The following is a 72,089-nucleotide window of genomic DNA, read 5'->3' as shown; positions in this document are numbered from 1 at the left end:
TCGCATTAGATGAGCATCGAATCTAATATTTCTAATTTACAATTGAAGATGAATATCATTAGACCATAACTTTTGTACTCGTAACTTTTTTAAAGTTAGGAAAGAAAATGACCATAACTTTTGAGCTCATATTTGAATATGGATTAAATACAAGCCTTGAGGAAAATGAGTTTTATTTGCATCAATAAACTTTGTCTTCCTCTAGAAGTGTATTAGGACATCTTCAATGTAAGAAGCAAAATATTTTGAAAATGTAAAATGGGATGTAAATATTATTTTTACATCTCTAAAAATGTAAAACGGGGGTGTAAATATAATTTTTGTATCTCAAATTTGCATTTTTTCATTGAAGCAACTCTAAAAAATTCACCTTTGAATCATAAATTTTATTTGTTTTTGAACAAATTGTTCTTGGTTTTTGAACTCTCCTTTATCATACCAAAGCAACCAACAATTTGTGGTTTAATTAAGAGTAATAAATCCATAAATTATTGTATTTCGTCTATTGATGTTGAAAGTGGCCGACCATGATTTGTCGAAGTTTGACTTGGGAAATGCTTGAGTTGTATAATTATGAACCTTGGTCAAAATTATCTTACAATCACAATGAGGTGGTTCGGTAGTTGAAGGTAAATTCTAGGCTAGTATTCTACATTACTGATTTTGGATTCTATTTATGGCTTTAGTGGATCATACGATGATGGTTAGGAAGAGATTGAAATGTCTTTATGAGTCTTCCCGACCTTTGAAAGACTATCATAACGAAGCCACAACTAATTATTTTCTTTAAAAAGAAAAAAAGAAAAAAAGAAAAAAACAATTGACACGTGTCGTGCGGTCAAGAAAACTATATTACTTACATTAAAAAGATAGAAGAGTAAATTAAATCTTACAATAGGTTAGCAATAATATAATTCAAATTAGCCTTTGCTGTAACATCTCACATCGTCCAGGGGAGTGGATCATCTAAGCCTTATATGTATATTCCCATCTTTACCTAGCACGATGCCTTTTGGGAGCTCACTGGCTTAGGAGTTCATTGAAACTCCGAAGTTAAGCGAGTTCGCGCGAGAGCACTCCCAGAATGGGTGACCCATTGGGAAGTTCTTGTGTGAGTTCCAAGAAACAAAACCGTGAGGGCGTGGTCGGGGCCCAAAGCGGACTATATCGTGTTACGGTGGAGTCGAGCCCGAGATGTGGTGGGGGCACGGGCCAGGATGTGACATTTGCCACCTTTGACAAGTATCAAACTTAAAATCTCCCACTTACAAAAAGATTAATACCATTAAACCATAACTTTTGTGCTCAGAACTTTTTTAAAGTTGGGAAGAAAATGACCATAACCTTTGAGCTCATATTTGAATATGGATTAAATACAAGCCTTGAGGAAAATGAGTTTTATTTACATCAATAAACTTTGTCTTCCTCTAGAAGTGTATTAGGGCATCTTCAATGTAAGAAGCAAAATATTTTGAAAATGTAAAATGGGATGTAAATATTATTTTTGTATCTCAAATTTGCATTTTTTCATTGGAGAAACTCTAAAAAATTCACCTTTGAATCATAAATTTTATTTGTTTTTGAACAAATTGTTCTTGGTTTTTGAACTCTCCTTTATCATACCAAAGCAACCAACAATTTGTGGTATAATTAAGGATCAGCCTGTCTTAGATTCTGACTTTCACTCATACCAACAAAAACTTACTATAAATTCTTGACTGATTTTTATTATTTATTTAGGATTACTAATTCAAGAGTTGAAGTTGCTTTCTGCTAACTAAAATCACTTCCAAGTTCTAACAATATTATAACGTTGAAACTTAAAAATGATTTTAAGGTCATAGACGCAATTTCTGCAAAATCACGTAATACCCAAAAAAAAAAAAAAAAAAAAAAAAAAAACCCTTGTGTTTGAATTAAAATGGCAAAACAGGCTAATAAAATTAGTTTTAACAAAATTCTTACGAGCAAAAATGTTTTTAAACAAAACATTTTGAAGCGATTTACTTCTATGGGTAATAAATATCGTATTTCATCTATTGATGTTGAAAGTGGTCGACCACAATTTGTCAAAGTTTTACTTGGGAAATGCTTGAGTTGTATAATTATGAACCTTGGTCAAAATTATCGTACAATCACAATGAGATGGTTCCGTGGTTGAAGGTAAATTCTAGGCTAGTATTCTCCATTACTCATTTTGGATTCGATTTATGTCGCTAGTGAATCACACGATGATGGTTAGAAATATACTAAAATATGTCTGTGAGTCTTCCCCATCTTCGAAAGAGTATCATGATGAAGCCACAACTAATTCTTTTATTTAAAAAAAAAAAAAAAAAAAAACAATTGACACGTGTGTTGCGGTCAAGAAAACGGTTACGTGTCTAACTGCCAATGATACATTGCACTTCACCATCTGTGACCGGGAAAAGACCCCACTTCCTTGTACCAAATCAGAGGGCGTTTTGGTCATTCTATTTTTTAATGTGTGCGAACACAATTTGAAAGAGAGGACCAAAATGGTAAATTCAAAGATTCAACACGATTTTCAACGAAGAGCGCCTCGATTGAAGTGACATCCCAGTCAAAGTTTTTGAAATTTTTAATTTGGTATTTTAAAAAGGGCACGTGTCCAGTTTGGTGATGGGTCTTTGACTCGCAACTTCCACCGTCAGATCTGCAGCTGTAGGGCAGATCGACGGCCCACGTGCAGCCTACAAAAAGAGCACGTAGGACCCACTGACATCAGTACTTTTTTGTATTTTAGTTAATTGGTGAGCATTGTCACGCGCCTGCCGCATGGAGGAGTAATTCCATATCATCAACCCCATACGTGGGTCCGTGTGCGCCCCATCTGGCCCTTTGCCACTTTACACTGTTGATATGTGTACCATTTAAGGTTGGTCATCATCATCAAGTGCAATTATGATGAACCCTACTTTCAAATTTCAAACATTTGGGGGTTTTTGATTTTGGGAGTTTTAGATCTTGGAGACTTGGACAAAAATATTTGGATCTATGAAAGAATTGTTGTAGTGGCTCTCGATTTCAGTTACGATAGCTGAATGTGATTCGATATGATCGAATGTAATGTAAACGTAAAGTATCTTAAGTAATTAGAATGCAACAAATCTTTAAATATACAGTTAACAAATTGATCATAACAAATCATTTTCTGATATTTGAATCCTTATTTTGTTACACACTTCGATAAATATATTTACAAAAAGAAATAAAAATATCGTATTTTTTTTTATTGTGTGAAAGGAATTATTGTTGTCATTACAGATTTCAATCATGGTAACTGAATCTGAAATAATATGATAAAACGTAACGTAAAACATCTGAAGTGACTTGAATACAATAAATCTTTAAATGTACGATTAACGGATTTATCATAAAATATCATCTTATGATATTTGAATTCTTATTAAGGGCCGGAAAAATGGAGGATCAGTAGAAGTTTATTGACCAAAACAAAAAGCAAACCAAAAAAATTTCTTTTGCACATGTGTGATGATTAAATTGTTGAGTGCTTTTGGAAAAGCACTTTTGTGATTTGGAAGCTGAATCAATCTCGGTTTGATTTCGAATGGCACATCTCAACTCAAGATCCAATGCGGGCTGGTTCGATGTGAGTCCAATGATTACTCACATGGGCTTATGATAGCTCATTTACTTAGGTTCAGTCTTGTTGACCTAAAAGTGTGCAAGCCTCCAATAATGTCACACCATGAAAAAGTTTTGAACGAGATAATGAGTGTCCATTAACCCCTAATCTCAACTAAAGTAGTCACTTACTACTATGGTATAAAAGTATTTCTTTTTATTTATAAATGAGAAGTTTTAGGTTTGATTTTCGTTAAAGGCAAGTTTGAATCACATTATCGTTAGCTCATTGTGATGCTTAGCTACTCCCTCACTCCCTTAGAATAAATAATATCGTTTGTTAAAAAAAAAACGAACCTGCACGAATTTAGGAACTCAACTCATTTTAGAGGAATTGGACTCTTTTTTATAGACAGGAGGTAATCTAATTATGCGAGATGTCGAGAGTTAGGAGAGCAATATTTTAGCCATTATTCTCTCACTTTATTTTTCAAATTTCAAGATGACCTTTTGACTCGTATTAAAACACTGTTTTAAGTCAGTTAATTAGAACAATGTGTTAAGTCGGTCAATTGTGCTCTCAATTACAGTTGTAAAGCAAATCCTCTACATAATCTTTTGCCCGAAAAGAAATACCGGATATCAAATCACATCTCACAAATAAACACCAAGATCTAAGCACTCAAAATCCTCATAAAATCTTGTTGTAACAAAGTGCTGTGAAACAATAAGTGAATCAAATTAAGAACTTAGGCCATCCGTGCAAAGTTCCAAGCCATCCGAATACAATCCCAAACAAGTTCTCCACAATACTTTAGATAATTATTTAAGCCAACCATTAGAAGTAGCAACACAACCAAACTAAACAAAATAAATAAAAAATGTATACGTGTTAAACTGTGATTCGCGCATACCTCATAATCAAACTGTTTCAGTCGATGTACAGTGGATTCAGCTTCTGGGCACCGAGGCTTCTTAGAGCGGTGAATACTTAATTTCTTGAAAATTCTGGGTTTGGATTTCAAGGATTGTTTCTGCTGCTGCGGATGTTGCTGCCGCCGAGAAATTGATGCTACGAATTCTGGATTCTTTTTAGTTTGATGAACTGTGGATTCTGAATTCACTCTGAGAAAAAATTTGCGAAGGTTAAGGGAAATCGAGATTCGGTGGAGCTTCCAAGCGGGCACGATTTGTGTCGATTTAAATTTGAAATCGAAGTTCTTGCATTTGGCTTGAACTTTGATTTTGAATGCTTGCTGCTCCTCTGCTTGCATGTTGAAGAAAGACGAGCGGCGCTGAAGAGGTGGATCTGCTTGGCGACATCTCGTGGATTTTACTAGCCGTTGTCCCATAATTTGAATTCTTCGAAAAGCCACTTCTTTTAGAGGAAGAAATTATGTTGGTTTGGGCCATGTGTTATGGGTTTCATAAACTTGGGCCTTGAGAAAGTGATAGGGATTGTCTTATCTATTTGCTTGTCTCACAAGTGCTTCTAAATTATTGGCAGTGTTTTTTGAGAAAATATTTTTAAAATAATTTTCAATCGTTTAAAAACACTTACAAAACGAAACCTACTTCTTTTCCTGGTGGACTGCTTTTACCAAAAAGGAACTCTCATATCTCTTATTTTATCCCCCATATCATGTCAAATGATACACATATTTGATCATACAAGAATGTACTAAACTTGTTGAGAAATCATATAATATTCTCACTCATATTATACTTTATCTTACAAGAGTAACAAATAACTATAATATGTGATTTTATTCCCATTCCGAAAATATTTAACGAATTTTTTTACGATGTGATTAACTACACTTTTTAATGTGTGGATACGTAATTGATATTATTAGTATTGTTAATACTTTAACCTTACCATTATAGATATACAGTAAAAAAACTTACTACACTTTAAAGCAAATGCGGTCAGTCGACTATAAAAAGAATTGTATATTTACTGCTAATCATGTTTTCACTCATTTTTATTATGATCAGCATGAATCTACCAACTCTTTTTGCTCACTCATTACACTCTATTAGATGATCTATACACGTCACATGATTTTATGTTACATCTACCCCAAAACAAGAAGAAGTGAATAAACCATCCATTTCTTCCCCTTTAGCCCTGACTTATCACGTCAGATCCATAGCCATGCATCTCTCCAATTGATGAATGGTTTTCCTTCGATACAAGTACCTACTAAGAAGTGGTACATGACGAGTAGGCACAAATAGTGGCGGTCCATAGACCATGGTTCACTTATTGCTGTTACAAGGAGACCTTACAAAATGTCGACAGTTTTCTCACTGTCCTTGGCATAACTTGCAATCATAGAGGACTAGGATCCACTATTTACAGCAGTAATTGAGTCATCCATGCAACTTTCTTAAGTGAATGGACCATTATTCACGGCTCAAATAAACCCAAATGGGTTTAGAGGAATAAGCTCACAAAACCCTAGTTTGCAACTTTGGAGGGAAATTGATTAACTTGTGATGCTGTCAATTTGATTTGACAAGATATCTGAAACGTATAACATTATTTTATTTGTTAAGTTTTTACTCACATGAAAGCGCATAATTTGTTTGTGATACTAATATTTTGACATTCTAGTTGCACGTAAGTTATTTGCACATAAAGTAAAAAGACCAAGATTAGAGGACAAAGCTCATGAAATCCTAATTTGGAGGGTGATGCCAAATTGGGATGATATCCGAAGCTCATCACTTTTTGTCATGTGTTTTGACTTATGCTTATGTTAACACATAATTGGTTTGAAATATTGTCTCCTTTGTGTTCAAGTTTAGGTGTAGCTTTTTTTTAGAAAAGGTACGATATTTGATAAAGAAGAGAATACGTACAATCAATGATGATAGGGTGCATACATTGGGTCTCAATAAAAACCTTATCTGGGATTTTAACCCAGTTGAAGGGAAAAAAGTGTCCCACGCCAAACAAATTAAGAAAAACTATCCTCAAAGAGAAGGTCCACAATTAGATCATGAGGTTCTTCAAACCAAAGAATAGAATTCTCACTACTCACATTCATCCGTGCTAATCTATGCGCCACTTTCTTCATCTCCATTTCGCTGTAACCAATCCTCCACTGAGGCAATGAATGAATCAACGATCGAGTATCATTTAGAATATTTCGAATGGCGAAAAGTCCTCATGACCATCATGTTGTTGGGCTACCATAACAAGCAACGCATCACCTTCAAACACCGCAGCCTGTAGTTGCCTCTCCTTGACCAAAAAAATCGCATCCCTAGCTGCCATAGTGTCGGCTAGCTGAGGAGAGGAAATAGTGACATGCCTAGTTGCCATAGCTGCCACAAAGTCACCGCTATCATTCCGAATCACCACCCTAACACCACCAACACCCCTTTATTCGTCCCATGCCACATCAAAATTACATTTAAACGACCCAATATTCAGCTTCATCAATTTTTGAGATACTCTGTAGCTGTGTTTTTCATTTATCAATGAAAAATGAGATTCGAACTTAGGATCTCTTTCAACATTAAGAAGAAACATAACAATAGACTAAAAACTAGTTAACAAGTGTTAAACTCAGCACTTATTATTGCCAAGGTGTATAAGATCAGTTCGAAAGATTACAATTTTTGTTTTTCGGGAATGAATGCTCTACTTGTCTTCATATTTTTACTTTGGAAAGAAAAAATCTAAAGAAAGCCAAGCAGATATAAGGGAGGAAATCCTCTTGCACATACCTTGGTGATAGAAGTTTTTGATTTGAAGTACAAAGATGAAGGGATGATGACACGCCCGACCTTGATATTTCCCGAACACCAGGGTAGGTACATGCTGGCAGACACCCGAAGATGACGAAGCCATATTAGGATGCATGAGAACTAATAAATATAAACAATACTTATAAATTTAAATATAATTAATATGCATGAGGAAGGTGTTTAGAGTATACAACTAATTCAAGACACTAGAAAGGAAATAATATAAAATTTGAATGAATAGAGTGATGGGTCCTACACCGAGAGGATTCAAAGATGCCAATGCGGGAGTGCCTTGATGCCGGGATTGTACGCCTCGAATCTAAGTCTTGAGGGGGCGCAAAACAAACATGAGTTGACCAAGTTGATATATATATATATATATATATATATATATAATATTGAAACAGTTATCAACATACTAATCCCCAAAGTTTTATGGAAATTCAATAGTGTAATATGTAATAGATTTTTCCGAAACCCTAGCATGCCATAAAACCTTTCATGAAACATATCTCGTATATAGTGTGTTAAATAGTGTATCCAATAGCAATATCTCCCGCCCCAATGCCAGTTACTATGTCTCCGCGCTTGAAGCCAGAGATTATTTCTCCTGGCCCACAACCAACAACCATATCCCTTGCCCGTGGCGGAATAGTGACCACTAGATAAGCACAAAACCATTGAACATAGTCTTTCCAAAAATAAGTACATATATCTCAAAACATCTTCATAGTATAAAGTCATCCATCATCTATACTATAAAGAAGTGTGTCAAAACATGTTCATAAGCAGTATATAGTCATCCATCATATATACTACAAAGAACATAAATTCGATAAAATATGGTAATTCAAAATATTCTCAATAAGCATAATATCTCATAAAACGTAATCATTAAATCATGCTTTTAATGTATGCATTTCTACTATTAAAAATGCATTTTAGAAAGGGTCCACTCATAGATATTTCACCGCCGAAGAGTCACGCAAACTAGCGAAGCCGGAAACACTATCATAATTGCCCCTAAGCACATAAAGGGTCCAATTACAAAAACTATATTCAAACGATTGAATTTGGGAAAATAGATGTAAAAAACGGATTTAGGACGTCGAAATTAGCCTAGAAAGGGTCCCGAACGAAACCCAAAAAAGTCAACTTTGACCAATCATAGTCAAAGTCAAAGTCAACGGTCAACATTGACCAAGTCAACGGTCAACGGATCCAAATCGGTAAACAGGTCACTGGTTCGAGTCGGACTGGGTTGAGCTTGAGATTACTAGGCCGGATGCCCAAATTAGATGGTCCAAGGGCCTGTCTCTCACTAGGTTGGGTTCGATTTACACGGGTGCAAGGGCCCAACTTCCACATGGCCCTGAAAGCCTGTTTCAAAGGGTTTTTAGGCTGCAAAGGGTTTAAGATCAGATGCAAAGGCCCGAAAACTTAATCCCACACGGCCCTAAGGCCTGGGTTCAAAAACGTTAAAGGGTTTTCAAATACGATGGGCTTGAAGCCTGGCCCGATTGTTTATGGGTTTTTAAAAGAAAACAAAATAAATAAAAATAAAAAGGGTTTGGGTTGGGTTCAAAGCTCACAGGTCGAAGCCCTTTGTTCTTGGGCTAAGGGTTTAGCGGGCCAAAGACCCTAGGTTCCTCGGCCCAAAGGCCTTGGCTACTTGTTCTCGCCAGAGAATGAGGCTGGAGCCTTTCGAGCTCTGGTCGACGTCACTGCTCACACCTAGGACTTGATCTAGGTACCAAAATGAAATAAAGATGAGAGGGAAAGATTTGTTACCTCTTAATTGTCGTCGAATGGCTAGAGGTGGCTGGTTCCTTGCTCGAAACCCACTAAGCTCGCCAGAGTTTGGGTTTGGGTGTCCTATGGGTGTCCCGTTTCTTCATAGAGACGAGGGAGAAGGAGAGTGCTACCACGGTGGACGTGGTGGTGTCGTCGTCACCGTTGCTTTCCTTGATTTGGGTGTGTGGATGTGTGAGTGAATCGGGGTGAGGGAGATAGTTCGAGAGAAAGAGAGGGTGAGTGTGTGAGAGAGAGTGAGCTCTCGAGTCCAACAAGGGAGAAAGAAAAAATGGCTGGGGGAACCAAAAATTCAGAAGTGGGCCCCTTGGGCACACCATTTAATACCAAAAACAATATTTCAAACAAAAATCCCACAACCCAAATGAAAATACGAAAATACGAAAATACCCCTTTCGTTCCGTAAAATTCGGGACAGGTTGTTATAGAGGAGCTCCACTTTTAGTCGTGGATTGATTGGCTTTGAAATAATTTGAGAGAGGATCCTCTTTGTGAGGATCTCGGGAATCCTCCAATCACATCCGTTCATCATATATCGTGTGGTCAGATTTCGTCAGGTACTGTTTACATTCAATTTTAAATAAAAAAAATTTACAATAATATTTGACCGCATGATGTATGATGAGCGAATGTAATTTAAGAATCACCGAAATCCTCACAAAAAAGATCAGGTGAGGATCCTCACTCGGATAATTTATGGTGATGGGAATAAAGTCCGTTCCAACTCACCATCCTATAAATGTATAATTGGACCACGATATGACTAAATAATAAACATACAATGCAGTTTAGTGTCCATTTCATTCATTGTTTAGTGTAATTCAAGAAAAATTTGGTGCATAGACACGTCATCCATAAACCACTTGCAAAAGAATGTGATCCTTGTATATTTTGATCTCACTGACCTTACTGCTTAACCCTATATGAGAACTTCCAAACCTGTCGAAGGTTCTGCCCGCAAACTTTGTTTAATTAAAAAAATGACTGAATTTGCAAATCTTAATAAACATTGGTTCATTTGATTTTTGATTTGATTAATTATCAACTGAAATATACATCTGATGAGAGAAGTGCACCAGAAGACATAGTTCATCATAGTGATATGAACTCATATTGCTCTTTGTATGATATACAAAATAAATAAAAGTAAAAAACTCCCATTATTTCCTAATTGCTGATTGGCCTCCACAAAATTAGATCCATAATTTTCATAGAACAATAAAAATTTACGACTTTTGGCCAATTGGCAAAGTTCAACTCCCCTGCTCAACCACTACGACTACTCTGCCACCTTGCTGGCTGGACTCGTTGGTGGCTGCTGCCGATGACCCCTCCGCCGCCGCATTAGCTTCTTGATTTGAATCTGCAGCCGCAACAGCAGAACTAGTACTCAGCAGCGAATGCCGACAATTCGGGCACGACGAGTGCGACAAAAGCCAAGTGTCTATGCACCTCACGTGGAATCCGTGATGGCATTTCGGCAAGACTCGAACTTTTTCTCCGTCTTCGAACTCCGCAAGACAGATAGGGCATTCGGTGGCCGGAATATTCACGCCGGAGCCGTACACCGCAATTGGGATTTGCCGTAAATGCTTCTTCTTCAAGCCGGTGGCGGCCAACTGCTCAGCCACCTGCTCCGGCGTCTCGAGAGCGAACCTGCGGCTGCAACGAAGGGCGCAGCGGACGAACGAATTGAGACCAAGTGCGCATATCAAAGCACACAATAAGGCAGCCAATATGATCACCATGTTGGTGTCGAACTTGGCCTCGCTAACGTACGAATCGGCGGCTCTGTTTCCATTGGACAACGGCGCCGCCATGTTAACCTCTGTTCCGAGGAGATGTCGATGCATGGTTGAAGAAAGGGAAGAAAGTAAAAAGAAGAGAGGAAGTGGAGGGATTTTCAGTTGGAGAGTTCTGGGAAGAACAGGAAAGGGTTGTGTTGTTGTTTTAAGTCACAGAATTGTTGTGAAGATTCCAGCTAGAAAAGGACATGGAGAGAGCATATTTTTATTTTGTTTATGCGAGTGGATGTTATCCGAATCAGAGACCCCTTTTTAGCTGGTCCTGGCGAAATGGATCGAAGAGCAGCTTGACGGACTTACCGTTTCGCCGCTAAAATTCATACTTGTCAAGAATCCAGAGGAGAAAAAAGGACCAGGATTCTTCTTCAGTTATGTACATAAGATAAGGTGACATACCAGCTCACAGTAAAGGAACGGAGACGATCATACCAGTTCAGAGTATCCTATCAGAATTATGAAGTTAAACGACTTTGAGCGAAAATAATACTAGGATGGACGACATGTTGAGAGGCTGTGGGGTGTCTTTTTGTATAGAAAAAGAGGGTATGGGGGATGGGCTAAATGCACATCCGGCAGCTGTAGGGTCTGAAGGGGGTTAAGTGGTTTAGTGTATGGAGATGTGCATTTAATATTAATTGAAGGATATAAAGTTGGGGAAAAGTGAGGTACTTTGTGACATCTTTAGCTACCTAATCATGATTAAGAATTTAATAAACCCTTGATTACTTCCAATAATCTGCTCTTAATCACATGTTGTGCAGCTGTAAATAGAGCCAAGTAATACCTATATGGTTTCAACCAATGACAAACTGTTGGATGCATGATCCCGTTTCGATGCAGCTTCAGGCACCGTGGAAAATTTTGTTGCCAATATTCCATTCGGTGGTACGTTACTTTTGACATCACCGGGTACAGGTGTGTAGGCCTTTTCCCTCCTGTGCTGCAGGCAAAAGATACCTTTGGTCACACCCTTGAACTGATGTTGTTAGGGTTTGGATGTATATGAACGACTGTTCGTTTCGACCTAGTTTTTAAAGGTTACTTTAACCTAAAACATGGTGACCTACTTGCATTGCATCTCCTAGTTTTTGCAAATATCTATTGTGGATTTTCCACCATCACCTAGATATGTATACTTCAATTGTTCTCATAATTCCTTTGGACACAAACATATCCTCTTAGGTCCATGGTATTAGATTCCCTTGCTTCTCATTTTAACTTGTCTTTCTCGTTCATAACATGTCTCTTTTGCATGGTTCTTATAGTTGTGACTGTAACAAGACCTTTATTCAAAGCGTAATAATCAGGCGAATGTGTGGCATGAAAAAATATCCTGAGTTAGCATGTATTAAAAATACAGCTTCTTCATCAGAAGTGTCTAAAGACTGACTGCTTGAATTTTCAAATTGGTTTACAAGCTATAATCCTTCTGGACATGGTTGTCCAAATTGGTTGACAGCGTTTATGTCATGAACATGAGGTTCAATTCATCCTCTCTAGTCTCTTGTATATCATTTGGCACAAAAATAAAAATAAAACAATTCCTTTCAAAGGTAGGTAATCTATAAAGCGGAAATGAAAAATTCAAGCCCTAACTACAAGACTCCACTTGACCATATATATCGTGCCGTATTTGAATTGTGTGTCGGTGTCTACGCTTCGCTGTAAATATAACTAGTTTTTCTTTTAGTTTTCTGCATGTAAATAGTTTACAGACCCCACTTTTATGAATACAACTAGTACGTATTATAGAACAAAAATTTATACAAACATGAGTAGACCGCTATTGGGCCGTTACATGTCAATAATATAACATTGTGTAAAATAAAACTTATATTCGTCGTTGTATTAATTTTACGAAACATTATAATAGTAGGATACTCATGTCGTACGAGTGTTCGTATTGTAGGTTAGTGAAGAAAATTCCTGGACAAAAGTGGATGCATTGGCAAAAATGGGGGTGGGGCCTGGCCCGTGATGAGCGGGGACACATTTGATGGGCCCTGTCACGTCAGGTGTAGTTTCTGTCGCACGTGGTGGGCCCTGTAGGAAATTTCTGTGAACCACTTCACTAGATCATCATTTAATCTTGTTTGTAAGGGTTAGGTAGGGAAGGGAATGAGGAGCAGTTGGCTGTTTTTGAAACAACTAAAGCAGAAAAGTAGTTAAGCTAAAGTTGTTGGGAACCTCAGCATTCAGCAAACCAAGAACCAAATTTGACAAAAAAACCCTACTCAAACTCAACTCCATCTTAGCCTAACTAACATTGTGACTGATTTGGGCCCACTACTGTAGGTCTTGGGCTTGGGTCATGGTAGTTGAAACCGAACTTGATATTATTCTAAGCGTGAATAGACGTAAATTAGGCCAGTTGGTTAAAATCTGTAATATGCACGTTTTTTTACACTTAAGTCTCTTCTTATAGATTAGAGTAATTTCAAATAATGTCCGGCAAAAAAAGCCTCATGTTACATGCTCACCCGTAGCTATTAGGGTTTCGTTTGGTCGCAAAATGGACTTTCTAGGATCTCAATTCGCAAATACTGATTCACTCTTTACATGTAAGGAAAGAACCCATTTTACTATAATTATAAGACTACAAAAAATTCATTAGATTTAGACTGTCTAGTTATCTATTAATTAAAAAAAGTAGATAGTTCATCACCAGAAAGTTACTTGTTAACTTATTATAACCGTTAATTAGTTCAACACTTATGAATGACTAACGTTTGTACAATCAAATATTATCACTTCGTTATTTAAAAAGAAATGACTCTCTACACCTAAGAAGCGAACTAAGTTTTCCCCTAAATATGCTCATTAGATTAATTGTCCACTTGCCAAAATTTCATTATATCAGTTCCATTATGTTTGGAGCCTGATTTATTCTTTTTGTTTTACATGATTAATTAATTACTAAATCAGGAGAGATGTGGTTACTTATTGATGATCTACTGCTATATTTTGCTGCATTTCATGTTTTAGTCTGTTTTGGTGTGGATTTTGCACAAATAAATACGAAAGATCGATGCATTCAAGTTAGATAATGCATTTGGGTGAGGAGGGGTTTACATTCAGGCATACTATGTTGAAAATGTGGTCCATATGTTGCATATCTGAGATTATATATGTTGGCACTGAAAATGCTTTTCCAATATTTGCATGTAAAACAACTGATGAGAAAAAATGGTTTCAAGAGTACTAATCATATTAAGGCCTATCATGTAAAAATCAGCCTGGCTATAATACATATGTAAGTCAATTTCCCAGTTATAGGATCTGATCTGGACCATCTTATTTCATCACAAATCTTTCTCTTGAGTCTGGATCAGATATTCCATTATGCATGTTATACAAATAAATTGATTGGGAAGATGACTTATTTACGCTGATGATGTCATTGTTGTAGTATCTCAAATCAATAACGCGTTATATATTATTTTGGATTAACCACACAATGACATTTTGAGTATAGGTAAGTCTCTTTTTAATATGGTAGGTTCATTACTACTCTTCACCTTAAGGTGCCAACCCAATCAATAGAAAGGATTGAATTGCTTGTCGTAGATTTTATTTCTCCTTGTTATTGGGAAACAAGCCATCATGGTAATTGGACCAGACTCGATGCTAAACATATACATAACATAACAGTATCTTTAATGGGATATGCAAATTTTAAATGTAAAACTATAGCCCTTTACCAAAGTGGTGAAAAGATATTGAACAAAATCTATCGTTTGACAAAAAAAAAAAAAAAACATAAGAATATCTTTAATTGGATATGCAAATTTTTATATTTACATCCTATTTTATATTTTTGGGAAATACAAACGGAAGTTCTATTCCAATGATAAAGATGAAAATTTTAGATCTTATTTAATTTTCTCTCTTTAATTTTTGGCTCACCATCAAAAGATGTAAAAAATATATAAATTTGGGTTTCTAGTTAAATTTTCCGACGAAGATTGATATTTTACATCTCTCCATTTGAGAGTCTTCTAGCCAACCAAAAATGTAGAGAAAGGATCCCGGGGATCCTCTAATCATCCGTTCATTGTCGTGCGGCCAGTTTTTATCATGTACTATTTATATTCAATTTTAAATAAAAAAATTTACACTGATTTCTAACCGCACGATGTACAATGAACGGATGTGATTGGAGGATCCGGCGAGGATCCTCTTGGAAATATGTAAAATACATATTTTGCTTTTCAAGGCATCTTTGCATCTCTCATTAGAGATCGATAGAGAAAAAGATGGTGTTGTTATTGACACTCCTAATAAGTCATCCTGCACTCTTTTTTGTAGTGTTATTTTTCTTCTAAATTTTTCATGGGAAGTGCACATTGGTTGTTTTAAAGGGAAAAGGATCCTCGCCGGATCTTTTTCCTAGGGATCCGGGGGATCCCATAATCGTGTCCATTCATTGTACATCGTGCGGTCAGTTTTCGTTAGGTACTATTTATATTTAATTTTAAAATTTAATTTTAAAATGATTTCTAACCACACGATGTACGATGAACGGACATGATTACAGGATCCCCCAGATCCCCAGGAAAAGGATCAGGCGAGGATCCTTTTGGGTTTTAAAGGGCCAATTAGAGTACCCAAAAATTTATATTTTAATTTGATTTGTGAAAAAGTCACGGTAGCAATTTCCACCGACATAAAAATTAAGGGTAAATTACATTTTACCCCCTCAAGTTTGAGTGTAATTACAACCTCATACAACATCTTTGAAACATTTCAATTTCATACATTTACTTACGTTTTATTTCAATACCATACATCTGTTAACTTACCTGTTAAGTTTACCATTAAGTGATGACGTGACACATGGTGACCCATATTAGGTGATGATGTGGCAAATAAAATTAATTAAATATTAAAAAGTTAATTTAAAAAATAATATTAAATAAAAACAAATCTGAATTGAATCCATTTCCACCTAATCCACCAAGTCCGTGATCCGGGCCGTTGAAATTTGATCAAATGGCTGCAAACATGGGGCCACTTAAAAGTTATAATAACCGTAGCCGTTGGATCAAATTTCAACAACCTGGATCTTGGACTTGGTGGATTAGGTGGAAAGAGATCCGGAGAGGATCCTTTTCCAAATCTAAAAACCGCTTCATCTTTTCTATCAACACATTCTCTTCTTCGACACCTTATCCATAACCTCCATCACCTCCTGAATCGTGTTCACATCTTTGATCCTATCCTTCGCTAGTCGCCACCACTATCTGGAGGCTGTTGCATTGTTGTCCTGCAACAGCCTCCTATCCTTCGGACTAACCCAACCCCAAAAACCCATCTCAGATCCTCCGACCCCGAGCAGCCTTCAGTGAACTGGAAAGTTCAAATTTGTTAGAAAGGTTCAGGATTTTCACCACAATCGCCAAACTATTGCTAGAAAATTTGGTTGGATTTTGCAATGCCGCTTTGAATTCTTGAACGAGGGTCGAATTGAGATCCACCAGAGAGTCGTCGATTTTGGAAATGGAGAGAAGCTTCTCACCCTAATTCACATCCATGGAGGGCAGTGAGTTGTTGAGCCTGTCAACCATGTTGCAAATAGGCCCTCGCAGACGCCCATAACTTTCTCGAGGTGGGTGTCCTTGCTGGTGTACCCAGCTGATTCGGTCGCTTTGGGTGGGTTCTCTTTTTACGGCAGCTCAGATTGGATTCAGGTCAGGGCTGGGATGGGTCGTGGGGTGGTGGTGGAAGAAGGTCCTATGATCGCTCCGTAATGATGTTGGTGATGGTGTAGGTGGTGGCGTAGGGCGTGATATGGGTAGCCCAGCTTGGTCTAGGGCATATGAGTTTGGTAACTGGGTGAGGATGGATGGATGGAGAAGTAGGGTAAGGATGGATGGGTTGGTGGGCCTACTGTTTTTTTTAATTAATTAATTTTAATTTGTTTTTATCCACGTGGCGCAAAGTTGGCAGACACATCATCACACAAAATGTGGACCAAAATGTGTCAAGTCATCACTTAACGGTAAATTTAACATATTTTTTAACGGATGTATGAAATTGAAATAAAAATGTAAATAAATGTATGAGTTTGAAATATTTAAAAAATGTTGTATGAGATTGCAATTGTACCAGAAGGGCTAAAATGTAATTTACCCTTAAATTAATAATAGTGTTCTTGTATCATTGTCAGTTTTTACATTTTGTCTCAACATAAAATGATCTTTATCTCTAGCTTTACTAGTTGAAGATAGTGTTTAAATTGTATGTTAACTTTTGCCAATCTGAAATATTAGGATCGCTTTCTGTGGAAGGTTGTACAAACATCACTTTATTTGTTAGAAATAAATGAGATTTAGAGCGGAGTACTTGGCTGTGAACTAATACCATATAAACTACTTCCACATTAGTTGTTACATACAAATCTAGAAAAAAAGTTTGAGAATTAATGTCGTATTACTGAATTTTTAAAGAGGCTAACTTTGTTGTTGATGTCTTGGCAAGCTAGGGACAGTGCCTTCCTCATTGTCGTATTTGGGATGATACACTTCGTGCTTATGCGGTAGCGTTTGCTTGGTACTCTAGGGTTTTGCGTTAATTTATTTTCAGTTAACAAAAGAAATTGCAGAGGCATAAATATTTAGAAATAAGATATATAATTGCTAATTAAACATTAGCATTACATAGTTCAACCAGGAAGCTGACTAAACACAGGGCCAATCAGCCACCATTTACAAACACAGATTAAAATAAATAACAACCTAGAAAGTAAAGACAGCAAAGACCAAGCAGATGACAAAACAACTAGAAGTAAGCCCTACTGAAACGAACAGCAGGTAAACTCCTTCAAGAACCAGATTAATTTATTCTTATGCCACTACATGTTACTCGATAGGAAATTAAGCTGTTAGTCTTTACTCTTCACAAAGCTCTGATCACTTCACACTGCAACACATAAAAATGAAAAAAAAATAAAAATATTTGGTTAAGATCTAAGAAAAGAAGTTAATTTAGGAACAGTCTGATAATCATTTATTCTTATTTTTGTTAATTTTTTTGTAATTTTTTCAGGAAAAGAAAAAGAAAAAGAAAACCATGAAACTACGTACTTCTGTGTGTTTTTTTAAATTTGGCTTGACTTACTAAAAACTTAAATTGTTATCAAGCATGAATATAATTGATTATAATACCTTTTGCAGTCAGTAGAGGGGCTGATCTTGTACGGAATGTTGACACCGCACTTGGCAGGAAGGCCAGCAGCAAGGCCAGCGTTGGTATTGGTGTAAGGTATTCCATTGATTGCTTGCTTCAAGCAGTTGCAGACGTTCTGGCGGTCAGGGGTGGTTTGAGCCAGGTTGTAGAGGGTCCTCACCCCGTTGCAGCAAGCGGGGTCCAATGCCCCGCCGTTCCCCACATAGGAAATGCATGGAACCAGGCTGTTCACCACCTGACCGCATGTCACAGCTGCCTCGGCTTTGGGGGCACCAGCGACCATGCAGAACATCACCACTACCAAGCATGCAAGCTTAAGGAGCTGTCCAGAGCTAGCCATATCGACTTCGTAAATAAGAGTACACTAATCTTTTGAAACTATTGAGGAAGTGTTTGGATACACTGGTGAGTGCTAGAAGGGCTGAAGGTGTGTTGTCTATATATTGTAAAATTGGTAGTTGGGATATTGAAAACTTTGGTGGGGTTTAGTTGTGTAAGTTAAATGCTAGCACTTGAATCCAGAAGAAAAATATATTTCCAATAATGCTATTCTTACCACAATTTTATATCACATTTCTTTACCATCTTATGTGGCAAATAAGTTGGACAGCCAAATCATTTAAATTAATTAGCATTTAATCAAAATTTTAATCAATAATTAATAAAATGATTGTAAATTAAATGATAATTATGGTATGTGATGAGTCTCATTCTTCCACCTAAGATTATTTAAGTATTTTAATTAATAAAAAGATTGAAAATTAAATGATATAGCTTATCCAACTCATCTGCCACTTAAGATGATAAAGAAATGTGATATAAAATTGTGGTAAGAATAACATTACTCATATATTTCATGTGTCTATAAATTAAACTGCTCTCTGTGTGCGCACTTTCGTAAGAATTTACGAACATAGCTCATTCATTCAATCGCTCAACCAACCAATATTTAAGCCCCGAATGGATGATAGATGTTTTTTTACCAAGACCAAGACCAAAAGCAAAAGAAGTCCTAATTATATGTTCAACTGCGTCTCATCAATGCCTGACTAGCTAATATAATATCAATACATATTTCACGATTATGTGCATATGGAGACCCTACTTCCAAAAGGTTTTGCAGAAAATAAGTTTAACAATTTGTTGTAGAGATTTTCATCCCTCTACAATCTAGGTCAATATTGTTCATGATTCTCAAGTGGTGGTTTTCCAGAATAGATTAGGGCTCAACTCATCCCATTAACATATAGGAATATAGAGAATTCTAAACTTATCACACTACTACAAATTTTAACATACATGATGCAATTTATGGGTCATGTTAAAAGTTTAATGACGCAAGAATTTAGTGTCATCTTTGTGGGTGTCATTAAAGATACTTTTTATGACGTTGAAAAAGTTTCATGTATTACTTCTAAGGACGCCTAACAAGCGTCATTGAATTAAGAACTTGTGTCATCTATAACCATTTAAGACGCGGATTAAGTGTCATATACAGAGAAATGAGCATCATGGTATACTAAACATGACATACGCACAGTGTCATGTGTAGCTTCTACTGACACCTAACAAGTGTCATTGATTTAAAAAAGTATGTCATCTATTTCAATTTGAGATGCGGATAATGTGTCATAAACAGAGGAATGAGTGTCATGATCAACTAACAAGTATGATTGATTTAAAAAAATATCATCTATTTCTATATAGCATCATGTCCTATAGCACTGAAACCATTTGCAATGTCATTGAATATTAGCAATGACACACAAAGCGTGTCATAAACCGTTCAATACATGCCCTGAAATATGTTTAATGACATATATAATGTATTTTTAATTTGAAAGCACGACCTACATAATTCATCCAGAAAGCAAGATATTGACCTCAATTGAAACAATATTGCTTCATAAATTTGAAATTTATCCACCACCGAAGTATTACAAAAGACAATATAATGTATAGAGCTTTCCTACTAATAAAACTGTAAGTTCACTTAATTTAAAATCTGGTTGAGCATAAGATCACCAACAACAAATATCCTCCTCCCTTGACGCAGGAGAGACTCCCACCTTTTCTACACAAAAATTATCAACATTAATTAAAAAAATCAATAAGAATAACAATTCTTACTTTCACATGCTAAAACCAAAAAATAAACTGCAAAGGGTCATCTGATTATCTCTAGAATCTTGGAAAATTTGAACTTAAAATCATTATTTCCGTATCCTGCACAGATGAATCAGGTCAAACAAAAAGATCAACAAAAGTGCACTGTAGTTTTGAGATCACATGGAAGGAAAATAAACGAAAACAATAAATTCTCTCCAACCATTCTAGTATAAAATCAAAGGTACTGATTTAAAGAAACCGTGCAATAAAAATAAAAAAAAGGCATCCATTAATATGTGATAATCTAGAAAATAGGACAGCTGTACACACAAGTAACAAAAGCATCCAGTAATCATACTGTTTCATAAAAAAATAGCACAAAAAATTAAAGGCAAGAAGAGAAAGAATCTCACTTGCATAGGATTTGCATGAATGGAGGATTGACTGGTAGCAGGGGCAAAGGCACTTGATTTGGATGAGGCCTCAGACTCTTTATTTGCCTGACTACTTAATGCGGAAATCTCTGGGACTAATGAGCATTTCTTCACACGTTTTGCACCAGCAATTGTTGAAACCTACAATTTACATAATTAAACTGCCCACCAATGCCAACCTCAGTAAATTAACAATTAGAAAAACAAAACCAATATAAGTTCACAGCAAAATCAAATGTGAATCGACATTACTACCGAATTGGCTCCAAATCCATCCAAACCTACTCAAACAACAAAATAACCAATTCAAACTAGATAATAGATTGAACATGAAAACCACAAATAGCACCAAACCCAGATAAACTCACACTAAATCATACAAAATCCATATCACATAGATCTCAAATCATCAATTAACTTATGTAAATGAAAATAAGGGATTTACCTAAACATTGACGATGGCCGGTGATGGCTGACGAAGGCGTGGAGCCGTGAGGGGCGACGACGCATGGTGTTCAGAAGGTTGGATGGCGGTGGCACAGGAGGGACTTTTGCTGGCTTGCAGCCTTTTTGTTGAATATCGTCCTCTCCAATGGCAGAACAAAGTCCTGATGGGGAACGAAGTCCCACTCAACCGTTTATGTTATATTTTTCTTTACGAGCATATTAAAGAAAAAGGAGGAGATTTAGGCTGAACAGGTTAACTGTTCAAACGTGCAATTGTAGTGGGTGTGAAACTGATCTCTTTTTGATAATTGTCTCTTGGTTTTCTTATCTGTTTATTTTAATTTATTTATATTTTTTAAGTTGCGTCATAATTTTATTTTAGTGACGCTTTTAATAAAAGAATGTCATTAAAAAAAATTTCTAAGTGTCATGAAAGCCCTATTTTGTAGTAGTGTCATATGTTTGTTTAAACACTCGTGTTCTAATGCAAATGGAAAATATTGACAACATATATGTATTATGAAAAATGTGTGTGTTAACGAGTGTATCTTCACCATTATGATTTAATGAACTGCTTTTTAATTAAAGAACCGTGTCCCAGTAACAAGAAAGTTTTACGCTCTTAAACTTAGCAATAAGTAGCAGTAACGCTCTCTGTCTTACAGTCTTTGTAATTTCACAAAATTGTCTTAATCTTTGGTCTTTGTTTTCCACTTTTGTACGTGGTAGCTGAAATCCAAAGCTGCAAGTAAAGAAACCCTATGGTCACCTAGCTATAGCACTTAATTATTATTGGAGAAAGCTCCTTATCCTTTCTAGAATAGATATACATTGGTTTATGATATATTATTTGCTAAGTATATTGCATAATTCGATCTTTAATTTTCAGAAGAGGTTTACGTACACTGTGTTTTTATTTCGTCTTCATATTAAGTACTAACTGGGAATGAATTGTTAACTAATCAAAGGATGATAGTTAAAGAATACCTAATTGTATTTATAAAAGGGAATTGTTATTAAAGTTCAAAAAATCTTATTTTGCAATTCAAACATTTTATAATTATAATGAAAAATGCATTTGTAAAAAGTGCAGAATGAGATTTTTGGAGACATAATAATTGTTCCTTTATAAAAACCTAATTTAGAACAAATATGAAAGTAATAAACAAACATGAAAGCAATCTTGAACCCTAGTAGAAAATAGGAAAGGAATCAGACTTACTGGAAAACCCTAAAACGTAAAATACCAAATATATACCTTAACTTAAAACAAAATAAATTGCTAGTTTTTTAACATCTCCTATCAAACTCATGACGGTAAACTATAAGAGCTTGCCAAGAAAAAAATTAACCCTAATTGTTGGTGCCGATTATAATGCGAATAACAATAATGATTCCAATCCTAATGCTAATGTTAATGCCAGTACATACTCCAATGCGAATACTAATCCCAATATGTAGCCATGCCAATGCGAACTTCCCATTAATACCAATGTCAAAGCGATCTTTCAATGCTATACCAAAAAACAAAACCAAAAACTGATACCAATTTAATTGAGATGATGCGGGTTAACATCCATTCTTGACCATCTTCAGTATTGCACGATCTACAACCATCCTTGACCAAGATTGAGCGGATCTTTACTCGTCCATTTTTTTTCTTTTATTTTTTCGTAAAAAGTTCAAATAAGAGCATAAGGTCGAGACATGCAGACCTCAAAATGATAGAGAACAAAATACCAATCAAAGACGGATCAAACTCTGTAGAGAGGGATCTAACCAAATTAGAGGATGAGAAAAGAATAAAACTGGTTGCAAACTCTGGCTCTTACTTTATTGACGAAAACAAAGAAGACTACAAAAGTCAGACAAGTACAGAAAAAAAGACTGTATCTTATCAGACTTGATTTCTTTTATTGAATTATTAGTATTTGTGAAAATCTAACTTTAAACAAATAAGAAAGCAACAGTAATAAAAAATAAGAATAGTGATAGGTTTTTTTACAACGACCAAATACAAAATCCCTCATATATTTGTTCAAATCGCGTCTCATCAATGCCGGAGAATATAGCATCCGTACATTTTCACGATTATGTTCATATGGAGTTACCCTACTTCCACAGGACTTTGCAGGGAGAAATTAGCAGTCCATCATTGTCTTAGAGATTTTCATCCTCTACAATCAAGGTCAAGACTATTGATGATCCCCAGTGGCTAATTCAAAAGGGAGTGCAAAATTTGGGGGTACATGATTCGACGGATCCGAAAGAGTTGGCCTTTCCCATTTGCATAAGAATCTAGGATCCTAAAGTCATCATATACGTTGGTTTAAACATTTAATACTTTGGTGGAAATAAAAAATATTGACGACATGAGAAATCTCTCAAAAGTCAACCTCATGTTTTTGGCATAATATTTTAAAATGTTGATATGAAAATTAACGTTAAATTATAAGGTAAAAGAGAGATTATAAAGAAAATTACTTTAAGAGAGTTCCCTTAGCATTTCTCTTGCTCACATGTCTGCTTCATTAAGCAGCATTGGAAAAGAAAAATGTACATATACGTACATATGGATTCTAAACTTAACCATATGTCCACTTCACTCGTGTTGTAATGCGGTTTAACTTGCCATCATTGGAGGAGATTTTGAGTACGTGGTCTCTGTCTTACAGTCCTTTTTTAAGTTTTTGTCAATTCATATTTGTCTCAATATTTGGTTTTAATTTGTTTGCAAATAGTGAATTATCTTAGTGTTTAGGATATTTCTTTTAAATACACTCTATTCCGAATTCTCTCTCTTTTTTTTTTCCTTTAATGTAGATTAGTGTAGAATATCTCTTATAATAAATAAAAAAAATAAGGGTTTTTTTTTTAATATGGGCCCACTTTTATATGTATGTTTTGAATGGAATTCACTAGTATTACATCCTTATAGATGGGGTCTAATATGTAGACGTCAGCAACTAAAGTGTCCATGATTTTAAATCAAATTACATCAATTACCATTGTATGTTTTAACACAATTCATCCATAAATTAATGTGAAATAGATTTGGGAAAATTAATTTATTATTATGTACCATCGTTAGGGAAAAGGGACAGTCGAATAGGTATGTTAATTTGCTGCTGGCTTCATTTTTATTTCTTCTTTGTATCTCGTTAGTATTTGTGCTTTGCAGAAAGATTATGCTACTTGTGATGGTGGAACTGTTTTCCTACCGACGTGGGGGGAATGGGGTTTATGATACCTCTTGGTCAGAAGCTCCCATCGCTATAACAATTATGCTAATTATTGGGTTCTAAGCTTTTCTTCTCGTTAATGTTAATGTTTGTCTTCCTGAATTGGTGGAAAATCTAGTCTAAAATTTGCTTGAATTTTATTGTTCTTCCCGTTGAACATATATCATTATTGTTTGAGTAAAGAAGAGAAGAGGAAAACGATGAGGATTGAAGAAAGAGGAAGAAGATCAACGTGCACATGGTTAATAAGCTAAAATTTAGTAGAATTAGCGTCTTACTTTTTCATGAAGTTAAGGGATTATAATAACTAAGAATAAGATTAAGGTAATTTTGGAATGAGAAAAAAGAATGCAAAAAATAGGAATGACAATATATACTGATGTGGAATTACAGTCATCGGACCTAATTTAAAAAAAAACAAAAAAAAACAAAAACAAAAAAAACAAAAAAACCAAAAAAAACAAAAAAAAAACAAGGACCAATCTTAATACAAGATAGCTGAAATCCAAAGCTGCAAGTAATGAGACCTTATGGATATTAAGGGTACAAATGTTATACAATTAGAAATACAGTTAGTAATATAGTTAGTAAGGTTGTTAGTATTTGGTTAAAGCAGTTACAATTTCTCTTATAAAAACAGTGTGTGTAATCTTCATTGTTTAGTCAATACAATACAAATCCTATTTCTCTCTCTCTAATATTTCTGTGTTCATCCTTTTGTTCATCCTTTCTTCTTGATTTTTCCTTCAATTCCCAAACATTGCAATGTAGTTTACAATGGATACCTAGCTAGGTAGTCGCTTAATTATGGGGGAAGGCTCTTTTAAGTTCTAACACAGACCTGTTGATTATTGTTGATTTTTTTTTTTTTTTGTTAGATGATAGATTTTGTTGTATTAGATGTTAGATTAAATCATCGACGGAGTTCGAACCTACTCCGTCATACAATGGCACAATTTCGTTCCATCACTGTGGTATAAGGCCACTTACGCTGGCTGTTGTTGTTGGTGCATGCTATGTTATTTACTATATACTGTATAATTCGATATTTTCATGTGCTTTTATTTCGTTATTATGTTAATTAAGTACTAACCGAAAATGAGTTACTTATTAAAGGATTTTTTTTTTTTCGGTTTTAAAAACATATTTTTACGGTTATTTCTTCATATATATATATATATATATATATATATAACTTCAGAACAAAGCAAATTATACACACCACAAAAACCATGGCAGATCTAACCGGAACATGTTTATAATATTAGTTAAACGGAACATTTTTCGTAGAGGACAGATTTTCCAGAAACGCTCAACGTCAATCTAAGAACTGGTTTGGTATTGTTGTGTTTTGAAAAAAAACTACTTTTGTTGTGCTGTGAAAATAAGTAGCTGTGAAATAAAGCAGCACAGTGTTTGGTAAACTTTTTTGTAAAAGTGCTTTTGAAAAAAAAAAAGGCAGTATTATAGTGTTTGATAAACTTTTATGTAAAACAAATGTGAAAAAAAAACTGGTTTTTCAAAGCTAGGTTTTGCAGCTTTGTGTTTTTGGCTTTTTTTCATCCAAAACTATGAAAAAAAGCTGAAGCTGAATGTTTACCAAACATAAAAAAGCTGGGAGCTTTTTTTTATAGTCACTTTTTTCAGAATAACCTCAGTACCAAACTAGGGCTAAATTTTGTTAGAATTTTTTGTGGTCAAGACACAAAAGAAACATGCATGGGCCCTAAAATTGTGGGGTCGGGCATTCTCCATGCATAAATGTGAGAAAGGGATCATTTCTAGATTCCTTCTACATAAGCCAATTGAGCACAAAATACGAGTCTTTGAAATTTAATTCAACGACTAAAATTATTATAACTTTTAATGAGGCTTCCTATTTTTAGCCATTGAATCAAATTTCAAGGACCCGGATTTTGTACTTAGTTGGAGGAAAGGGATCATCTCCGGATCCCTTCCACCTAGGCCACCATGACTCAATGATTTATCATAGTACTATTGCATCAAGTTCGTGTCACTCTTCTTCATTTTTAATTAAAAGGTTTTAAGTTTAAATCTCGCGAATGATAAGTTTGATGTCAATTTGTTACATCACCACTTGTATACCAAAACAATTACGATGATAATAATATTTTGTCATCTATTCCTTCCCAGAAAAATGCCAAAAAATTTCAATATAAGCGAAGTGACTTCCATCCACTTGTTTTCTTGAATTTTTGTTTTATTTATTGTTTTTTAATCAAATAAACCAAAGAAGAATCAAATAATAAAATAAATAAAGTGTATGGAAGAAAGAATAGAGTGCTCGAATACCGTACTTAAGTAGGAATATGATAATTAAGTAGAACATATGTTCCTCATTGCATTTTTATTCATGTAGATAAATGTAGTAGAGATCTTGTAGAGAAAATTTTAAAAAACAACGACCATGTACTACAAGGGAGCTGATAGATAATTCTTCAACACCCACTTTATTTTAAGAATGAAGATCATTTTCGAATTCTCTTTGTGAGAGTTTTAAGAATCCTCAAATTATGTCCGTTTATTATATATCGTGTGGTTAGTTTTCGTTAGGTACTGTTCATGTTTAATTTTAAATAAAAATATTTAAAATAATTTCTGCTCGCATAGTATACGATGAATGACTATGATTTGAAGATCTTCAGGATCTTCACAAAGAAGATCCAAAAAAGATCCTCATTATTATTTTAATATATAACTTGACACGTGCCCACCAACTTCTCCTCCATCTCAACTTGACTGAATACTGATTACTTCATCATATTAAATTGCAACACACGAGTAATAATTAAGAGTAATGATAGATATATTAAAATTTTAAAATAAATGATGTGCTACTAATAAAAAATAAACATGTTAATTAAAACTTAAATAATAGAGAGATTTAACAAAACACTCTCGATACTGTTCACTTTTAACAAAAAATCACATTTATACATTTTCCTGATACTATTCACTATATCTTTAAAAAGGGTTTTTTATTAAAAGAGAAATTTTTATGAACTTTTCGTTAGTTTTTCTTAAATACTAATCTAATTATCAATTGTCATACCATTTAATTTAGAGTAATGTTATTCATATCATGTTTTTGTACCATATTTTCATACCACCTTAGGTGGCATTTGATGTGGATAGCCACATAATTTGAATTAATCAGATTTTTAAATTTAGTTCATTATTTAATAAACTAATAATTAAGAAAAACTAGTTAATTAAATGATGATTTTGGTATACGTGGAGTATTTCTCCTTCATTTCCTTGGGTTTTTCAATTTTTTCAAATGATATGGTTGTCCACATCAGATGCCACCTAAGGTGGTATAGAAATGTGGTATAAAAATTTGGTATGAATAACATTATTCTTTAGTTTATAATTTGATCTACAAATTTATTCTCTCTAATCTTACCCAATAATCAAGGATAGAGGTATGAAATCTCCGTTTAGATAATACAAAAAAATATTTGACAACAGTAATCTATGCGTTGTAATGCAGTTGGACAATATAGTTGACAAGCTCTAAAAAATTTCTATGGCGCAAAAGTTCTGTTGCATTTAGTGTTGGCCCCAATTGGACAAGGAAGGCGGACGCCACAGACACCGGGGAGTCCAGAGACGAGATTAGGCTTGAGTCCGCTGGTTGTTGTAGCAGTGTTGACCAAGCAAGTGCAAGCGGTTCGGCGGTCAGGTGTGGTCTGAGCGGCGCCGTTCAGGTTTATAATCCCTTGGCAACATGCTGGTGGCACTGCCTCGCCACTCTTAAAATAAGGAATGCAGGGTCCCACGTACTGTGTCACCTGGCTGCATGATGAGATGGTAGCTTGGGAGAATGGTGCACCCACCACCATGCACACGAGGGCCACGAAGGCAAGCTTGAAGGCCAGAGAGTTCGCCATTGATATTGGATTTAAAGGGAGCTACAGAGCTTGTTGGATTTTTTCTGTTTTGATTTGTGATAGTTTGATTGTGTGGCCCGGAAAGTAGGGTTTCGGAGGGTTTATATAAGAAAATGTGGGAGTGCAGGACAAAGACACGTACGTTTGTGGCCAGAAATAGGATGCATGGTATTAGTTGGCAGCTGAATTCAAAGCTTTTTAGTTGTACTTATTTTTATGCGACATCATTTGAATGCTCTTGAAGCTTCATGTGTAGAAACCTATGAAAATTTGAACTTGTAATCTGCCTTGAGTTGAGGCCAGCGTTGCAGGTGTCTAAAAAGTATGGTAAATCTTACAAGACGAACAGCATAGAGTGCTCGGAAGCTGTAGTTTTATTAGGCCATCTCCATTGGTAAGAGATTCGGGTCAAAATTTAGGGTTTATTACAAGCAATATTTCCCACGCTAAGCTACATACTAAAGCAAAGAGGAGAAAGTTTGAATCTGAAATGCAGCAGATTGAAGATGAATTCCCTATTCATTGGAAAATCTACCACTTCTACCAAAAGTCTTGTTTGAATTTACCTACAAACTTGAAACTCATATTTGAATTCTATTGCATTATAGATTGTTAATTACAAGTTACTAAAGTTCTGTGAGAAATTGTATGCATCTTCTTTCACATTTGTGTTTCTTGAATTTTTGACAAATTCATGTGGACTAGTTAGTTTGTTTACGGTTCCATTAACAATCATAGAAGAATAATTGACCATATGAACCAATCATACAAGAAAAATAGTACGAGTTATTCTCTATCGTGACATCGTTAGGTCCAAATCTTTCAAGTAGAAGAGATATCTTTGTAAATATTTCGAGTCTTTTGAGTCAGTGAATCTCCTAGTCACCTATTAATTAACTATGTGTTTAAGAAATTTTACTATAGATCATGGACGAAGAATAATTGATGTTCATTGAGCATATGCACTTTGTCACGAAGGGAGAAATCTTATTTGATTTATTCCAAAATCAGATGACACACACACACACACACTTCTTTTTAACACAAGGACAAATAACTTAACAAAACCATGATCAGGGCACATAATTTTGTTCCCACTTTATTCCCACACCATATTTCCTGAAAATAAGTAGTACATCTCAACTTCATCACTTAATGCTGCAACACAAAAAATCCAACAAAGGAAAAAGATTAATCCAGTTATAGCTAAAAAAGATAAACAGGATAAAATATTCCGACTTATTGCTATGTCGATCTATTACTGTTACCGAGTGTATAATAATATGTAACAAGTTATACCTGTTGCAGTCGGTAGAGGTGCTGAACTTGTAAGGGAGGTTAACTCCACAGCTGGAGGGAAGGCCAGCGACAAGTTATTAGGCTGGGGTCCTGGAATCGTACTGGCATCTGATTCCAAACACTTACAAACGGTTTGGCGGTCAGCTGTGGTTTGTGCCCTATTGTTTACGGACCTAACCCATTGCAACATGGTACAGCAGGGGCAGGTCCTCCACTACCCGTAAGGTAGCTTATGCGGGGGATCATGGCTTCAGTCACATCGCCACATGTTATGGCCTGCGCTGAAGGTGCACCCATCGCCATGCACAGGAGCAACACACAAACTCCTACCTTCATTGGTACACCAATGTTTGCCATATAGAATGAATAATACCATGAACACAAAACAGTTTTTCTTCTGAGTTAAGATGTTTAGTTCGAGCTGAGATACGGTGGTTATATTGAGTGAAGAAGCTAGATGAATGAAAGAGCCAACTGTAATCACTTAATTTGGTGGTTAAGGTGGGTTCAATGCTTTAATTTCATTTCTTATCTTATCACAATTTTGTGTTGTAATGGTTGAGAGCTTAAATGGTTTCATCGGTAAGGCAGTGAACCTGTTTTGAGTAACTGTATCCAGAAAAAATAGTTGGCTAATATTGGTAAATCGCATTTATAGAGATCACAGATTACAGATATGATCACGTAACTTTTTATTTGGAAGGTTCATCACTTTCACATATTACATTATAACACTGATTTTTGCACCTCTCTTGTTCTTTTACACGTCTAACTCATAGTGGAAATTACTACCTACATACGTAATGAGTTTCGTGTAATTTGAGATTAGCAAAAGTGCACTCCTTTCTTTTCTTGTCAGTACATATTACAATGGACACTCCTTTCTTTTCTTGTCAGTACATATTACAATGGACTAAGTGAGCAGTAATAGGGGAGTATTAGTCACACACTCATTTTTACTTTCTGCACACTCTTATTATTTTTTGTCAATTAGTCTTCTTCAATCCATTTGATCCGATGATCGAAAATTGAAAATGATGTGTGAAAAGTAAACATAAGTATCGTTAGCACCACCCTATTATATAACCTTTCACTTTTCTCTAGTAATAAAACAATAAAAATAGTTAATTTGTGTAATACTTTCTGCTACAAACAAAAGCGTCTTCCCCTATCTCTCTCTCTTGGTCCTACTTTTTTTCTTCACAAAATTGTAATTTCATAGCAATTGAAGCAAGAAAAATCTTTTCTTAGATTATTGAATTAGTTGGAGTGAGATACTAACTTCGATTAGAATTTTGATTGTTTATTGAATTTGGCATGAATACCTTCACGCAAAAAAATCATGAAAAACTACCATAGGAGGGTCCTTTTATAAAATTCGGACCAAGGCCGAAGATGGCTCTGCTTGAGCTTTGGCATGTGATCAACAGATTCAGTTGGTCCAGTTAATCTTATTCATTTCCATGAGAGAGTAATATATATACTTGGTCTTGTTCAAAACCATCAGAAAGCAAAATTATGATGTTTACGAAGTAGGGTAAGGCCAATTGACATCTTTCCTTATTATTATTTTTTTATAAGAATGTACATAAGGTAGGAGAAAGGCCACTTTCTCAAAACTTCTGGGTGATATGAAAAATGTTGTCTAGATGTGTTTCAGACGATGGTTTGCGTTCTAGAGGATGGTTATAACTGTTGTATGCTCTTCCATGAGACGACACTCACTTAAACGACTATTTTTTTGTGCATGCAGCAGACTAGACGACAGTAAAACAATGCATCCAAAAAAGGTTTCATCAAATAAGTCTATAACAATGTTTTAGATTATATACCCAAGTGAACCACATTTGTAGAAGGTACATGGCGCAATAGGGCCCAAACGGTCAAGTCCACGACCCACAAACAAGATGATGGTGATCGGTGAGTGATATTTTGAATTTTGAAGGGCCTAATCATTAGGGGTAGGTTTAGAAAAGAAAGTTTTAACGAAAAACTCACAGTACTGTTCACTTTAATGAAAAATTATTTTTTTTCACTAAAAAGTCAAACCTGACACTATTCATTTTACCTTTTATTTTGTCCTTATCGTTAAAATTCAAAGTTTTCAAACCCTTTTCATTAGTTTTCCTTTTAGAAAATTGAAAACTGAAAGAAAAAAAAATAATAACTGAAAGTTGAAGAGACCGAACTGAAATTTATTGCTTCAATTTTAGGTTCTTATTGGATAAAAACCAAACCGAACCCAAAAGAAGCAAAACAACATCGTTTTACACTTAATCCTAAGGTTGTTCCCCCCTGCATATGCAAACTCTCATTAGAGCTCGAAATGGTTAGATGTTAGAACTTTTGAAGTTGAAGTATTGTAGAGTTGAAGCTTGATTTGTAATAGCTTCCATGCTTTAAAGACTTTTTATTTTGTTTAGTGGAATACTTATTTTACGATCGTAATGTTAGATTGTGAATTATCTGTTTTTGTGGTTCATTGAGTGCTTAGACTCTTAATATCTAATTTTATGAATTAATTGTTATTTGTGGATCTTGAAATCGGGTAATCTATCTTCCCCAACCTCAAGTTTTTTTTTCCTTCAATTCTTTCCAATTTCAAATTAAAAAAAAAAAAAAATCGAAATCGACCTGGACCAAACCAAAATAGAAAGATTGAATTTAGTTACTTTGGTTTACCCTTTACGAATTGAGAAAACCAAACCAAAGTTACTCTTCTGTACGGTTTTCGGTTCACCCTTTAAGTCTCCACACTTTATTTTGAACAGTAGCTCTAAAATGAGCTTGAGTATCATAGCATAATTAGTTTGTAACCAAGTAGCTCATGGCAGAGAAAGTCCCAACCCAAATTAATTCATCATTTTTCTCAACTAAGGGCATCATTTACTAACAATAGCAGGCTCAACAACCAGGAGCTTTTAATCTATTGGCTTTCAAAATAAAAAACCTTGAGATTTAGATTTTTCACTCCATTTTTTATTAGCGAAAAATGTAGTAATCTCGACTACATCACAAGTCTTTAATGTTAACAGTCATTGGTGAATTCAATCCAGCGGTTGATCATGCTAGTTTTGCTTCCTTTTTTCTTCGTATCTCTTTCCGTTCCATTTTTGTTTAGTTTCTTGTGGGAGGAAGAGGAATTTAAGTAATTAAAAAGGAATATAGCAAAAGAGGAGAACTTTACTTAAACTTCATATATTATTAATTAATTCTACATGGATGCATCATGCATAGGGATGATGCAGAAGTAGCATAGAATAATTTAAACGATTCCCTCATGAGGAACCCCTTGTGGCCGGATCGCAAAACCACGTTTTATTTTCACTCTATTATAATTATCTGCCGCCGAAAATGATCATCTCCCTTCAAGCTTACTTCACGCTGCAATCATACCGAAAAAGAAAAAAAGAAAAAAAAAGAAAAACAAAACACAGAGAAGTCAATAAATTATATCGTTGTTCTTGAGGAAGATGCATTAGCCAAAACAAAAATAATTATTAACGAGGTATGCATTTGTTTAGGTTATGGAATTCAACCGTTAGATCAAACGGGAATTAGGGTTCTGTGAGATACTGTCAAACAGTTAATTTTGATCCAACGGTAATTTGGGTTTTGTGATACTTACGTGGCGCAGTTGGTGGAGGTGCTGATCTTGTAGGGGACGTTGACTCCACACTTTCCAGGAAGCGATTCGGCATTGCCAGGGTTAACACCACTGACGCTGCCGGCAAGGTTCTTCAGGCAATTGCAAGCAGCCTGGCGGTCAGGGGTGGTATTGGCCAAGCCGTTAATGGTTTTGATTCCATTGCAGCAAGCTGGAGGGACAGCTCCGCCACTCCTCACGTAGTTGATGCATGGTGCAAGGTTGGAGCTCACCTGGCCACATGTTATGGCATGAGCAACGCTGACAGCCATGCACAAGGCCACCACCAAAGCAAGCTTGATCACTGCAGACCTAGCCATAACGAATTAATTAGGATGTGGATTACCAAAGTGTGTATGAGTAATGGATGCGAAAGAACTTGATTTGACGACTCGTGCAGTTAGTGAGTTGTAAAGGCACTATGGTGGTGCTTATATAGAGAAAAATTAAGAGAGAAAACGTGTGAACGAAGGGTATAGTGGTCAAAAAAATTTGTACGTTTACGTCTTTAATTACTTGTTACCTCAATCATTGCGATGAATTATAAACTTGAAGTACTCCTTATATTTTAAAGGTATTGAAAAATTAGTCGGAACACAACTCAAATTATGATTTGTCTTTAATGAAGAATGATTTCTTTTTTATACAACGATACTTTATCTTAAATGGTAATAGATATTTGGGATAAATCTTACGATTGATCGATCATAATAATTTAGTTTTGAATTCGTCATATAAAAGAGTTGAACCTATAGTCAATACATTCCATTTACAAATGAAAGAAAGTATTTCTATACTCCATTGTTGTGAAAAGTTATATATAAGCAACCATGTATTGAACTAAAAAACAAAAAAAGAAAACTAACAAAAAGTCCAAAAAAACTTTAGTTTTAATAAAAAAAATGACAAATAAACGTGTAGTGAATAGTACGGAAATGTAAAAAAGTGATTTTTCGTTAAAAGTGAATAATACCGAGAATATTTTGTTAAAATTCCAATAAATAAAAAAAGCAACCACGTATTTTCCTTGATATATATTCTTGCTAGTAAAAATATAGTGACTAGGATAATGTTCGGGAAACCAAATAATGCATATTACTGATAAAAAATAAGTACCTTAATCAACATTTAATTAGTAATCAAATCATCAACAACTATATCATTTAATCCACACAATTTGATTTAAAAATTAGATCCCCTAAATATTACCCGAGTGAGAAACACATTACCCAGTGTGCACCGAACTACAGAAGAAAATGCGCATGTACGTGTGGTGGGAGTTGGGAGGAAGTTGGTTGGTCGTTGTGATGAAATTAATGCTTTTGGTACGTACCATGCTCTATTTTTTTTTAATTACAATTAAATCCCTTAATTACTCTTAAGCAAAAAATTGAACTTTCGAGCCCAATTACATGTGAGATTTTTTCAATATAATCGGTACACAAGTTGGTACATCACGTATCATTATACAAATAGTGAGATATGTGTGCTAAAAAGTTAATAAAAAAATAAAATTTCTCACCACTTCTATTAAAACACGTGGTATATCACTTGTATTCCCGTCACAATTAAAATATTCTCCAATCACATAAATGATCCGTCACTTACCACCTACGTGAAAGCGAAGGTACTTAATTATATAATGTTATATATGGAAATCATATTTTGAAAACAATATAATGTTTTAATTGATCATTAATTTTTTTTTAATATTAAGGGGTGTATTCAATTGGAATTTTGAGGAATTTTAATTCTTTTAATGAATTTAGGTGTATTCAATCAGGATTTTAAGTGATTCTCTTAAATTCAATGTGTATTCAATCAGGATTTTAAGATAGTTTATTAAAATCCTTAGAAATCCGAGTGTATTCAATTAGAATTTTAAAGAAGTTTATAAATTCATTAAAATCTCTCAAATTCCCAATTGAATACACCCTCTAAGTTTTTTTGTGTAATTTAAAGAAAGAATTCAATCATCAAACGCTACATCATGTAATCTACAAAATATAGTTCAAGTAGATAGTCTCTTTAGCGTCACCTTTGATGAAAACCCTAAGATAGGTTTCATTGCACCAACTAATCAATTACAAGCACTACGAAAAACAACCATTTTATTTCTGCCAATTCGATGCTATTTCATAACCAGTTATTGTGTACTTCACAAAAATGTCACCCTTGATTGAAACAATGAAAAAAATCGTGGTAGATCTTCACTGTGTATATGTCTTTAATGGTAAAACCAGGTAATTAAAAAATATTAACCTTGGATAATGTCTTCCCAGTTGGCTGAAGAAAAACCAAACTTTGTGGCACCCCAAACATGTCTCCGTCCAAATTATTGGTTGCTGGCACCTGGGTGGGCACACAATTAAGGTCGGGGTCCCTTGAAATTAATGGCCAATGGTGCATGGTGTGTAATTGATTCCTGTTCAGTGAGAAATTTTTAGGTGTACCGGGTACACCAAAAAATTTTGGTGTACCCTTACTCATAAATCATCACTTATCCCTCACTTATTTTTCAATAAATAAATAAAATCAAATTCTAATGAGTGAGGGTACAGCTAAAAATTTCTCCTGTTCAGTGTCCCTTCTCGTTGACGCGTGTACCTTAGCATCCCTCTCAATATTATTTGTTCTCTGACCAAAATCAAGTAAAAAAAAAAAAAAAAAAGAACTCGTGGACCAGATCTCTCGAGGGATTAATTCTCTAGCTAACTCACCCTAACTGGCTCTCTATCTATCTAATTAGTTCTCTTTTCCTCGTTGCTTAATTGTTGAGCTTCAATATTGTGTCAACAAAGTGGTTGTCAATAAGATTAAAGGCCATCTTTTGTTTTATTAAGGGGATACTTTGAATGCGGTTCTTAGTCCTTAACACTCTTTGACTAAAATCTTAATGGTATTCAAAATTTGATCAAAGTTCTTTGACTTTGTACACCTCATTATATTACTATTAATATTTATATTTTTATAGTTTTGACATTAATTGTTTGATATTTTATGAGATTTATAATCCTATAAATTTAAAATCCTTCATTATAATATTATTAGAAACGGCTACAATAAAAAAATTCAAACATTTTGATTGAATAAATGGATAAAAACTATGTAACAATAAGAAATAATAAATGGCAAAAGAATGTATCTATAGTGTTAAAAAAATTGGTACATTTCACATATAACAAAGTGGTACATTAAAAAAGAAGAATGGGTACATTATAAATAAATTAGGGTACAAATAAAAGATTTAAAAATTATGAGTACAAATGAAATTTTAAAAAATATGGGCGTAAAAAAAAATTTAATACATGGGTATAAATTAAAACTAAAAATAAAATACTACAAATTTAAAAAAAGGTTGCAAATTAAAAGTGGGTACAAACTAAAAATATAAATATATGATACAAAATTTAGCCATAAAACATAAATATACTATATGTCACATCCCGGCCCGGACCCCCACCACAACCCGGACTCGACTCCACTGTAGCACTACATCATCCGTTTTGGGCCCTTACCACACCCTCACGGTTTTGTTTCTGGGAACTCACACGAGAACTTCCGAGTGGGTCACCCATCATGGGATTGTTCTCGCGCGAACTCGCTTAACTTCAGAGTTCCGATGGAACCCGAAGCCAGTGAGCTCCCAAAAGGCCTTGTGCTAGGTAGAGATGGAAATATACATATAAGGTTTACAGGATCCACTCCCCTGGACGATGTGAGATGTTACACTATATGTAATTTTTCCATCATTGATTAATTATATAATGTCACGTGACAGTAAACACATGTGCACAAATACAAATAAAACTTCAAAAAATATGGGCTCAAAAAGAAATTAATAAATGGGTTAAAATTGAAAACGAAAATTGGTACAAATTTAAAAAGGTTTGCAAATTAAAAATGGGTACAAACTAAAAATAAAAATATATGATAAAAAAATTTTTGCCATAAATATAAATATACTAATTGTAACATTTTTAACACTAAAGGAATATATTTAAAAATAAAAAATATTGTATTATTGAAATAATTAATGATGTTATTAATACCCAAGGATCTTGATCGACAATTGAAAATGAATAAGGTTTTAATCAATGAAATAGCAAAATGAGGGATGAGAATCTAATTTATTGTAAATCCGAGCAAGTTTTCAATTTTAAAGCTATTTGCCAATGAAATTCACTGTTGAACCATACTTTGAAGAAGAGATTTCTTAGTAGCCTCCGTGTATAGAACTGTTAAATTCTTGGTCAATGATCTAATAACCAAGGTCTAACAACTAAATTTCATTTCATAACCTCTAAAGTGTTTAAGATAGAATTGAATCGATGATGCATTAGAGCAACTCCAGCCCAGCACCAATTGACTGGCACCAAGTGAAGAAAACAGCCCAGCATGCAGGGAATGAGCTCCAGCCCGCAAAATTGACTGGCACCCAGCCCGTGCCAGTCAACAGCCCAGCCCAAAATGGACAGACCCAGAGGCCGGTCTGTTTCTTGGCGCGTGCACAACATGCGGGGGAGATGGCGAGTAGCCGACAGCGTCTGCAGACAGTGGGGCCCGCGGTGCAGGGCAAATGGACTGAGTCTGTGAACGGGCTACGTGGCCCTCCTCAGAGCCGTTGGATTTCCAACGGCTAGTTTTTGTAGGCCGTTGGATTTCCAATGGTAAAAAAAATTTAAACTTCACTTTTAAATTGGACCGTCCGATCACAGATCAACGGTCCACGTTTTTTTCACCAAAAATTAAAAAAAAAAAAAAAAAAAGGCCCAACGGTCAGAAATTTGACCGTTGGCCACATGGCGGCGTGTTGGCTGTTGGATTTGATTATTTTTCAAATCCAACGGTCCAGATTAATTACAACATTAAAATTTATTAAAAATTAATTAAAAAATGTCAAATTTTTTTTAAAAATACAGAAAAATTTTAAAAAATTAATTTTTTTTTCTTCTATAAATACCTAACCTTCATCTTCCACCTTACACCACATTTCAATATTTTCTACACTTTCTACACTTTCTACATTTGAATATTTTGTACACTTTGAGAGAAAAAAATGAGTTCGTGGAAGCTCAGTGAAGATGTTACGTTGTGTGAATGTTGGGTTCGTACTACTCATGACCCGATTACGGGTAATGAGATGGATAAGCGAGAAATGTGGAGTAAAATTACGAAATCGTTCAACGATGTACATGGAAAAGATGCCAGATCTAGTCAAGGTCTTCAAGGTCGTTGGAAAAAACTCAACGCATCCTTTACTTGTTGGAAAAACGCCCTCTCTCATGCTTTTGGTAATCTGCGTAGTGGGACAAGTTTAGCGGATGAGGTAACAATATTTTTATTTATTTATATGCATTCCACCCACATCAATATTTTAATTTATGTAATTTTTATGTAATATGCATTCCACGCCCATCAATATTTTATGTAATTTCTATGTAATTTCTTATGTAATTTATATGCATTCCACGTCCATCAATATTTTAATTTATTTATTTGTGTTACACCCGTATTTTTTAATACTATCTTATCCCACATTTTTATAGACACTACAAGCACAAGCATTCTACAATGCAAAGAACCATAACAAATCATTCAACAAATGGGAATGTTGGCAAATTGTCAAAGATTGCCCTAAATACAAAATTGTGGCAACTGGTCCAGAAGTTGTCATGCACGGTATGGGTCTACACAGTTCGCCAGAAGCAGACACAGTTCGTTGCATTCTAAACCGACGTCTAAAAACATGATCAGAGTAAACGCTGTTGGGAATAAAATAATCTTCCAAGAGATCTTTACCTCGTCTTTCCCTTCTTCTATCGATGTTTGCCGCATGTCCGGGTTTGGCTATCTGACCCATAGCTTCCATGATACGGCGGGAATATGAGGCCCTCCGCCTTCTATGGTGATCATCCTCATCCTCCTCCATTGCGAAGGCCTCATCTCCACCTCCACCTTGGTCAAGATTGACCAATTCTTCCTGTTGTGCCAACAACCTTTTCTGCTGCTCTTGCAACTGTTTATACGCTCTCCTTGAAGAAGACATTGTAAGAACTTAAGATTTGAAAACGATAAAGAAGAATTCTGAGCTAAAAAAAAGGATTGAGTTTAGTGTGAGGATGGATGTAGGGATGTAGGGTTTATATGGACAAAAAAAAAGAAGATGAGGTTCTGGACAATGCCACGTGGCACTACGTGATTGGTTGAAAATCTTAGCGGAAATCTATTAAAAAAATAGTACGTTCGGATAATGACACGTGGCGTGACGAGATTGGTTAAAAATCTTATCGAAATCTTGCCTAAATTATTGTAAACAGGAAGTGACACGTGGGTTGTCGGGATTGGTTGAAAATCTTAGCGGAAATCTATTAAAAAAATAGTACGTTCGGATAATGACACGTGGCATGACGAGATTGGTTAAAAATCCTATCCGAAATTAAAACTATTTTTTTTTATTATTTTATAAAAAAAATTATTTAATATTTTAAATGGACTGGGTGCCAGCGCATTTTTAGACTAGGTGCCAGCACATTTTTTTGGGGGTAGAGATGTTTTGGCCTATTACTGTTCATTGGGTCTATTACTGTTCAATTAAGTAGATAAATGGGCTGGGTGCTGGCGCAAAGTGGATAGGGGTGGAGTTGCTCTTAGATTCAATGATGAAGTAAGAAATGAATGTTTATCTTAAATATAGTCCAAATTGAAAGTCGATGATGAATTTTACCCTTTCCACCTCAACAGGATTGGAAGGTGAATACTTTATTCGTCAATAATCATCTTTAACCTTTAGCTGTGCTGCTGGACTGGAGTTATTGGTCATGAGATTTATTATTCTGGATTTATTTAAGTTATATATATATATATATATATTTTTTTTTTTTTTTGCACAAACAACATTATTTACAATAAGAGGGTGGAAGAGTGGGTCTCATAATGAGCTAGCCATAATAATATGGTTCAAATTTACTTTTAGCGAAAATCGAATCTACATATAATCATAAAAAAATTTCTGATCCCAATTTGGGTTAGTTACATATAATATAAGAATAAACTCCACATTGTAAAAGTTATAATTTTTCTAGATCTTGTCTTCACATAATAATAATTGTCAGTAAGTTCAAAAATATGCAATATTGTTACAAATAAAAATTGGCTACTTAGTAAATTTGGTAATCCCTTCGAGAGGTCGGGGACTCATAGAGGTATTTCAACCTTCATCTAGTCACAAATCTGGCTTCTACACCAATAACGGGTTTTGAACCTAAGACCTCCAATTTTTAGTTTAGAAAACCTTGTAATCCGTCGTTTACTATTGGACCACTAATTTGTGGTTAGAAGCTAAGTATTGTTCTACTCATTTTAGCTTTTAACACACTTCTTTTTATTTTTTTACCATTAAATTGAATAACTCAAATAAAAACAATAAATATAATTAAATAAATATGTATAAAGCTAAAAAATATGTATTCCTCACCATTACCAATATTTCAATCTTGTATAATGTAGTACGGGTTAGTGTGCCAAGCCCTTTCATATGTGAGCCGATCGACCACATTGACAGACCTGGCTTCTTTACCCTTTTATTTTTCATACATTTTCACGTTAATATTTTATATTAATTTTTTTTATAGAGATAATAAAATAAAAAGTTCAATATAAAATGTTGACGTGACTTAACCGTAATCGCACAAAATATAAAAAAATGAAAATGTATGGAAAATGGGACGGCAGAGAACCCGGGTCCCACATTGACATCGTGCCATAACTGGCCATGCCTGCACCGAAAGGCAAGAATGGGTTGTGGTCCACGAGAAATTTTTAGGTGTACCCTCACTCATAATGGTGGACCCTACCCTCACTTATTTTTCAATAAAAAAATAAAATCAAATTCTAATGAGTGAGGGTACACCAAAATGTTTTGGTGTACCCGGTACACCTAAAAATTTCTCGTGGTCCACGATCATCTACCTTCATCTTCATTATCTATATTTGGAGAAATTAGGGTTTTGTATCGAATAATGTTAGGTAGATTAAATTTGTAGACTAATTTTATAAATTAAATAATATATCACTTATAAAAATAAGTACGTTAATTAATATTTAAGTAATTATTTAATCATCAACTTCCTCGTTATTTAGTTTACAAGATTTTATTATAAATTAACCTCCCTTACATTCCCTTTTGTATTCACATAGGCTTTAGAGCCTGTAGTCATATTGGTTAAGTTTTCTTGTTTTGCATGGTGGTGGGCATTAAGTCTTCCGTTCTCTCGCCTTCTCTCCAAAATTAACCAAAATAAAATTTTAGGCTTGTATTTCACATGATGTTGGTGACTCGCACGATGGTGGACAGATTGAGGTTGAATTGCCTCTGTAAGTCTTCTCGGCTCCTGAAAGAGTGAGCTGCCTTAGCAAAGCCACCAACTAGTTCTTTTTTATTGATTAAAAAAATAATACAGTTTTTGCACACAATATATCAATATTCCTTCTTTCCTGATCGTTACATGTTAACTAGAAACTTCACGTACTACTAACTATTACATCAAAAATTTCTGCCTACAGGTTCAAAGTTGTTTTAATTTTCGATCACAAATTTAGATCTTGGGTTTAGTGGAGAAGTTTTCCATGGAGTTTTTGCAGCTTTGCAAACTGGAATTTGGCGAAGAATAGCTATTATATATTGGATAATACTAGAATGACCAAAATTTTAAACTAAATTTGTAAACAAAATAATGTGTCACTAATATTATTGCTAGCTCATTGTGAGGTTTAGCCCACTCCTACGCTCTCTTAGTGTAGATGATATCATTTGTTAAAAAAAAATTGCACATTTTTTGTAATATTTATAATTGTTTTAAAACTGGGATTGAAGATATAAAAAGAATTTAAAAAAATACGATTTAATTAGGGTTATATTAGTAGGCATATGTCAAAATTTAAAGTTGATGGAGCACTTAGTACAACCGTATAGTGATATTTCTTTGAACTCGTAATTTGGTGATTTGTCGGGCAAAGGGGACAAGGCTAGAATGAGAGAGAGAGAGAGAGAGAGAGAGAGAGAGAGAGAGAGAGAACATTAAATTTAACTGTAATTTTTTTTTTTTATGAATCACAGTATTACTAGCCCATTGTGAGACTTAACCCTATCATTTGTTAAAACACAACATATTTTTTTATATTTATAATTGTTTTAAATGTGGGGTTGAAGATATAAAAAGAATTAAAAAAAAACGATTTAATTAGGGTTATATTAGTGGGCATATGTCAAAATTTAAAGTTGATGGAGCACTTAGTACAACCGTATTGTGACATTTCTCTGAACTCGTAATTTGGTGATTCATTGGGCAAAGGGGCCAAGGCTATAATGAGAGAGTGAAAACATTAAATTTAACTGTATTTTTTTTTAACCACATTATTGCTAGTCAATTATGAGGCTTAGCCCACTTTTTCACCCCCTTAGTATAGATGATGTCATTTGTTAAAAAAAAATTGCATATTTTTTTATATTTATAATTGTTTTAAATGTGGGATTGAAGATATAAAAAGAATTAAAAAAATACGATTTAATTAGAGTTATATTAGTGGGCATATGTCAAAATTTAAAGTTGATGAAGTACTTAATACAATCGTATAGTGACATTTCTCTAAACTTGTAAGTAGTAGCAGAGCTACACTGGTAGCAATGTATACCCACAACCCCAATAACCCAATGCTTCTCCTTGTATTTTGTTGTCTTGACCTCATAATTAGTTCAAAGAAGACCAGTTTGGATGGTGTAGGTGGAGCCGTGCTAGATATTTTTCATACCATCCAATTGAAATTTGGCTTCATCAATTGGACTGGAGATACGAATTTTACTTCCTAATTCATGTGGGTTGGTCATTGTTTGATATGTTTATGCACTACATATGTTCATCTTTCGCTTATCAATTAGAATATTACAAAACTCACTTATTACGTCTCACATTAATTATTTCAGCAACTATCTCCTTATTAAGTCTTGAATTTAATCACAATTTACATTATCATCATACCCTAATAATCGTAACAACGATGGAGTTTTAGTTTTCTTTTCAATGGATTGAATTGATCCTAATAATTGAGCAATTGTAACGTAAGATATACAATGTGAGCCTTCTGACATTCTTCTAAGATTCATGGCAACCAACCACATATATTTTGTAATTTTTTTTAATACAACTATATATTTATACTAAAGAGTAGAAGAATGAATTGGTTGTGAGCTTATTATTTACGAGATTTGAATCTAAGAAATTTCACTTATAAGTGAAAATGAATAACGTTATACAGTATTATTAAGTGACATATATTTATACTTATAAGTAGGTTAATTCATTAATTTTTTTTTCTTGTGAAAAGCTTATTTGTCATGATCCTATTATTACAAAATTCTGGCTCCATCACTGCTTGTAAATAAGAAATTTTATGTTCGGTTATCGCTAAAGACGCGAATTAGAAGCACATTATTATGGCTAGTCCATTACAACATTATAAGGCATAGTGTACTCTCTCACCACTTTAGTGCTTGTAATATTGTTTGTTAAAAAAAAAATTGAAAAAACAATTTATGGTGTGTGGTACTTAAAGGAGTGTCGGTATCACTCGTAAATATTGACACGCGTCGGCATAATATGGAGGCCTTCGTCTTTTCAAGTGTAAGAATAGAAGGACGGAAGTGGCACCTGTCGTCAACTCAGTGGAATGGTACTTTTACCCGACCGCCCATAAATTAAATCCTAATGATTCACCGGCAACCAGAGGGTGGACCCCACTGGGGGGTTCTCATTCACCGTCGGTTTTGTTTTGAAATAATTGCGAATTGAGGCCCAATTTGGCCCGAAGCGTCTCAATATGAGAACTGACGCCCAAGACGGCCCAATGTCTTTGAGTGGAACAATATTGAGTATTGTGGGTTCATTTCAGTGCAAAAACTTCATGACCAATATTATTTAACAATCCAATTATAGATGGCCCATATCTCTTAATTAGGGTTTAGGTGAATGTATAGAATTTATGCCTCCTAGTTCCAACTTCCAACTTCCCTCTTTCCGCTTTATTATTACCGTGGCCCCATGCCACACAATTTTAGGACTAATTTCGTGGGCTGCATGAGATTGAGCCTTAAAAATCTGATTGGATTGGCAGAGACTTGTAACTTATGTATAAGGAAATGTTAGATAACTCATTCTATTGTGAATTCAGAAGATCTCCCATTTTGACATAACAAGCAACATACTGGATTCAAGTCCATTTTAATTGGTCACAACCTATTCCATCTGGCTTACTAAACGAAGCCTACAATATTTAGATGGGGAGGGGGTGGTTATACACTGCCCTGCCCATTTTTGCTTTTGTCTTCATCTTGTGCGTTTTTTCTTCCAGATGGATTCGGTCTGGAATTCAAACAGGATTAGATGGATTTGTCTGCCGTGCATTATGGAGCTCTCCAGCTTCTAGAGTAGGTCAAAGAAAAATAGGGAGAGAAAAAGGAGAGATGAAGAGGACTCTAGAAACCAAAAATAAGAAGATAAAACTAATAATGACACATCCCGACCTGGAATGTCCACTTGGACTCCGAATCGAGCTGTGTTGGCTGACACCTGGAAGGTGACAAAGCCATAAAGTGTAGTGGTGTGGAAAATGTGTATAAACTTAAACCTAAAAGTGCCTAAGTAATAGAGTGCGCTAAAAGCGGAAATAAACATATTTCACACGTGATGTTGGAGTATAAGTACATTACAGCAAGATAAGTTGAGAATTATACCATCGAAGGTAATCGTCTACACCAAGATTTCCCAAGAATCCTCGTTGACATGTAAGCTCAGCAATAAAACCTGGAGGGGCGAAAAACAAGGGTGAGTGAGCCTAGAAACAAATATTTGTAAAAACCTTTTCGAAAACATAATAACCCTTCGTTGTAAAACTAGTATAGTTTTCAAATTATACATACTATTTATAGTAAGAAAATACTTACCGTAGGCTGCAAAATCTCAAGAATTCATTACGGCACAAATATCTCGTAAATAAGGGCATGACATCCACAATCACAAAATCTCACATAAGCAACATATCATATCGGGTGCTCATCGACACATGCTGACACACAAGTTCATGCAGAGGTATTCTGACATGAACATGACTGGATATAATAATAATATACGCTCTAGTACTACAATCACGTTAAGGCTGACGTTATGCATAACACATACGAGTTGGAGTTGCCTACAACAACTTGTACGACAGGACTGACACCTACAATGGATTCAAAGTAAGCGTATGGTGTGAGGTGCACATACACATGAAAGACTGGCCCTAGCCCAGACGAGTACCAACACCAGTGCAGCAAACGATGAACATATAACATTAATATAGTCATGCCACATCCATTCAACAATTCTAATCAATATCATACTATTCATGACCGTAAATATAATCAAGGCATCTCTTTATAGTAAGCTTACCTGTGTATCCCGTAGGATTATTTCATCATTTCCCAACAATAAGGTATTTCTTATAAACACTAGCCGATGAGCACACACTATGTGTGTGTGAACAATTTCATTTTATTTTTTATTTTTTTATTAAGGAGTGTGATTAGCTTTTAAAATTTTAAAAAGAGTATGAAAAAATGATGGTGAGACAATTTCTCTTAATAAGTGCATATTTTATCTTAATATTACATAATTACTGTTTTGTCCTCCTTATGTAAATATTGTGTATCAAAAGTGAGGTTAAAATAGAAAAAGTAGGGATATGATTGTCATTTTATCAAAAAATACAAAATTACTATTTTGCCCTCCGTATGTAAGTATTGTGTATCAAAAGTAAGGGCAAAATAAGAGTAAAAAGGGGCAAAAGATACAAAATTACTATTTTTTCCTCCTTTTGTAAGTATTGTGTATCAAAAGTGAGGGCAAAATAGGAAAAAAAATGGCAAAAAGTTGATAAGGAGGGTTCTCTTAATGATACTATAGATTAATTTAATCATGGGAATCGCATAAAGAATTTATTAATGCTTGTATATATGGAAACTAATTAATATATACAGGGAATTGTTATTGGCACTCCAAAAATCTCATTCTACACTCCAAACTTTCTATATTTGAAAAGAAAAATACACTTACGAGGAGTGTAGAATGAGATTTTTGGAGTGCTAATAACACTTCCCTGTATATATAAATATATATATATATATATATAAAGAAAAGACCCACTCACAGATCATGTCGTCGAGTCGAACCCGCCTTGTAGCATCAAGAGTCCTTGCGACGCATTTCGCCTAGAAACGAAACCATTTAGGTAAATATAACGTGCTAATGAAATTATGCGTTTTCGTACAAAATACAGCTAATAAAGGAACTATCTTAAAATGATTGAATTTCGAAAAACAGACGGCGGATTCGGAATCAGCGCATCGAAATACGCTAAGGAGGGTCTCTGTCAAATTTTACAAAAAGTCAACAGTGAACCCTAAAGTCAACAATCTATATATATTCTATTAAGAGAACCCTCATTGTCAACTTTTTTTTTTCCATTTTTTTTCCAATTTTGCCCTTATTTTTATACACATTATTGACAAAAAGGAGGGCAAAATAGTAATTTTGTACCTTTTGACAAAATGACAATGATATCCCTATTTTACCCTTTTTCTTTTAGAAAATGACAATCATCTACTTATTTTTCCAATTTTACCCTCACTTTTGATACACAATATTTACATAAGGAGGACAAAACAGTAATTATGTAATAGTAAAAAAAAAATATATGCACTTATTAACAGAAATTGTTCACACACACAAAGTGTGTGCTCTTTGCTAGTATATATATGGGATAACTCACTAATCAATATAGGCCCACTAAGCCCTACATAGTCTCTAGTAATACTGATTTTAATATTTGAGATCAATTCGTAGCATAGTGTCCAAAAGTCAAGTCTCTATCAAAGTTGAGGTCCACAACCCTATACAAGTCAACCTGGAACTTCCGCCCATGGATTTAAGATCCATAACTTCTCATAGTCCACACAATGCTTCTAGAACAACATACTAAAACTTTTTTACGATCCAACGGTCGGATCTCTACAAATTGCTAGAATTAGGTTGTTATCAACGTTTGTTTTACAAACTTAAAAATTCAATTTGGGAAGATCTGTACGTCGGATTCTCAATCCGCCAATTCCTATGGTCCTCAAATATTACGTACTATAACATATTAAGGTTTGGTATGATTCAACGGTCGGATCGTCGAATCATAAAATGGTCAGTGGCGTAGTATTCCATACTAGGTTCAAACTACCGAACTATATCAAACGGTTATCAAATTGAAAGAATATTGAATTTAACTTCAAAAGGCAGCGTCCGCCCGCTGGCCAAGCGCCGCAACGCGTGGTGGTTTCCGGCTACCGGAAACTCACTTTTTTTACTAACTTCAAATTCTACCAAAATTTACAGGAAGATAGAGCTCAACAAGAGGAACAAATTTTATAGCTGACACGAAGTCCAAAAGTGGACGGAAGATGATCAATTTTCCGATAAAGCCGACGGGTGCCCAAAGCTTCCTGGCGTCAATTCGTCGCCTACGGTGGTCCAAAAGGGTCAAAACTGGTCGAGATTTACTCCTGGGATGATGGGCTACAAAACCCAAGTGGTGGTATCGGCCATCGCTTTTCCGATTCACCAGAAAAAGGAAAAGGGTGGTCGGAGCACCATTGGTTTTCATCGGGTTTTGTGGCCTCGCACTGCCATGTACGGTGGTTAATCAAGGTTGTTCTTGGTTGGGTTTTGTAGAGGGGAGTGAGAGATTCAAGATGCTGGTGGTGGCGTTGAAAAAATCCACTGGAGTTGGCCGGAATCGGCGTTGGAAAATGGGAGGTCGCGGGGGTCAATTGGGCCGCGAATTGGGTTGGGGTTTCTGGGCTTTTGGATTAGTTTCCTCAAATGGAAACTTCCTAATTTGGCTGACTAATTATAGAGACTTACTACTAATAGTAAGTCCACATGTATAAAAGGTTTCACTACTTTTGAGGCTCATAACTTCTCCTTCTAACTTGGAATTAAGGTCCATTTACGCCCACGGGTTCGTACCGTCGAGTACTTCAAAAATACGGTAAAATACAGCCTATTCGTTTCACGAATTGATGGTCAACGAAGGTCAACAATCTCGCCTTAATGGCATTTTCGTCCATTCACTCTTTTAAAATTAATAAAATCATAAAAGTAGGGACGGGTTGTCAAAAATAATTAAGTATTAAAAAAGATATAGATTAAATAGTATAATACTATAATCTGATAATTTATAAAAAAAAGTATTAAAAATAATATGAATTAAATAATATAATTTTAGAGTTTATCAATTATTCTGCTTCTTAGTCCGACACTGCACCAAACGTTTCACTAAATCAATCTAGCTTAGTCTAGTTTAAGCCAGTCCAGCTTAATTCCTAAAACTAATCTAAACCGAAATAGTTTGGTGGAACAAAGACACCCTTAGTGTACTACACGTATAAGGGATTAGGCTAGTGTTTTATGGGTATTGGCTTTCAAACTGGGCCTTGATTTTGTGACTGACATATTTCTAGCATTTGGGTGGTGACTAATCAAGGTACGCTAGGTGCTAGTTGGGTATTAGGTTAGTGTCTAGAACCTATGTACCTAGATGGGGCTAGGCAGAAGCCTAGACGGACTAGGCAGGTTTAAGTAAATTTATTTATTATCATATAAATGAGTGCCTATTTACACTTAGTAAAAAAAATATAGTTGTATTGAGAATTTGGGTTTATTATTTTAATTACGTTGTTAACATATAACATACAAAAACATCACAATTTTTGCTTTAGTATTTTAGTGAATTTGATTGTATGAGATGAAAGTTCAGGTGACTATGAGCTCGTCATATTTTACGAAATATTTTTCAGAAAAGTGAATTTTAGAAAAAAATAATAATGGTGTCAAATATATGGTATAAAAAGTATTGGTTGGGTACTACATGAAGAGTTGGTCACGAGGAAAATAGAGAGAGAAAATCTTCTTCGTTGGAACCAAGGTCCAAGAATAGCAAAACCATGGTTGTCTTTTCTGTGTTCCTCCTCGTCTAAAATTAAATCATTCTTCTTGTTCTAAATCTTCTATTGCACAATATCTACACAGCTCTGGTGGTATTCTCTCTTCCATCATCTGCCCAGACCGTTGGGTGATCATGGAGGTCCTCACAAGCACTCCTTCGAACTCCTGGGGTGGTCTCGGGACCACCAGAGTATGTGAATGAATCTGCCCCTGAAGATATATAAATCCTAAAATGTAAAAACAAAGACAACTATACTTACATATAGAAATATAAAGGAAATTAGAAAGATTGAACCATCACATATTCTCCGGTGACTTGCAATCTATACGCAGAGAAAGAATTGAACACCTGGGTAATATTTTTCCACCGTTGGATTTCCTTGACCTAGCACGTGCAATATTTTACAGTTATTTTTAGTTGTTTTCTGTAGCATGCATGTGTGACCTTAATTTGGAGGGTGAGGGATGCCCTATGTACGATCATAAAGACTTAAAGCGCCCTTCAAAGGTGCATACATGGAGTGAGTGTGTGCTTATGAAGAACTTTTATGAGATGTATAATTGCTGACCTGGCGTGGGCTACCCTAACATAATGCTAATGAAAACGAAAGAGATACTCTTCGGATCTCTTCCACCAAGACCACTGAATCAAGTGATCCGGACTTATGAAATTTGATCCAACGGTTAAAATTATTATAACCTTTAAAGGGACCCCTGTTTTTAGGCATCGGATTAAATTTCAAGAGTCCAGATCACTTAATCCGGTGACCTTGGTAGAAGAGATCCGAAGAGGATCTCTTTCCAATGAAAACATTGGTTTACCTGCTAGATGTAGGACCTTCCTCATTTTCATCATCTTTACGTTACTTCAAGTGAAACAATGAACATGCACGCATGTTAATTAGGACATATATTTAAGGGTTAATTTCAGTTTACTATTTTCAAATTTCTTAATTTTCAACATTTGGTATATTAAGTTTTTTTTTATTTTTTTTATTTTTTTATTTTTTTTATTTTTTATTATTATTATTCAATTGAGAGTGGTACTTGAAGTCAAAATATTGGGACGGTTTCATACATCCGTTAAGGTTGTTGTTAAGTCAGCAATTAACCTGTGGCGTGACACCTACGTGGACAATGACTGGGTGCCACATATCAATCTAGGCCGCGTGGATATTAAAAAATTAAAAAACAATTTCAAATTTAAAATTAAAAGCATAAATTTTAGGGTTTTAGTTTTTTTTTTTTAATTTTTTTTTATTTTAATTTTAAATTCTTTTATAATTTTAAAATTTTTAATATCCACATGAGCCCTATATTGGCACGTGACACTTGGTCATTGTCCACCTAGGCGCCACGCCACTAGTTAACGGTTGACTTAACAACAACCTCAAACTGTCCCAAAATTTTGACTTTAGCTACTACTAAACTACTCTAATGTTGAAAACCAAGAAACTTAGTAAACTAAGATTGACCATTTAAACTACTCTAATATGCAAAATAGTAAACTTGAACTTGATTGCGAACTGTTCACACTATCTTAACTAACTTGCGTAACCTATATCTGTTTCATCATATTAATAAATAGAATTTTTTGGTTTTGGAAACTATAATTTGGGATGTGCTTCTAAGTTCCAACCTTGTCTCAACTTCTACTGCCACATCATCATCTCCCTAACAAGACCCCTTATTGGGACGGCCAGTAGCTCAACCAATCAATCTATAATATAATCCTCCATGTGATTCAACCCTCCAACAATTAGTACACGTCACTGTAATTTCCAGGTCAACCCTATTTTATTGTTCCTACTCCCTCGTGATCCTTCAAATTTTTCTCAGACTGCCCCTCCTCTAAACAAAATACAATTATGTTTAAACTAAATTATCATCAAAATTTTATATTTAGGGGTTGACAATTTACATTACTAGTTATGTGTTTGTCGGTTTAGAGGAAATTAAACTAAATTCCCAAGTTAAATTTAAAATAATTAAGAAAAATGACATAGAGAAGAGTGCTCGAGTGAGTAGCGAACTAGGGTTTTGATTCCAAAATATTTTGAGTTGTGGCCATTTCAATATTATGTGATGTTATATGAGTGAACGTAATACTGAATAAGTTACTGACCTAAAAAGTAATAATGCATATTTTATATATAATACATGTTAGATTGAAATTATACTGAAAAATCTCTAGTTTTTAAGTTGGAATTAGAAATTAAGGAGAATCCAACATATAACATTTTACATGCGTATATATTATTAAATTAATAGTAATCAGTCATGAGGTGATTAAAAACCATTTAGTACGGTTGTTGAGTTCGGCTCAAGCTCAACGTGACAATCGCACCCAACTATTCATTTTTCAATGCTCGAACGGTACTCGCTACTCTTTTTCCTTACTATATATGCCGAGCCACCCTTTCACTCACGAACACACAGACACTCACAAATTGATTAAGATCAAACAATGGCTATGAAAGCAGTGAAGATCCTGCAGTTTCTCTTCTTCATATGCCACTTAAGTCTTCAAGTCACGCATGCCTCCGATGGCGGATGGCATACTGGTCATGCAACATTTTATGGTGGCAGTGATGCTGTTGGCACAATGGGTAAGCTTGAAGTGATTACGTTCTTTATATAGTGCTTACGGTTAATCATTTCTAAATGCTAAATGAGAGCCGCTACGCTCACCAATTTTGTTCACCATTTGATGTTATAGTTTTTCATATACGCAAATTTCGGGTCTACTCTTATTTGTAGGAGGTGCGTGTGGTTATGGAAACTTGTACAGCCAGGGGTACGGGACTAGCACCGCAGCTCTAAGCACTGCTCTTTTCAACAGTGGTTTGAGTTGCGGAGCGTGTTACCAACTAAGATGCAACCATCAGAGTGACCCCAAATGGTGCCTCCCGGGCGGTGTCATCACTGTCACAGCCACCAACTTCTGTCCTCCTAATAATGCTTTGTCTAACGACAACGGTGGCTGGTGCAACCCTCCTCTTCAACACTTTGATTTGGCTGAGCCTGCTTTCTTGCATATCGCTGAATATCGTGGTGGAATTGTCCCAGTACTCTTTAGAAGGTAACATATCTAAACAAGATGAATTCAACTTATCAAGGATTTAATTGACAGTCTAACAACATAACATACCAGACCTGCTACTAACGAGAGAAAATTGTAATAGCTTAAAGACACATTTGTAGTGATTAATTAGTTGTAATTTTCTTGTTTAGGGTTCCATGTCTGAAGAAAGGAGGCATAAGGTTCACCATCAATGGCCACTCATACTTCAACTTGGTTTTGATCACAAATGTTGGGGGTGCAGGGGACGTCCGTGCAGTGTCTATCAAGGGTTCTAGGACAGGGTGGCTACCCATGTCAAGAAACTGGGGCCAGAATTGGCAGAGCAACTCCTACCTCAATGGCCAGAGGCTCTCCTTCAAGGTCACCACTAGCGACGGACGCACCGTCACCAGCTACAATGTCGTGCCGGCTGGTTGGCAGTTTGGACAGACTTTTGAAGGTGGCCAGTTTTAGATCATTTCTGGAGAACAATTACATATACAAAAATAGACTTATATATTCATAAATTAATTATCCATAAAACTGCTTTGCAGTTATCATCTCTGATTTTGTAAAAGTATAATATCACATCAATGATGTAGATGCAAATTTTATACATCCAGCTAAGTATGCCACTATGTTTATATTTCTCTCTCATTAATTGTTTTTGGTAAATGCACAGAATTAGAAAATAAATACAAAAAGAACTGGTTACAAACTATCAATAGACAATAAAACTAGAGAAAACCCGACAATAAACTGTATATTTGGAAAATAAATAGAAATAGAACCAGTTCTAAACATGTAACATCAAGCACAACTTAGTGCTTCTTTATTGACATCTCAAAAGCCCTCAAGCTTCAATTTTTTTTTCTCCAAACCTTTGTAACTAGATTCATTTGTGTATGTTTTCGTTTATTTTTGTTAAGCTTTGCTAAACATATGAAAGAGGACAACTCTTCCACCTTAAGGAACAATTCAATTAATTATGATCCTAGTAAATGAGGGATATAATTGCTCTAAAACGTGGCTTCTTTCACGAAATTAACTTAACATATCAAACTTTTTACTTACAAACACATCTCAAGAGGCAGCACCTACTCACTCTAAAACCACCCAAAGACACAATCCTCTTCTCACTCTTTTTGTCCATCACACAGCCAAAGGTTACATGCAAGATGAACACCAAAGACACTACCTCTCACCTAACAAAAAACCACCACTGTGCACATCAATCTTGCAAATGTATAAACGACTCAATAACTTAGTAACGAATATTTCACTCTTAAAACAATTTTCCCTCTCTCCACGCCAAGCTTTCCGCCGGTAACCAGCCAATGACCAGGATGGTCTCGTGGCCCCTTGCTCATCTCAGACATGTCCACAACCTTCACCAACTTGTTGCCAGCGACATGTTCTCTTGAACCTGAACTTGAGTCGCCCATGGATGTTGCTTTCTTTGACTTTTCATTTGGCATATGATCCCACAAGGATCTCCGTACGGTGCAGCCTGGCAGCCTAGAATATGACAGCTTCATGTACAAGACATTTCTCGATCCAAAGTCCCACACTCCGAGCTGTGCACCAGTGACTATGTAGACACCAGAGAGATCCCCTATGAAGGTTTCAGGGTTCTCGATTGGTGCAGTGCTCACATGAGAGAAGTTTTTCCATTTTACTGGTTCAAACCATCGGCTGTCCTGCTCTTCAGGTCCTTGCCACTTGGGAGCACCAATTGCCACATCACTGTCCCAATATGGTCGAAGGATCTTTGGAAGAGATGCTAAGTGTTGAAGATGGATACAAAGTCGATTCTGCTTGCTTCCTTCTAGATATAACCGTAGGCCTGTGACTGGCTTCCGTTTAACAGTAACCTGCACATTGTAAAATTTCATTGATGGGGATTACACGACATAACCAAGAACGATGTGTAATTTTGACAACTAAGGTTTTTTTATCAAACCATGAATCAAATTCAGACTGCGAAATCACAAAAAATAATGAAATGGCTATTTATACATCTCAAGGACGTGATGTCCCACTGTCTCATACAATCCAGGCCCCGCCCAAAGAGAATGGAACAAATTTTTGTCTCATTTTGTCCAAAGACAGATATATGCCTCCTAAAGGATAGAAGAGCTCAGTGAAGAGAGATTGATTGCTGGAAAAAGACGTACCTGTTCTTGGCTGACATAAAGCTTTTGCCCCATTATGCTGAATTGCAAGGATGGGCAAACAGGTTCCTTTCTTTGATGCCCAATATTTCTATCATATACAGGAGCCCAAATTCGAGAAATTTGAAACTCCAGGAAATATCTCAGCTCTTCTATTGGAGGCTTATCTACAAGAAGAATTTCAAAACCGTTTATCAGGATTACCTTACTGCTGACGCTAGAGCACACTACAGGAAAAAGAAAACTCTAACTGATCTATTATGACAATTTCATTTGTCGTACATTCAAGGTAAAGACCAATAGCTCGAGTCAGGTGCTCTTTTCCAGGTATCTCTTCCAGTAGGGCTGCTATAGGAAAAAATGTCATCTCAATTACATCTGGAGAGGAACGGACAGTTCTTGCCCATTGGGTGTGGTTTTGTTCCAGGTCGTCTCCTCCCCTTCTTCTGAAAATGACCGTGACATCCTGCATCAACAATAATTTAAGGTAGTGAGAAATAACATCTAGAACTAACACAACTTGGTAGCAAGGTGATTAAATGTTCAAAGGTGTGCCAAAATCAAGGGCTGGGTGAGAGTTTACTCTGTACTTCTTATGTATTTAAGAAATGGTAAACTATATTATATGTAAGGAAAATAGAGGTTCAGAGACAGAAGCAACTATATACTTTTTTTAAATTTGTTTCTCATGATAAACCATCAAGCGCATCAGAGATACTGCAGACAAATAATAAATGCGTTACATACTTCTTTCCCAGCAAGATATGGTGCACTAGTGGGTTGAGGATATATCCCTTGACTGTTGAATAAACCAGGATCACCACCCTGAATATATATATATATATATATATATATAAAAAGTGATACTCAGAAATTAAATTTCAAGTAAAGACGGAGGCTATTAAGTAATAAAAAGGAAAAGAAACAAAGCGGAACTAGCCTTATCATTGAATTTCATTTGACCTGAAGTTCCATTGCTTTCTGTATCTGAGAACCTTTGAGTTCCAATGTCCCGGACATAGTTTTTGATCTCCATGGTAGACAATGGAGATGAATGGTGTTGTTTAACGTAAATTACATCTTTCCCACCAATTGTTACTGATGTTATGACATGCGTTCCAAAATTTTCAATAAAGCTATCAAGAAAGAGTGACCAGTTATTAGGAAACATTTGTAACTATTTCATCACTATATTTCTACTGAAGTTATACATAATCATACCTTGCCAAGGATGCTGGATCCCAACTACTCGGGACAGCCTGTTTAACATTTTCTTGCAACACTATTGGGGATTTGAAAAGTTGGACCTTAGCAAGTGGAATATAGAATCCATCCACACAAAGAGTCTTTGTGGCTGCAGCATCAATATGTTTTGAACCAGTGAAGCTAAATGCAAAGTTGAAACTCCCAAGAGGAAAGCTGCCAGATGCGTTAGACTTTTGATTGAAATACTCAACCATCTGCAACCATTTGCCACGAGGATCACATTAAATAACTTTGGGGTTCTCTCTCTCACACACACAGTGTTAAAAGTAAGCCACAGCCTCTTAAAAAATGCAACAGAGATAAATGCTGTTGAGCACAATCACCAATGTCTCAAAACCACTAAGATGCTGCTCTTGTTTGGTTGCTAAACTAGCTCATACAAGTACCTACAAGCTGAGCATTCAATCACCCGGCTATTTCCTAGTCCATTACATTATTAAAAAGGTTTAACACGTTGTAGCTAGTGCGTTGAGGGAAGTAATTTACGAACATTATTATCACACATGAACCGTGGCAGGACACAAAACATGGAGTCGGAGCCATATGGAGATGACCATTTTCCATGCCTTTACATTAAACCCGTCCGACGCTAAAAACAAACACATTTATGAAGTTCCATTTAACTTTCTGCAACTACCCATCATTTCTTACTCAAATTTGCGACATATTTTTCAAGAACATCAATCTCATAACTTAAACACGTATCCGCTTTCCCTACAGTCACATCATAGTAAAATGTTTGCAAAATTGCAACCTAAACCCAATTCACAAACTCTTACAACATCCACCTAAACCCTCATAGCAAACACAACAACCTAAGTACACAATCAAACAACAATCCCATAATACAATGAAACCGTAAGCATTACCTCATGGAAGCTGCAGACTCCAGAGCTCTGCCGGCCGCCGGCCTCCTGCGAATGCCTGATGTCCCTCGAAACACCCGGTACAACTATCTCATCATATAGGCAGATATCCCTGGTGCACTCCTGGTCAAGCTCCAGAATCCTGGTACCCACAGCTCCCTTACAGTATAGCAACCTTGTATCGAAGTTCACGTCGAAACCTCTTCCTAATGCCTGTACGGAGTTCACAGCTGTGTGCAAAGCTGCTGCATTTTCTCCCATTTCTCATCACACTACTGCCCCAAAACCCTCTCACTCTTCTTCTGATCACGGATGATAAAACCCGACCCCAAATTCGAAACACAAAACCCAGTTGCCTGTTCGGGTTCTGGAGCTCAATTCAAAGGACCAAGTTGGAAACTTTCCCAGAAACCCACAGGGGATTGGGAAATCGTGGCGTTTTCTGAATTGGGTTTTTGGAGATTTCTCTGTTCGACCATTTTCTCGAGAAAGCTCGGGACTTGTTCTTCGGCTGACTTCTCTCTCTCTCTCTCTCTCTCTCTCTCTGTTCTTCGGCTGCTTTGACTCTGAAAAATCTTCGATTCGAACTCGATATGTCGAACAAGCTGGAGCTCTTTCTCCTTCCTCTAGATCTCAAAAATCCATGGAAAGATTATCCAATCTTTCTCATTCTCTTTCTGTGTGTGTACTTCTCCCACCCCTTCTCTCTCCACAATTCTCCCTCTCTCCCTCTCTACAGTTCTCTCTTTCTCTCTCTGTAAATTTCGCTTACTTTTCTACCAGCTTCCGAGTTACAACGAGGAGACGGCATTGACTTCAAGTGTTTGTTTTTGATTCCGCCACGTGCGTTTCTGATTTGATCAGACGGCTTCCGACCGGTCAACAACATTGCCGTCTTACACTGGGGCCAGGTCACACGTACGGGATTGAATTTGAAGCTCGGTTGTTGTTGCCTTGTTGGTCTAATTCTATTTTTATTATTTTTATTTTGTTTTATTTTACTAATTTATTTTGATCCCAATGTCCTCAACAAGAAATTTCCAAAAAGACTAAAAAATGTGATAGTTCATATTTTTATTTGGTCAAAGAATTCAAATCACCTTACCGTTTAAAACTCCAAGGCATAACGATACTTCGGTGCATAGTAATTAAAAACTTTGAAATTCAAACTAAAATTGGACAACGAATCTGAAATTTAGAATCTTTGAGTTGTCCGAATTTCACGGAAATAGAAATCCATAATAAATTTTCTTTGAAAAGTGCTTTTGGCAATTTGGCCAAAAACAAAAGGAAAAGACTGGAAATTAACAGTCTTTTGGAAAAATCTCTACTAATTACTTGCTTATATGGAAAAGGAAAAGTCTTTCCGTAAAAAATAAGGGAATGTCTTTCCATCAAAATAGGCCACAATTTCAATTAACTTCAAGAGCCAAATGTACAAGTGCAGTTTACTTAAAGGGTGTGTTTGTTTGACCGAATTAGGGGGGACTGAACTAGACTAGACTAATTGCTAGTGTAGTCTCATGTTTGGTTTGCACAAGGATTAGGTTTAATGGGATTAGACCAAACACACTTCGACTAAGTCTTTCGTTAGAAGGGCTTAGCGAGACCCCCCAATCAGTAGGGGACTGCTAAGACCATTCGCGTCCTTTCCTCCTCGCGTCCTCGTCCAACCGTCCTCCTCGTGTCTTTGTTTTGGTTTGCTCGACCAACCTCGTCGGACCACACCATCGACGGCAACGATCGTCGACGAGATGTACAAAATCTCAGCTTTGCGCTTCTTTGGGTTTAATCTGAGCTACATAAAAGATGAGAACAACGACGATAGGTGCAAGGATGAGTCTGAGCTCTCCACTGCTGGCAGCATGGCCATTCACGTCAATTGGAGGATGGGATGAGGGTGGGTCATCGGAGAAGAGGGGTTCGGAGGAGGAGACGATGGTGGGGTCGAAGGAACAGGGATGGATTTGGTTGACTAAGATCCGCAATTGAAAATGGAGGCTCGTGGCTGGAGGTTTGATTCGTAGATAGAGGCCTTAATGACGCAGATGGAGACCTGATTTGCTTACCGTTCATGGGAAATATATTGCCAATGCGTGGCCTTTGAGAAATTGAGGCTGTAAATCTTTGGTTTTTAATAGAGAACATGAATTTTTGGGGTAGATTATGAGTTAATTTGCCAATTCTTCCTCTGGGTAATATGCAATTTAGAATTTGACTGTAGGTTAGTTGAAATTGAAGTTGGTTGAAATTGATTGAAATTTTGGTGGAATTTGGGAATTGGAAATTTTAGTTGAAATTGAAGTTGGTAGAATTTAGGAACTGGAAATTTTGGTTGAAATTTTGATGTTGGTTGAAATTGAAGTTGAAGCAAATAACAATAACATGGATATTTTTTTTATATATCACCGGTTGTTTTTTCCTTTTATTTATTATTTATAATTATTCTATTTCTTAGTTCGACACTGCACCAAACGCTTCACTAAATCAGTCCAGCTTAGTCCCTCAAGCTAATCTAGTTCGAGATAATCCAGTACAACAAACGCACCCAAAGAGACAAATGTACTTTTCCCTAAATATAGAAAGCCTCAAATTACCATTTTATTAGGTGCAGTTTACACATGACATTGCATCATTAGTAATAACATCACAAGGACATTGTACTTGTGCCTCTAAAGTCATCCTACACTTGAGATACTCATGATCACTGTTCTAAAAATCCCCGCCTAGCGTAGCCTAGGTGATAGGCGGTTGGCCACCGTCCCAATTAAAGTCTAGGCGTTTGAAAATTAAGAAAAGGCACCTAGACTGCCTAGGCACCCGCTTAGCCCGCCTAGCTCGCCCAGACCTACCTAGGCACCCATCTAGGTTGTGACTCACTTAGACAGAATATAAATAACTTTCATTTTGCATTTTATTTTTCTCAATAAATTGTAAAAGACTTGTTCAATATTTAAATGAACACACATTATATGCTTGTTCCCCATTTTATCATTATGTTCCATTACTTCATAATATATATGTAATTTTATTTTGTAGTTTATATTGAAATTATATATATTTTAAGTATAAATAAACACTTATTTACACGAAATATAATAGATTTACTTAAATCTGCCTAGGCACCCATCTAAACTCCGCCTAGCTGCTAGGTCCCAGCTCGTCGCCCGACTAGTGCCTAGTGTCTTTTAAAACCTTGCTCGTGATAGTCCCACACTCTTATTGGGAACAGTTTTCACGTGACATTGCATCATTAGTACATGACATCGCAATACATTGTACTTGTGACACTAGAGATGCTCATGATAGGCCCACACTTTTATATAAAGGTTAAAACACATGACAATAAATGATCAGCTTACAACACCACAATGACATCTCAGTTGTAAGGTACAAGTAAATTTTCTCTCCCTTCACTAAAGGAACCTTTGTCTATATGACACCCTTCAAACCAGAATAAAAGATAACATATTGTCGCTGTACCATCCGTGTGGTCACTACGTTCCAGGTGGAGGTAATTTTCTTTGCTTTTAATGAGGGAACCTTAGTCTATAGCCAAAATAGTAGACAGTGACATGTGTATGACACCATTAAGACCAGAGGAAAGTGTCGAACATGGTCATGCATTGTTGCCTTCATCAGTCCTTCAAAGTCCCAATACCACACGCCAACATGCAAACACAGAGAGAGTGCAGGCACAGCACCATTGCACGCCTGCTAGGGTAAGGCACATGAAGGCCAAGCACTACTTTTCAAAAGAAATTACCAAAAATACTTTCAAGGCTGATAACAAAAATAACATGATTTCCCCACATCTTTTTCTTGTACGTTCTTGTTTAACAATACTTAAGTTCCAACCCAAATTTGCACGATAGAATGAAAATTGACTAACATAATTACTTGTAAGACTTCAGAATTTCAATTGACAAAATCTGTTACAAAGTGGTTTTGTTTTGCTGACAAATTATATCCAATTATCCATATAAAATCATAACTTGTCTTCAATTACTTCATCTCTACATGGCTGAAGCCGAGCGTTTTGGGGACTCCCTTACAAATCATCTCGTTCCTCAAACGCTCAACGTCGTCCCATCTCTCTGCTTCTGCATAGATGTTTGACAACAAAACATAATCTGCATCCCTTGGAGGCTCCAATTTCGCAAGCTGCCGAAAGCTTTGTTCCGCCAATTCTACGTTTCCATGCACCCTACAAGCACCCAACAAGGTCCTCCACAGCAAGGAGGTTGCGCCGCTAGGCACAGTTTTGATCATCTCGTAGGCTTCTTCAAGCAATCCCGTTCTGCTGAGAAGATCAACCATGCAACCGTAATGTTTATTGTCCGGCATAATGTTGTATTCTTGAATCATGTGATTGAAATACCGGCGTCCTTCTTCCACCAAACCTTTGTGGCTGCACGCAATGAGAACGCCGATGAATGTAATGCGATTAGGCCTGACTTCGCCATGCTGCATTTCCATAGTTTTGAACAATTTCAGAGCCTCGTTGCAGTAACCATGTACGGCCAGACCCACAATCATCGCGTTCCAGCAGCCGACGGGTTTCATTTTCAGCTCATGGAACACTTCCCAGGCTGAATTCAATTTTCCGCATTTCGAATACATATCTACAAGGGCAACCCCCAAATACCCTCCAATCTTATGGTGCTTCAGGGACTCGTGGATCTTCCTTCCAATCTCCAACGCGCCAGTTTCAGCACAAGCACCCAAGATTGATATGAGCGTTACTTCAGTAGCTTCCACCTCGGCAACTTGCATTTCATTGAAGAGCTTCAATGCTCCATCGTAATCTCTAACCTGAACATACCCAGCAATCATAGAATTCCAAGAAACTGAATCTCTCCCTGTCATTTCTCTGAACACCATTTTCGCAGCCTCAATGTTGCTCAACCTAACATGCCTTGCCAACAAAGTATTCCAGGAAACCACATTCTTCTCAGGCATCGATCGAAACAAAGAATCAGCGGATTCGAAGTCGTTAACCCGATCATAAGCTGATATCATAATATTCCAAGAAGCAACACTTCTCTCAGTCATTTCGTCGAACACGCACCGCGCAAGTCTCACAAACCCACACTGACAGTACACAAAAAGCAACGAATTCCGCACATACAAATCACGATCGAACCCCAACTTCAAAACCCGGCAATGAATTTCCCCTCCCTTTCTATCCACCCCAAATCCGTGCGTTTTCACACCATCTTCCATCTGCTTCACCACTCTGGCGCAAGCCTTGAGCGCGAAATTGAAGGTGAAGTGATCAGACCCAACACCCATCTCCTGCATACGGTTGTAAATTTGTATTGCTCTGACGGGGAAGACGCTGTTGCTGTAAGCTCTGATCATGGTGTTGCAGACGAAGGGGTCGTCCATGGGGGTCTCTTCGAACAGGGCATGGGCGTGCGCCAGGCATCCCAGCGGCGACAGCGACGCGAAAGCAACGAGCTTTCCAACAATGGGTTGGTGAGAGAAGAAGAGACCTGCCTTCGTGAGGAAAGCTTGGGCCGATTCGACTTGCGCCATGGAAGAGAAATGTGGAAGTTGCAGAAGCTTGGAGAGTGTGTGGGAGACGGCGAGGTTCACACTCAGCATCTTCCATTCCGAAAGCTCTGAGCTTTCTCGGCAGCTGATTGGATTTTTATTATGTATTTGAAGAGTCCCGAAACGACGACGTTCGCATCAGATGTTATGACCATGGTAACCCTCTATTAGCAAACTATTTTGGCTGGAATTTCTTTACCTACAAGGTTACAAATGTAAATACACGGAATGATTTGGCATAAAAGAAGGGGTTCCATTTGATGAGAAGAGAAAATTGTTCCTTTACAATAAGGTCACCTCCTACACAACAACCAACCTCAATTTTTTTCTGTTTATTTTCTTGATGAATTTTCCACCCATCAAACACTATTTGATTTCGTGTTTTCTCGTCTTTTGCACATCATATCATCGTTTTTCGAGTGATTGATCACGAATTCGCTAAAATTGTATCTACGATCGTGTGTCTGCCTAGTTCCTTTCAGTTGGAACAAGATGGTTTCCAAAAATATGTTGCCTGCTCACTGTGAGCTCTTGGTCCTCTTGGCATTGAACAGTTGCCTGAGGAAAGCGAACTTCCCTCTTGTCCTGGCAGATAATTCAGTCATGGTACCGTTACTTGCTGCTGCTTCTTTCATGTCAGTGTCTGGTATCGGCGGTGAGGGTGGTAAGAGTTTGAAGAGGAACGAATTGAGCATGCGGATGATCTGGCTGAACGTAGGCCTTAGATTAGGGTCCTCAACCCAACATGACTGAATGATAAATGCAAGATCGGGCGATATGTCCTCCGGAAGTAGAGGCCTCTCTTGCTGCATTCTCAGACACAATGCAAGAGTAAGCAACATAAAAAAGAATACTGGTTTTAACAGAAATGACAGACTGCACAGAATGACCCAATGCATTAACAGAAATAACAGATTGAATTGTCATACCTTGAAAGCAGCAGCATAAGCGGCCTGCAAATTGGACATGCCTTCGAAGGGCATGCGGTTAGTCAATAATTCCCATAAGACAATCCCAAAACTATATACATCGACCTTGTTATTGTAATGCTTCTTCTCTCCCTGTCGCAAAGTTACTGTGCTATACAGCTGCAAGATACATTAAAGCAGATCAATATAGCTTTTAAGCAGATTCAGAAACAAAAACCAACCAAAAGGACCCGAATGGAACTACAAAGCTTGACTCATCAGCACATAACGTTGCATGATTGATAGTGTTCTAACATTTTGTTAAATGATACTTGGGATACATGGTAACTAGTTCAACGTATTATACAAACCCTAACTCATCCCCTCCAACCCTAATTAAAATAGAAACCACGAACTGCGAAATTCGAATCCATATGTAACAGTTAAATATCTGCACCAAGTCATTGTCAATGTCTATGTTTCTGCGTGTAGGAAAGTCCTTCCAAACCCAAAATCAGCCCCAGCAACCAGAGTAGTTATGGACAAATCAAGGTTTAAAATTATTCTGGCAATATTCGTATTTCAAATGAAGCATTTTCAAACCTATCTATCATAGATACACAATTGAAATGCACCTATAAATACGTTCAGAAGGCAGAACGAGAGTAATAACTTATTGTTCTGCATTCTACTCAAACAACCATGCAACGTTTCCAAAACAACAAGGCTAGACCTGTCCAGTTTATTCAACCAAATAAAAGTTCTTGTATCAGCGATTAAAAGTAATATAAAACAAGCAAGATAACATGTTGACAAACCTCAGGAGCCATCCAGCGGTAAGTCCCAGTTTCTGCTGTCATCATCTCTGTAACCGTTTCTTCTCTTGCAAGACCAAAATCTGCAAGCTTTACATGTTTCTGATTCGCCGTAAGCAACAAATTGTCTGCAATATGACATTTCATATGTATCATTAAAAACCATAAGAATAATAATACTAATTGAGCCACATAAAAATGCTTCATGTGATCCACGAAAACGAAACTTACTAATTTTCAAGAGTAATGATACTAAATTGAAAAACCAGCATCACATAACCCAGCTGAAAATAAAAAGGGCAAGCATCTAGAACTAAAGTACAGCCTAGTCTTGCCAAGTGAAGCTGCATTCTTTTACCATTTATCATTTCAAAACTGTTGGTCCTAGGATAGCATAAACTGATCATATGAAAGCAACTTTCCGAACTAAATGGAAGTCCAACAAAAAGAATAATTCAACTTGGAGAAAACTGTAAGCAACATCTGCGGCAAGGGGGTAAACTTCTAGCTCAAGCACCACTGCAATTTCGTCTAATTTATTTAACAGAACCATAAAAAGAAAGAGACACAATGTTTCCTTTATAAGAATTGGATTATTTACTTAATTTTATTTATTAAAAAAATGTCTGTCAACTGAAAAAGTAGGGTAGTGCTATCCCAGCACCATTTTTACCTCCCTCACACCCCTCTCAAATTCCGGCCATTGGGTTGGATGAATTGAAGATCAATGGACAAAAATTAACAAGGGTGTGTGGGAGGTAAAAATGGGTGTGTGAATAGCACTATCCGATAAAATATAAACAAGCCAATTGTTCCACTACACATTATCCAGCAATAAAAAACCACAGAAGTGAAGTACAGCTCAAACTAGCAAAACGGTACCCGGCTTTAGATCTCTATGTATGATCCCATTGGCATGTAAACATTCCATAGCGTGAGCGATGTCAAGAGAAAATTTAATGGCTACGTGGAGTTCTAATGGATTTGGACGAATACTCATCAGGTACTTCCTAAGCGACATCCCAGGTAATAGCTCAGTAACTATCACCATAAGCGGCTCCTTACAAGCTCCAATAAACTGTAGAAAGAAGAATTAAATTAAGAATTCCAGTGAAACAATATGAAGGCCAATGGTTTGCAAACCGTTTGAGCATGCATGAACTAAAGAGGACATGCTTAATCACGGCACTTACCTTAACAAGATTTTCGTGTTTTACTCGGGACATCATATTAACTTCACGGGCAAAACGACTCTCAAGCGCAGCTCTTTCTTCAGTAGTGCTCCCACGATGGAGGACTTTGACAGCAACAATTCGATCACCGTATCTGAAAAATCATTAGACTACATGTACATAACTAATACACTTGATAACACACAGACCCCTCACAAACATTCCTCGCAATAACACAATGGTACAACCTAATTCATCTGATGACACCAAATCAGTAACTCTCACAAATCTACAAACAAAACTTTTCAGCTGATAACCAGGACTTGCATTCATCCAAATAAAACGTCAATCGACAGAAAATTAATCTCGAAGAAGAACATTACATTTTTTTACCAAACACAGCAAGCAAAGTAAATAGCAACTAAGTTGAGAGCATAAGAGTTGACTGAAAAGGAATTGAGACTGACCTTCCTTCATAAACCTTGCCATGTGCTCCCTCACCAATTTTCGCCCCGATAAACAATAATTTCGGGTCCACCAGCAAATTCTCGTCAATTGTCAGCTGCTGGGCGGCAATCAAACCATTCTGCGAGCCCGAGTTGGTCTCGACATCCACGGACTTCCTCAAAACGGCTTGCTCGCGCTCCCTCCCTTCTCTTCCGCCGCTCCTCACGCTGCAACTCATGCTGCAACTCATGCTGCAACCCTCAGACAATTCCAGAATTCCCCATTCCAACCATCTTTTCCACCTTAATCACAAAATCCACATCATCCCAAATCAATTTTCCGACCCTTCATCAAGTTTAACTCAACATTTTCTCCAATTTCCACAAAACCAACATCACAAAAAAACCCAATTTCTCCAAAGATTGAAACTTTCTTATCCAAACTAAACATTCAGAGCAGATTCTACTCCCACTACTACCAGAACCCCACGAATTTATATCACAAAAAGGAAAGAAAAAACAAGGGGAAATTGCTACAAAGAAAAAGCAGTCAATTTTTTGATTTCCCAAAAAAAAAAAAAATCTAAAATTCAAACATGTAAGAACAACTTTGCTTGAGGTGGAAGACTCGTCGGTTTATAAAAGGAATTTTACAGCATAGAAAAACCAGATAAACGGGCAAAAAGCAACTTACAGTCGACGCTAAATTTTCCCGAGAAAATTTATCCGAGAAAAAGATAATTCCAATTAAAATATCAGTAATAAAGCAAAGAATCGCGACCTTTAACGTCTAATTTTTAGCTCGGAGCTTCTTTTTCTTTTTCTCTTTGAACTTCGACACGAAAAAGGAAAAAAACCCTAACCTAGAAAGCACGAGAGAGATAGTCTAATCTCTGTTTTCCGAGCTTCGCTTTCCTTTCTCTCTCTAGAAATCGTGGCGTTTTCTCTCTCTACCCACTGAGGAGGAGAGCTCCGATGAGAGATAAAAATTCCGAGAGTGTTCCGACGAGGGTTTAAAGTTCAAAACTTTAGAGGTGAGAGTAAAAAGAGGAAAGTGATGTGGCGAATGGGTAGGGGACACGTGGAGAGCATACAAGAAAGGTTTGCTCGTTACGGGCGTGGCATCTGCGATTTGGACGTTCATGGTCCCTGCCAAACGGATGTGTTTGTGATGTGTGTGTCGTTTTCGTATCATACTCGTTATTATAATAGATTGTATCATTCTTGTTATTTTAACTGGTGATCTAACAACGATCTAATTTATTAACAGATTCTTAATGAGTGATTCAATAACGTTTCGACTCCTTAACAAGTTAACTCGAAATATATTACTTTTTATGTTGTTTCTTGTAAGATTAATGGTTCGTCCAAATTGCTAGCCTAGTCGAGAGGTTGCTTAGATGGAGAAGTCATGTTGTGACAAAGGCATCTTGTTCGGCTCGGCTCGGCTCGCGCTTGGATGGGAAGTTGATATGTCCTATTCATGAGAGTTAGGCCAGTCGGTTTACAGTATTTGAGACTATTCGTGTTCAAATTCTCATTTTTGCAAAGTAGAATAATTTAAAATATCATTCTGTTAAAAAAAGAATTACAATGAAAGCTACAAGGGGTTACAATTAAAACTAAAAATAATTAAAAATATTTATGCGTGAAGAGTTGTGTAAAATCACATAATAGATCAGCATAATTGTTTAATATCGAACACACTGTCAACGAGAATCTGTCTTAATTACATTAGTAGATATACTACTAGTGGCTCCGCTCCCTTGATATTAGTTGTATAAAAATTTGAAAAGAAGTTGGGAGTTAGGACTACTTTTTTTTGGATTTGGATCTCATCCGGATCTAAATTATGGGGATCCTAGGGATCCTCACATATTAGTCATTCATCATGCATCATGCGGTTAGAAATCATTTGACTTTTTTTATTTAAAATTAAACACAAATAGTACATGACAAAAATTAACTGTATGATATACGATGAACGACTAAAATATAGGGATCCCTATAATTCCCACAAAGTGGATCCGGAGAGGATCCTCTTCCATCTTTTTTATCCATTGCTTTTTTCAAATCTATTTATCATAGTATTTAATAAATGAATGAAAAAGACAACTTTGAATTTTCTTATGAAGTAAGTGGGAGTATTTTTGTGTATGGGACGTCGGTGTTGATATTTCTTTAAATTTGTATGAACTCAAATGTGTCTATTTTATTGACCTAAAAATAAAATGTGTCTATTTTGATTTTAAATGTCAATCTTTACACCTTGATAAGGAGAGGGCGGCCATTGGATATTAGGGATTGTGATATTTCTTGACACTTGAGTTTGTTTCCAAAGTCTTGTTTTTGTAGTTGTTAGATGGAATTTATTTGTGTTTAGATATTACTTGGTTCACCTAATTCACCTATTCAAGTGAATATAATACAATATGATATGGTGGACTAAGACTTATTCAAAGTTAAAAGGAATGAAAATCCAATTCTCATATATTCGCTTACATGAATATTTGAAAATGTTATTCGATTTTTATGGATTTACAAAATGTTATATGTAGCAATTGTGCTGTTACTGGCAATCTACAAAATTTATTATGCATTCTAAACCTGTCACCGATTCACAAAATTTTAGACATAACAATTGTATTGCATCAAAGATTGTATCAACGTGGTACAATCAAATAGACAAAAATTTGGTCGATGAAATGATACCAGTCATTGCTGGTGATATGAATTTGAGGTTAGCCTTGGTTGTAAAATTAATGATTAAAAAAAATCGTAAACAACAGGAGTTGTATTGTCTTGGTGAATAAGTTCTTCATTTTCAACTCATTATGTCATCCCCCCCCCTCCCCCCCCCGGGGTTCAAATGCTCCCTCTCCCCTCAGTGTAGCTTAAAGTAGTAAAACAACTAGTTTTGAACTCGAAACTAATGATCGTTCAAATAGGTCCATTTATAAATTGAGATGTGATGTCCTTAGATGAATTGGGCCAATTCATAAGGATAAGATAGTGCGCATTATTTTCTTGCACTCAAATTCGAATTTCAGTTCTTAATGTATCAATGTCGACTACCTTAGCATATCCTTAAGGCCTAAGGGTTTGGTTTTCAAGTAAAATTCTCAAAATAACCATGCCATAAACATGGGTCAGAAAAAGAAAAGTAAATATTTTGACATATTATTTGGTGCCAATTTGTATTACCATCATCGTAAGAGTAAAATTCTCTTCTTTCATATTCTCATCTTTTTCCCTCTCTTCCTCTTATATTTATCTTTTTATCTTTTTTTTTTATTATATAAAAGAATCGATACAAAATATTAAAGTGGTTTAATTATAATCTTTCAAATAAAACGAATAAAAAGAAGAGAGAGATTGAGACAAGAGAATATCGTCTTCTGTCCATGATGGTGTGGGAGCTTTGTCCCCGAAGAGGACTTTTCAATGTTTTGTGCCTGGAAGGCTTGGAGCGTTGGTTTTGGAGCCTGGGAGAAATATCTTAATTTTGAAATTTGCACGTGCAAACATTCTAGTGGCCTGTAATACATTATGAACATGAAATAATAATATAAATAAATTGAGTAATGCACTTCCAATTAATTCATGACACGTGAGAGCGACACGTGACACGTGAGTTAGGATTGTGGTATGGCCGCATGGGCCATGACTTGACCTGGAGGATTTGAGGGTGTGGAGAGAGTTTGGGCCCCTTGGGAAGACCGGGGATGTATTGGGGGTTGGGGGTTGGTTGGGACCAGTTGAGTGAGTCGGCCTTAGAGGGTGGGCCTACTGGGTGTGATTTTTCTTCTTTTAAGTTTTGACATGTATGTGACATGAGTGGATATGGGTACCCACAGGTCCCATCGCCATCTGATTGGAACAAGTGTGTGGAGATTTTTACACTCAGATTATCCGTGCAGGAATGAAATTCATTCTGAATCTTTGAGCCCAAAGCTTTGGAGCGAAGAAGCTGGATTATTACCATTCAGCATTATAATTTGATGATATTTTATTTTGTTTGAAAGTAAAAAATCTTAGATTTGAATATCGTGGATGACGAATTCGATACCAAATTAGGTTGTACTAAACCCCCCCTCACCTTAGTATAAAAATATCGATGTACTAAAAAAAAAAAAAGCTGGATCGTTTATTGTTTTTATAGAACAAGGTGCTCGTCAATTTCTTTGAATTAATATCCTAAATATTTTTTATTTGGCTAATATTTTTCAAAGATGATCTAAAAAATGCAACTTGAAAAATAGACAATTCAAATTGTTTAAGTTTGATGTGGTGTGAAGCCTACAACTAATTCATATGTTCAATAAAAAAAAAGACCCCTTCACTTAAGAGCAACTCCAACATTGGAGCCCTCCCCCCAGGTAATGCACTATTCAATCCACCTAATGAACAGTAAATAGCCCTGGCAATAGAATTTGCATCTCCACCGTTACACTTCATTAGCTCTGGCAATAGGCAATAAAATATTAGTATTTTATTTATTTATATAATAATACAAAATAATTTTAATTGTAATATCGGATAAGATTTTTAATCGTTCTCGTTGCGCCACGTGTCATTATCCGAAGTATTATTAAATAATACAAAATAATTTTATTTGTAATTTCGGATAAGATTTTTAATCGTTGTCGTTACGCCACTTGTCATAAAATCCGAAAAGAAAATTATTGGGGATGAATTTCCGATAAATTTTTTAATCATACTCGTTATGCCACGTGTCATTATTTGAAAATACAATTATTGGTGATGGATTTCTGATAAGATTATACCAATCACGTCGCGCCACGTGTCATAATCTGTTCACAATCTTTGAGGATAGATTTCCATCAGATTTTTAACGAATGACGGCATGCCACGTGTCATAATCTGTTCACAATCTTTGAGGATAGATTTCCATCATATTTGTAATGAATGACGGCATGCCACGTGGCATTATGTACAACCTAATCCTTTCTGAATCCTCTATATAATCCACCATCCATCCTCACAAATCTCACACCAATTTTCTCAAGATCTGTATCATTATTCATAGTTTCTGCTTCCTTATTCACAAAAATCTGTATCATTATTCATAGTTTCTGTTTCTTTCTTAGAATGTCTTCTTCTGCTTCCTCAAGGATGATGTGGGAATTCAATCAGGAAGAGGAAGAATTGTTTAACGAATCAGAAGCAATGTTCAATCACCAGGGGGCAAGAAATGAGAGGGAAGAGGATGAGGAGCGTCAAAGGAGAGATGACGAAGTAAGAATGGGCAGAACCTCACATTCCCGTCTAGTCATCCAAGCTGCGGCTCAGATCTGCAGGCCCAGTCGTTCCGGAAACCTTGATAGAAGCAGGCAACGACGAGGTATGGAACTCTTGGATGATTATTTTGAATTTTTTACCATTTTTTTTTTAATTTTTATTCAATTAATTAATCTCTGCTGTTGTATATAAAAAAATTTGAATTCCAACACTCCAGATTGTGCCACGTGTCACAACGATAACTTTTCTTAATTTTAAAACTATTTTTTCATTTATTTTTTTATTTATAAAGAATATTAATATCCACCGTTGATCTCAGATCGAACGATGGATATTAAATTTGAATTTTTTTTTTTTACCGTTGAGATCGAACGGTCCAAATTAAGTAACCGTTGAGATCTAACGGACCGTGGGAAGCCACGTGGCTTCCCAACGGTAACTGACAAACTTTTTTTTTCTTCTGATTTTTGTGTCGGCGACGCGCCCCCACGCGCGAGTGGGGTGCACGCGCCTGACACAAAAAAAATTTAATATTCCCTGACGTCAGCCTGACGTCACATAGCCATCAGGCTCTCGGGCTGGCAATTCGCCACGAGCCCGGAGCTCAGGCCTCCACCTTCGGTAGGGCTAGCCCATGCTGGAGCCCGCCCACCGGCCCTTGTTTTCTCCACTGTCCCCCGAGGCAAAGCCAACGCTGGGCTTGCTCTAAGGGCCTCTAGTATAGACATATACATGTTGTTTATCTAAAGGGATCTCTATATTTTTGCAAATATAGGGACTAGTTGTGAGGCATACTCCCCAACAAATCCAAGTTGTCTATTTTTAAATCTATATTCATAGATTATCCTTACAAAAACTCAAATCGGTCCGAAACCATTTAGTCATTTGATTCTCATGATGAAATTCAATGTTTTTAGAACATAGTGTTCGTATCAAATTTTTAACTCAATTAGCTACCTAAAACATTTCCAATTTAACTAATATTTCAAGAATGATTTATGAAATACAATTTAAAAAATAAACAATTTAGATCGTTGAAGGCCAACATGAATGAGCCACACACCTATCCTCATTTAAAAAAAAAAAAAAAATTGAAGATCCCTATAGATTTCATGTTTATCCCTATCATGGGCTTTAATTTCAGCTTCCAATGAACTATTGATTATGTTAATCCAATTTTTCCGTTGTTCTGTCGGCTTTACCGT

At 36.0% G+C, this 72,089-nt stretch overlaps 7 protein-coding genes and 1 pseudogene across 7 annotated transcripts; 1 reads left to right on the top strand and 7 right to left on the bottom strand.

Annotated features, from left to right (window-relative positions):
- Window positions 1–10,201: 10,201 nt before the first annotated feature.
- LOC137723514 (RING-H2 finger protein ATL74-like) lies at window positions 10,202–12,053 on the bottom strand. Its single transcript, XM_068462713.1, has one exon. The coding sequence runs from the start codon at window positions 11,034–11,036 to the stop codon at window positions 10,437–10,439; it is 600 nt and encodes a 199-aa protein (XP_068318814.1). The 5' UTR covers window positions 11,037–12,053; the 3' UTR covers window positions 10,202–10,436.
- A 5,550-nt stretch (window positions 12,054–17,603) lies between these two features.
- Window positions 17,604–18,604, bottom strand: LOC137723302 (non-specific lipid-transfer protein 3-like). Its single transcript, XM_068462463.1, has 2 exons — window positions 18,155–18,604; window positions 17,604–17,909 (listed from the first exon to the last, which is right to left on the bottom strand). The coding sequence occupies exons 1-2, from the start codon at window positions 18,514–18,516 to the stop codon at window positions 17,900–17,902; spliced, it is 372 nt and encodes a 123-aa protein (XP_068318564.1). The 5' UTR covers window positions 18,517–18,604; the 3' UTR covers window positions 17,604–17,899.
- A 9,352-nt stretch (window positions 18,605–27,956) lies between these two features.
- On the bottom strand, window positions 27,957–28,322 carry LOC137722118 (non-specific lipid-transfer protein 1-like). Its single transcript, XM_068461096.1, has one exon. The coding sequence runs from the start codon at window positions 28,320–28,322 to the stop codon at window positions 27,957–27,959; it is 366 nt and encodes a 121-aa protein (XP_068317197.1).
- Window positions 28,323–32,861: 4,539 nt separating this feature from the next.
- LOC137722577 (non-specific lipid-transfer protein) lies at window positions 32,862–33,682 on the bottom strand. Its single transcript, XM_068461614.1, has 2 exons — window positions 33,250–33,682; window positions 32,862–33,005 (listed from the first exon to the last, which is right to left on the bottom strand). Exons 1-2 carry the CDS (start codon window positions 33,585–33,587, stop codon window positions 32,996–32,998), a joined length of 348 nt encoding a protein of 115 aa, XP_068317715.1. The 5' UTR covers window positions 33,588–33,682; the 3' UTR covers window positions 32,862–32,995.
- An 18,137-nt stretch (window positions 33,683–51,819) lies between these two features.
- Window positions 51,820–52,947, top strand: LOC137722603 (expansin-A4-like). Its single transcript, XM_068461645.1, has 3 exons — window positions 51,820–51,961; window positions 52,113–52,434; window positions 52,587–52,947. Exons 1-3 carry the CDS (start codon window positions 51,820–51,822, stop codon window positions 52,888–52,890), a joined length of 768 nt encoding a protein of 255 aa, XP_068317746.1. The 3' UTR covers window positions 52,891–52,947.
- Window positions 52,948–53,457: 510 nt separating this feature from the next.
- Window positions 53,458–57,503, bottom strand: LOC137722560 (MACPF domain-containing protein CAD1-like). Its single transcript, XM_068461591.1, has 7 exons — window positions 56,726–57,503; window positions 55,812–56,050; window positions 55,531–55,726; window positions 55,338–55,415; window positions 54,873–55,056; window positions 54,594–54,757; window positions 53,458–54,290 (listed from the first exon to the last, which is right to left on the bottom strand). The coding sequence occupies exons 1-7, from the start codon at window positions 56,981–56,983 to the stop codon at window positions 53,673–53,675; spliced, it is 1,737 nt and encodes a 578-aa protein (XP_068317692.1). The 5' UTR covers window positions 56,984–57,503; the 3' UTR covers window positions 53,458–53,672.
- A 3,078-nt stretch (window positions 57,504–60,581) lies between these two features.
- On the bottom strand, window positions 60,582–62,436 carry LOC137722636 (pentatricopeptide repeat-containing protein At5g15300-like; annotated as a pseudogene).
- Window positions 62,437–62,537: 101 nt separating this feature from the next.
- On the bottom strand, window positions 62,538–66,633 carry LOC137722637 (serine/threonine-protein kinase STY13-like). The gene is made up of 6 exons (XM_068461685.1): window positions 65,644–66,633; window positions 65,198–65,330; window positions 64,887–65,082; window positions 64,008–64,132; window positions 63,211–63,369; window positions 62,538–63,087 (listed from the first exon to the last, which is right to left on the bottom strand). The coding sequence occupies exons 1-6, from the start codon at window positions 65,871–65,873 to the stop codon at window positions 62,800–62,802; spliced, it is 1,131 nt and encodes a 376-aa protein (XP_068317786.1). The 5' UTR covers window positions 65,874–66,633; the 3' UTR covers window positions 62,538–62,799.
- Window positions 66,634–72,089: the final 5,456 nt, after the last annotated feature.

Source organism: Pyrus communis, chromosome 17, assembly GCF_963583255.1.
Source record: "Pyrus communis chromosome 17, drPyrComm1.1, whole genome shotgun sequence".
NCBI classification, from domain to species: Eukaryota; Viridiplantae; Streptophyta; class Magnoliopsida; order Rosales; family Rosaceae; genus Pyrus; species Pyrus communis.
This window is presented reverse-complemented; position numbering and strand designations above follow the sequence as displayed.

Bases quoted from the DNA above. Each gene is read 5' to 3' on its own strand.
- LOC137723514 (XM_068462713.1), bottom strand. From the start codon at position 11,036: ATGCATCGACATCTCCTCGGAACAGAGGTTAACATGGCGGCGCCGTTG.
- LOC137723302 (XM_068462463.1), bottom strand. From the start codon at position 18,516: ATGGCTAGCTCTGGACAGCTCCTTAAGCTTGCATGCTTGGTAGTGGTG.
- LOC137722118 (XM_068461096.1), bottom strand. From the start codon at position 28,322: ATGGCGAACTCTCTGGCCTTCAAGCTTGCCTTCGTGGCCCTCGTGTGC.
- LOC137722577 (XM_068461614.1), bottom strand. From the start codon at position 33,587: ATGGCTAGGTCTGCAGTGATCAAGCTTGCTTTGGTGGTGGCCTTGTGC.
- LOC137722603 (XM_068461645.1), top strand. From the start codon at position 51,820: ATGGCTATGAAAGCAGTGAAGATCCTGCAGTTTCTCTTCTTCATATGC. The intron at 51,962-52,112 runs GTAAGCTTGAAG...TCTTATTTGTAG, and splicing joins TGATGCTGTTGGCACAATGG to GAGGTGCGTGTGGTTATGGA. The intron at 52,435-52,586 runs GTAACATATCTA...TTTCTTGTTTAG, and splicing joins GTCCCAGTACTCTTTAGAAG to GGTTCCATGTCTGAAGAAAG.
- LOC137722560 (XM_068461591.1), bottom strand. From the start codon at position 56,983: ATGGGAGAAAATGCAGCAGCTTTGCACACAGCTGTGAACTCCGTACAG. The intron at 55,057-55,337 runs GTATGTAACGCA...TTGTTGATGCAG, and splicing joins CATATCTTGCTGGGAAAGAA to GATGTCACGGTCATTTTCAG. The intron at 54,291-54,593 runs GTACGTCTTTTT...TACAATGTGCAG, and splicing joins TTTATGTCAGCCAAGAACAG to GTTACTGTTAAACGGAAGCC.
- LOC137722637 (XM_068461685.1), bottom strand. From the start codon at position 65,873: ATGAGTTGCAGCATGAGTTGCAGCGTGAGGAGCGGCGGAAGAGAAGGG. The intron at 64,133-64,886 runs GTACCGTTTTGC...GTCATATTGCAG, and splicing joins ACATAGAGATCTAAAGCCGG to ACAATTTGTTGCTTACGGCG. The intron at 63,088-63,210 runs GTATGACAATTC...CTGAGAATGCAG, and splicing joins CTTATGCTGCTGCTTTCAAG to CAAGAGAGGCCTCTACTTCC.